Source organism: Hemiscyllium ocellatum, chromosome 6 (genome assembly GCF_020745735.1).
Source record: "Hemiscyllium ocellatum isolate sHemOce1 chromosome 6, sHemOce1.pat.X.cur, whole genome shotgun sequence".
NCBI classification, from domain to species: domain Eukaryota; kingdom Metazoa; phylum Chordata; class Chondrichthyes; order Orectolobiformes; family Hemiscylliidae; genus Hemiscyllium; species Hemiscyllium ocellatum.
Genome location: NC_083406.1, coordinates 99,601,507 through 99,673,595, shown reverse-complemented (window position 1 = coordinate 99,673,595; position 72,089 = coordinate 99,601,507).

Below are 72,089 nucleotides of genomic sequence, written 5' to 3'. Positions count from 1 at the left end.
TCACCTAACCACTCAGTCCTTCCCACCACTCCCTGTCCTCATATTTACACATCTATTCCTAGCTAGTATCAGTTCTGAAGAAGGGTCACTGGAAAAATTAACTCTGCTTTCTCTGCACAGTTACTGCCAAACCCATTGAGTTTCTCCAGCAACTTATGAGTTTTTTTTAATACACATCAACATCTAAACTCACACTAAGCTATTCTATTGTAAAGCACAGCATACTTCCATCAAGATACCATGCTTCAGGTGATGACCAGTAAGATGGTGTTGGAAACCTTTACACCCACAGGTCACATGTTATGTCAGAGATGATGTCATGAGCATGTCTCTTAAAGGTATACTAACTGTATACAGTATAAGATTCATCAATCAACATTATCTTTTATTAAACATTGTTTTCAAAATATTTACAGCCATGGATTTTACATTGATAGAATCTCATCTCAATAGCCTGGTGTCATGTGACCCTACATCACTGATGATGTACACCATTTCATTCAAATAGGAAAATTAAGTTTTTAAACTACATCTTCCCCGAAGGCTCTGCCTCCATTCTATGCATATTTACATTATCCTACGGTGGTTGAACCCCCACATTTAATTCAAACCTTGCAATCCACCTCCTCCCCTCAGTGAAGCTGGGCCTTAGGCAAGTGCATTACCAACAACAGCCATCGAATCCCAGTGGCACTGCTGAACAATGAAGAGTTGCCAGTGTCTGATTGCCTGGGAGGCAGTACTGGTAGGACAACAGACACCCAGTTACATTGACTCCTGTAATCACACGACAGCAACAGTCAATTTTATCTTCAAATGATCCAGGATTTTATTTCTGCTACTCTGCCTATGGGGACTCCTAGTATTAATCATTCTTTTTGTGAAGCAGTGCCTGGAGTTGGCCTTTAATAAGATGTACTTGTGTACATTTATTTTGAAGTCATAGTTGAACTAAATGCAATCAGCATTTCCTTTCTCTGCAAAACTGTTTTGATTAGATTAGATTCCCTACAGTGTGGAAATAGGCCCTTTGGCCCAACCATTCCACACCGACCCTCTGAAGAGTAACCCACCCAGATCCATTTCCCCCTAATGCACCTAACACTATGGGCAATTTAGCATGGCCAATTCACCTGACCTGCACATCTTTGGACTATGGGAGAAAACCCATACAAACACAGGGAGAATGTGCAAACTCCACACAGACAGTTGCCTGAGGCTAGAATCGAACCTGGGACGCTGGTGCTGTAAGGCAGCAGTGCTAACCAATGAGCCACCACGCCACCTTTGTTTTATGAATAAAGTATACTTTTGCAATAAAAAGTGCACTCACTATTTCCAAACCATATTGCATTTCGTACATTTGTATAACAACTCCTTTCATGACTGGAAGGTCAGAGTTCGGTGAACCATTTCTCTGACACTACAGCCCTTCTCTGCACTCAGTTGCTCTCCCATTACCACAGCAACAAAAACCAAATACAAAGTGCAACCTGAACAAAACAGCACCCAACCCAGTACAACTCCTTTGACTCAAGTGATTGGGAAAGATAATCCCCCATCTTGTTCTGATTTGGAGGTGCCGGTGTTGGACTGGGGTGTACAAAGTTAAAAATCACACAACAACCGGTTATAGTCCAACAGGTTTAATTGGAAGCACACTAGCTTTCGAAGCGCTGCTCCTTCATCTTGTTGACATTGTTAATTGATGCTCCTCAATAACTTGTTGAATTTCCCATCGCTGTCAGATAGCAACTTCCTTATGTGGACACAAGATGGCAGCATTTCCTCTTTAAATGGCTCAGCCCCATTAAAATGAAAAGCCACACTTGGCCGAACAGACAATTTCTTCAATTAGACAGTTTTCTGCGCAAATGGTGAAATACAATTACATTAGATCCAGAAAGATGTACAGAATTCACAGTTTTCAGCAGAATTTTAGAGTTTACAAATAAACAGGTCTCAATTGCAAGGCTTTACTGCTCTACTTCCTTGTATAATGTCAGTAAGAGCAAAATCCTGAGTAGCACTGTGTGACCTGCTTTCCAGAATAATGCAATGTCTGTAACACAGAATGGAGACAGTATGGACCTGAGTCTCTAATTCTGCACATAGAGATCTGCTGGATTCAACCGGGTCACTCTGGAAGAGGTAGCCAGTTCCTTGTAAAAAAAGAACCTGCATTAATATAGCACCTTTCACAGCCTCAATGCATCTTAAAGTCATCAAGGTACCATTCGAATTTAAAATCAATTTTTAAAAAAAAAGTTGATGTTGCTAAATATTGACCAAGATACCAAAGAAAACTCTGATGTCCTGTGAAACAGTGAGAAGGCAAACAGTGCTTTGACTTTATGCCTCAGTAGAAAGACAGTATTTTTGCCTGTGCTGGGTTTTCTCACAATTGCTCAGGGAGTGTTGACCTAGGTAATGTGCTCAAGTGTCTGGGGTGAGGCTTCAATCCACTGCAGTCTGACTCACAGGTGTAACTCCTGAGTCAAGGCTAACTTGGAAAATGAAGTAAAATCATTGCACATTGATTAATTTTAACATGGTATACTGCAAACTCCTAAAATATTCCAGGAAGCAAGAAAAGGAGCAGAGCATTTTACTTAAATCATTGACTCAAGGATGTGGGCATCACCGGCTGGGCGAACATACATTGGCCTTCCCAAGTTGTCCTCAAGATGGTGGTGAGCTGTCTTCTCGAGCTGTTGCAGTTCATTTGCTGAAGTTGGACTTACAATGCCCTTGGGGAGAGAATTCCAGAATTTTGACCCAGTGACACTGAAGGAATGGTGATTTATTTTTAAGTCAGGACGGTAAGTGGCTTGGGGGGGCAACTTGCAGGTGCTGGTGTTCGCATGTATTTGTTTGGAAGGTACTAGCTAAGGAGCCTCCAAGAATCTCTGCAGTGTATTGTTTACGTAATACATACTACAGCAACTGAGTGTCAGTGGTAGGGGGGAGTGGTTGTTTGTGGATGTGGTGCCAACCAAGCAAGCTGCTTGTTATCAGAAGGTGTCAGGCCTCTTGAGTGTTGTTGGAGTTGCGTGCATCCAGGCAAGTGCGGAGTATTCCATCACATTCCATACTTGTGCCTTGTAGATGATGGAAAGACCTTGGGGAGTCAGGAGATGTGTTACTCACTGGAAGACACCTAACTGTTGTAGCCATGGTACTTACATGACTAATCCAATTCAGTTTCTGGTCCATGGTGAACCCCAGATTGTTAATAATTCGGGATTCAGTGATGGTGATACCATTTAATATCAACCAGCTATGGTTAGATTCTCTCTCTCTTTTTAGAAATGGCCATTGCCTGACACCTGTGTGATGCCTCATGGATGGCGTGCCTTGAGTTGCTAGACCTGTTTAAAGCCTGTCCCATTTAGCTCAGTGATGGTGCCACACAACATGAGGTAATGTATTCTCAGTGTGAAGGTAATTCTTTATCTCCACAAGGACTGAGCAATGATCACTCTTACCAATGCTGTCATGAGGCAGACAGATGGGTAAGGACCAGGTCAAATATATTTTTCCATCTTGTTCATTCTCTCACCACCTGCCACAGGCTCAGTCTATCAGCTATGTCCTTTAGAATCCAACCAGCTCAAACAGTAGCGTTACTGCCAAGCCACTCTTGGTGGTGGATGTTGAAGTCCCCAAACCCAGAGTATATTCTGAGCCCTTGCCAACCTCAGTGTCTTCCAAGTGGGGCTCAACGTGAAGCCCCAATAATTTAGTGGCTAAAGCAGGATGGTACGTGACAATCAGCAGGAGGTTTCTTTGCCCATCTGTGACCCTGATGCCATGGGGTCCAGTGTCAATGTTGCTTATTCAGAAGGTAGCCCTCTCCCATCAGTAAAGCAATGTGCCACCACCTCTGCTCAGTCTGTCCTGCTGGTGGTACAGGGCATATCCAGGGATGGTGATACTGATGTCTGGCACTTTGTCTGTTAGTTATATGATTCCATGAGTATTGATGTCAGCCTGTTTCTTGACTGATCTGTGAGACTACTCTCCTAGTTTTGGCACCAGCCCCCAGATTTTAATGGGGAGGACCTTACAGGGATGACAGTGCTATTTTTACAGTTATAGTTTCTGCTGCCTTATTACTCCTAGGTCATTTCCTCTGCCCTGAAGCTCTTCAACCATGTCGTGAAACAAACTCAGTCTGTCCCCATGACTTGTCTGGACTTGTCCTACCTGTCTAGCTCCTTTTTCACCTATCCACTCCACCCTCTCCTCCCTGACCTATCACCTTCATCCCCTCCCCCACTCACCCATTGTACTCTATGCTACTTTCTCCCACCCCCACCCTCCTCTAGCTTATCTCTCCACGCTTCAGGCTCTCTGCTTATATTCCTGATGAAGGGCTTTTGCCCAAAACGTCGATTTTGCTGCACTTTGGATGCTGTCTGAACTGCTGTGCTCTTCCAGCACCACTGATCCAGAATCTGGTTTCCAGCATCTGCAGTCATTGTTTTTACCTGCCTTATTCAATGTCAGGTGGCCAATCCCATTTAATATATTTTTATTCTACAGTATTTAGTAAATGAATGGCTTGCTCTGCCATTTCAAGGAGTGGTTAATTGTCAACCACATTGCTGTGGGTTTAGAGTCATGTGTAGGCCAGACCAGGTAAAGGCGGCTGTTTCCTTGCCTCAAGATATTAGTGAACCAGATGAAACTTTCCAACAATGATTCCATGGTCATCATTAGACTTTTAATTTCAGTCTTTTTAAAAGAAATTGAATTCCGCATCTGCTATGGAGGGATTTGAACCTGACTTGGAAATAAAGCACTGTTCCTTCAGTGTAGCTCAGTCAAAGTCATACAATTGTATCCTTAAAGGACTTGTGGGTCTGCATACAGGACAGGTATTACAGTGGTTCAAGGAAGCTCACCACCATCTCCCCAAGAGGAACTAAGCGATGAGAAACAAGTACTGACCCAGACAGTGATGTCCATGTCCTTTGAGTAAATAAAAAAAAGGAGATTGAGCTGACAACAAGCAGCTAATTAGTCTGTGGACTGGTAATTGATGACTAAGGCTTTCTGCCTGCCAACAGCACTGAATAAGAAACAGAATAAGAAACCGTGGGTGGCACAGTGGTTAACACTGCTGCCTCACAGCGCATGAGACCCGGGTTCAATTCCCGACTCAGGCGACTGACTGTGTGGAGTTTGCACGTTCTCCCCGTGTCTGCGTGGGCTTCCTCCGGGTGCTCTGGTTTCCTCCCACAATCCAAAGATGTGCAGGTCAGGTGAATTGGCCATGCTAAATTGCCCGTGGTGTTAGGTAAGGGGTAAATGTAGGGGTATGGGTGGGTTGCGCTTCGGCGGATCGGTGTGGACTTGTTGGGCCTGTTTCCACACTGTAAGTACTCTAATCTAGAGCAGTCTCAGACTTCTTACAGCTCAGAAGATCTCTCTATTCTTTGTAGTAAAAGCAACTTCAAGCCTGAAGAAAAGCAATTTATTTTTCTTCCAGCTCTTGCTGTAAGCAGTGATTTTTAATTAATAAGTTAGAAATCTTCTCTGAGTAAATCAGTCACCCTGTGCCTCTTGAAAATAAGTGAAACATGTGGAGAAGGAAGAGTGAGAAGCAGCATTCTGATCAGCATAAGAGCCATCTGGAAGATCCTGTGAACAAGAAATACTGACTTGCTTTTCCAGTTTTCTCTCCATTTGTAGCATCCACGTTTTTTCGTGTGTGTGTTTGTGTTTGTGCGTATGGCTGTGTGTGTGTGTGTGTATGTGTGTGTGTGTGTAAAATGGAGAGTTTATAAGGGGATTAGAATTTTAACTAGTAGAGTTGTGGGCCAATGGTTCATAAATGTTGACTAATAGCTAGAATCTAATTATTTATAATAAATAGGATTTCTTGTTAACTACAGAAACCTGATCCATTATTTCTGTTAACCTGAGTCTGAAAGTCAGCTGAATTGGGAAAATGTTGTGGTCTGTTTAGTTAAATTCTTTAACTTTGGTGATGACTCTGGAAATAGCAGGGTTTTAGTTCTCACTTGCTACTCCAGATAGGCATTAACAATTAGAAAATAAATCTCATATTTTTGACAACACTGGTTTTGAAGTATTCACTCAGTTTATGTTGCTTACTTTGAAAACATCACTGCTGGCTCCCCTGTCTTTTCCCCTTCCTCATCAGTACATTCTTATGCCATTTTCTTTTTAAAACCCATGTTTCTTTCTGACCCCACTCACTCTCTAGCTGTACATTCCAGAACCTAATCATTCATTGTCTAAAACAACTTTTCTTCATATCGCCCTAATCCTAACTCTAACCCTACTTATTTTATCAATCACCTACAAATGTGATCTTCTCATTCTCAATCTCTTTGCTAATGGGAGCAATTTACATTTCTCAGTTCTGTGTAGATCCATAATGATTTTGAATGGACCTGTAAAATTCCTCTTAACTTTCTCTTTTCCAAGAATAACTCTGACTTTCAATTTATCCCTGTAACCTGGAGTCCCTCGTCCTTGCATTCATTCTCTTTAAAACTTTCCTTCCTAAAGTGTGGTGCCCAGAACAGGAGAAAATACCCTCATTGAGGCTAAACCTCAGTGTTGTGTACAAGTCTATAAAAACTTCCTAGCTTCTGTATTCATGTCTTTGTTTATGAAATCAAAGTTCCTGTGCATGCATGGACCCATCAAGACTTCATATAGTATAAAGACATATTCCCATCTCTGGTTGTTTTATGTTATGTATTTATTTTCACTGAACAAGAGGCAGGTTTTAGGGAACTGATCCCCCTGCATAATATCCACCCACCACCCCGAATTCACCTTTCCAGCACTCGACAGCAGCAGTTGGACACTTGAAGTGCATTGTGTATATCAGGCCAAGCTACTGAAAGGTTTCCATTATAGGCTATTAAATGCAGCTTCAGCACATCCCCAGAGTAGATACTGCTATTAGGCAGCAATCTAAAGGCTCCAGGACTTGATGATCTGCTGGAGAAGTAAGTGAATTATTACTGGAGTATTTCTGGCTGACCTTGAGAAACTTCCAGCACACACCATCCAACAGCTTTATGGAACGTCCTGAACGTGGTGTTTTGCCTCACTTGCAGATGGAGCTTTATGGAGTATGCCAGTGTCCCCTCTGAGAGCATAAATGTTCTTCATTTGCCCTGTTTGATTTGTGTTTGCTATAACTGCATTGCCCTGGCAAGCAGACTACCTAGTTGAGAATAAAAGCAAAGTATTGCAGATGCTGGAAATCTGAAACAAACACAGAAAATGTTGAGTTCAGTCCTGAAGAAAAGTTATACCAAACTCGAAGTGTTAATTCTTTATCTCTCTCTCTCCACAAATACTGTCAGATGCCCCTAGTTGAGGAAATATTTGTTTCTGTAATTATATATGACGAGTGATTGAAGTCCAAAAAAAGTTGCAGTTTTATTCTGAAACACATTCTGAAATCAGAATAAGAAAATTCCAAGGTTAAATTTTCATCCACATAATGAATATTTAGTAAGTTCTCATAAATTTGTGGGCGGCACGGTGGCACAATGGTTAGCACTGCTGTCTCACAGCGCCTGAGACCCGGTTCAATTCCCGACTCAGGCGACTGACTGTGTGGAGTTTGCACGTTCTCCCCGTGTCTGCGTGGGTTTTCTCCGGGTGCTCCGGTTTCCTCCCACAGTCACAAAGATGTGCGGGTCAGGTGAATTGGCCATGCTTAATTGCCCGTAGTGTTAGGTAGGGGTAAATGTATGGATGGGTTGCGCTTCGGCAGGTCGGTGTGGACCTGTTGGGCCGAAGGGCCTGTTTCCACACTGTAAGTCTAATCTAATCTAATCTAATCTAAATGTGAGAACATTATTAGCAGCTTCCTGGTGCTCAAAACATACAAGAACTAAACAGAAGGCTAGTTCAAACTATTGAGATTAAATGCTTATACACGATCTACATGAGCATGGGAGAACAAGGTTTCACTCATATCGACTTCAGGTCTCAGTCCCATGCGACCCGACATCAACATAACATTGCTCCTTTCACACTTATTCAGTTGCTTTTCTCAATGTACTGGTACAGGTAACCCTTTATATTTCATCCCAATTTTACTCTCGTCAAAAATCGTTAACTTACCCAAGTCATAGAGTCATAGAGATGTACAGCTTAGAAACAGACGCTTTGGTCCAACTCGTCCAGGCCAACCAGATATCTCAACCCAATCTAGTCCCACCTGCCAGCACCTGGTCCATATCCCTCCAAACCCTTCCTATTCATACCTCCAAACCCTTCCTATTCATATACCCATCCAGATGCCTTTTAAATATTGCAATTGTACCAGCCTCCACCACTTCGTCTGGTAATCCATTCCACACACACAATATCCTTCCAATAGGAAGGAGACCAGAATTACACACAGAATTCCAAAAGTGGCTTAACCCATGTCCTGGAGAAAGTGAGGTCTGCAGATGCTGGAGATCAGAGCTGAAAATGTGTTGCTGGAAAAGCGCAGCAGGTCAGGCAGCATCCAAGGAGCAGGAGAATCGACGTTTTGGGCATAAGCCCTTCTTCAGGAATGAGGAAAGTGTGTCCAGCAGGCTAAGATAAAAGGTAGGGAGGAGGGACTTGGGGGAGGGGCGGTGGAGATGCGATAGGTGGAAGGAGGTCAAGGTGAGGGTGATAGGCCGCAGTGGGGTGGGGGCGGAGAGGTCAGGAAGAAGACTGCAGGTTAGGAAGGCTGTGCTGAGTTCGACCTTTTATCTTAGCCTGCTGGACACACTTTCCTCATTCCTGAAGAAGGGCTTATGCCCGAAACATCGAATCTCCTGTTTCTTGGATGCTGCCTGACCTGCTGCGCTTTTCCAACAACACATTTTCAGCTTTAACCCATGTCCTGTACAGCTGCAATATGACCTCCCAACTCCTGTACTCAAAACTCTGACCAATATGCATTTGCATATCAAACGTCTTCTTCACTATCCTATCTACCTGCGACTCCACTTTCAAGGAGCTATGAACCTGCACTCCAAGGTCTCTTTTTTAAGCAACACTCCCTAGGACCTTACCATTAAGTGTATGGGTCCTGCAGATTTGCTTTCCCAAAATGCAGCACCTCACATTTATCTAAATTAAACTCCATCTGCCACTCCTCAGCCCATTGACCCATCTGATCAAAATCCCATTGTATTCAAAGGTAACCTTCTTCCCTGTCCACTACACCTCCAATTTTGTTGTCATCTGCAAACTTACTAACTATACCTCTAATGCTCACATCCAAATCATTTATATAAAATGACAAAAAGCACTGGACCCAGCACCAATCCTTGTGGCACTCTACTGGTCACAGGCCTCCAGTCTGAAAATCAACCCTCCACCACTACCCTCTTTCTTCTACCTTTGAGCCAGTCTGTATCCAAATGGCTAGTTCTCCCTGCAAAGCATGGGATCTAATCGTGCTAACCAGTCTCCCATTGGGAACCTTGTCGAATGCCTTACTGAAGTCCATATTGATCATGACTTGGAGGTGCCAGTGTTGGATTGGGGTGTACAAAGTTAAAAGTCACACTATGAGGAGAAAGTGAGGCCTGCAGATGCTGGAGATCAGAGCTGAAAAACATGTTGCTGGAAAAGCGCAGCAGGTCAGGCAGCATCCAAGGAGCAGGAGAATCAATGTTTCAGGATTCCTGAAGAAGGGCTTATGCCCGAAACGTCGATTCTCCTGCTCCTTGGATGCTGCCTGACCTGCTGCGCTTTTCCAGCAACACATTTTTCAGCTAAAAATCACACTATACCATGTTATAGTCCTACAGATTTATTTGGAAGCACTAGCTTTCAGAGCATCATTCCTTCATCCGCTCTGTCCTCATCAATCCTCTTTGTTACTTCATCAAAAAACTCAATCAAGTTTGTGAGACATGATTTCCCACACACAAAGCCATATTGACTATCCCTAATCAATCCTTACCTTTCCAAATACATGTACATCCTGTCCCTCAGGATTCCTTCCAACATTGACGTCAGGCTCACTGGTCTATAATTCCCTGGCTTGTCCTTACCACCCTCCTTAAAAAGTGGCATCACGTTAACCAACGTCCAGTCTTCTGGCACCTTACCTGTGACTATCAATGATACAAATATCTCAGCAAGACGCCCAGCAGTCTTTATAACCTATTCACAGTTTCCACCCAGCCCCTATTTCTCCCACACCCCACTCTCCCTAGGTCACCAAAGGCGTTTTTGACTCTCTTAAAGGATATGTAGATGTATATGCTCCCTGTTCAGCTCCTTGCTAGGCAAAAACTTTGATGGAATAAGTTATAGAGTCATCGATATCTACTGTATAAAAAAGATCCTTTGGCCCATTTAGTTGGTGCTCGTCAAAAACAGCCATTTAACTATTCTAATTCCATGACTCATAACCTTGTTTCTTTGGCATCACAAGTGCACTTCTAAATACTTTCTAAATGTAATGACCACCCTTACCGACCGTGAGTTCCTCTACCTTCTGGGTGAAACATGATTTCCTCACAAGCCCATGTAACCTCCTGCTCCTTAATTCAAATCTATGCCCTCTGGTCATTGATCCCTCCATGAAGGGGAAATGTTTCTTTCTGTCTACACCATCTATGCTCCTCATAATTTAATATATCTCAATTATTTTTCCCCCAATCCCATCTCCTCCATTTGAAGGAAAATAACTCCAGTCTGTCCAATCCCTCTTCATAACCAAAACTCTCCAGCCCAGGCAGGGTCCTTGTAAATCCCATCTGCGCCCTCTCCAGTGCAATCCCATCCCTTCTATCATGTGGATGCCAAAACTATACACAATACTCTTGTGGCCTAACCAATGGTATCTTCTCATAATAACGAATGCATCAGCCATGACCTGAATAAAAAGGCAGTGAACAGCAATCACAGAAAAATTGATTCACAAAGCAAATCTCCAGAACCCAAACCATCACCACCACCTACAATGGAAGATAGTAAAATAACTTTTTATTCTCAACATTTTCAGTGTTGCAAACTGGGGAAGGGTAACATTATCAGTTTGATAAAGTTGAGTATCTTTGACTTTTGGCTTGTGCACTCTCCTGCACCCCAACCCAGAATCCAAAACTACTCCAATACTTGCCCTCCCCCAACACCCCCAGTTTTGCTATGAGTTCCAATCTTGCTCAGTTGCATTAAGCAAACATGGCGAAAGCGGAAGGTGAGGGGGAAGGAAAGGGCAGTTGCATCATCTGCTCCTCTCGCTCTACAGATTTACTTTATCATTTACTAAGAATTTCCTAGTTGTACCATCCACTGTTGCTGGGCCAATAGAAGAAGTATTCCAAATCTTCTCGAGAAATGAATCTGGTAGAGTAAAAGAACAATGAGTATTTTGAGGACAGTTCTGGAGACAAGGAAGTGAAGGCATTTGCTTTACTCCTTATGTGGGAATATCACTTTACGTAAATAATGGCATTGCTGCTATTTTCTCCTCCTTAGTTTGAGATTGCATCTTTTCAGACAACAACATCTCAGGAACTCCATCCAAAAAGTAAGAATGTATTATTATCAACAATGCAATAAACTTGAGGATTTGAGCAAATGAAATCTTCATGTCTATCTTATTGAGATTAATAGGAAGTTGCAGCTTAAGTACTCTGGTCTGCTGACTTTCTTGAAAATGCAACATCAGCATCAGGTGATTTGACTACAAGATCTTCATCAGTAATAGGAAGAACAGCTTGTGTTGTTACTGCTTAATGTGGCTGCTCAATAGCCAATATTTTCATCTGATTGCAGTTTCTCTAGATTGGTGCAGCATTTGTACACCCATGTATGGCAAACCGTTCACCTTCTTTAATGCACCATTTCTAATGTGTGACAATGTCTCTATGACTTGCCAGTGTTATAAACCTGAATTCACCAAACCTGATCTTTTAGTTCAACCATCTCTTCCAGTTAGCTGGACCTTTCCAACTCTTGCTTAACTTTAATAGTTTCAATCTCAAGTTGATGATTGGCTTTCACCTTTTCTAAAATACTCCACCGCATGAAGCACTCCAGATTGGGCCACTGCCTCTTTACAAAGAAAACCTGAATGCTTCCTTGGTTTGCTAATGAGATCTAATTGCAGAGTGTAGCTTACACTTGTACACATTTACAGCCTCTAACATTTCAGCATTGTCTTAAACTACTTTGGACTGAAGCATGTCATGCTTCTTGGATAGGCCACAGATCAGCTCCAGCCTTTGCAGTCTATCCACATCCAGTCCTGATTGGTGGTAGACAATTAAACAACTCACAGGAGGCAACTCCACACATATCTTCATCCTCAGTGATGGGAAAACCCCATCAGTACAGAAGTCAGGGCTGAGGCAGGTGAATGCAACGTCAGCCAGAAGCGCCAAGTAAATGATCCATCTAAGCCTCTTCCAGAGCTCCCCCAGCATCACAGATCCAGTTTTTGAACAATTTGATTCATTCTTCCTGAATGGCTGGACACACTGGATTCTGCAAAGATTATAGGCCCTGACACCATTCTGTCAGCAGCAGTGAAAACATGTGACCAAGAACTTGCCACACCCCTCACTATGTTATTCCAGTGTGGCTACAACACAGGCATTTACCCAACAATGTAGAAAATCACCTTGTGCAGAGAGAACAGGACAGATCCATCCTGGCCAATTACCACTCTATCATCTATGCTCAATCATCTGTAAAGTGACATTGACATTGCTATCAAATAACACTTTTCAACCTGGGAAGGAATAACTTGCTCATTAACACTCAGTGTGAGTTCTGGCTGGGATACTCAGTTCCTGACCTCTCTATATACTTGGTCCAATGTTAAAACAGCAACACAATCCACACTATATACACAATTTATTCCTAGCTCCCAGAATTAATATATGAATAAACATGTATAATGGACAGTCGTTAAAAAAAAGCCCGCAGCACATCTCAAATAACAAGTATAATCAAGACAAATCTGAAAGATTTCTCAGGAATTCCCCACAAGTGTTAATAACATGTTGGATTATCAAATTTCATTAACCTTCACAAGAGATCATAATTCTTCACTTTTGCCATTCTGGCCTTGAACCTCCCTCTGAACAGCAGCTCTATCATGGACTGCCTCAATGGCTGCTCCCTTTTGGGTTGTGCACTCTCCTGCACTGGGTCTGTACCCCACCCCAGAATCCAAAACTCTACTCCAATACTTCCCCCCCCACCCCCAACACCCCCGGTTTTGCCATAAGTTTCAATCTTGCTCAGTTGCATTAAGCAAGCATGGCGAAAGGGGAAGGTGAGGGGGAAGGAAAGGGCAGTTGCATCATCTGCTCCTCTCGCTCTACAGATTTACTTTATCATCAAATTATGCAATTTTCAATCTCTACCTTTGGCTGGTGAACACTGGGGTTGCTGAATATTACAACTGGATTTTAAATGGACTCCTTAAACAGACATCAAGCTCCTAATTTACATTTATAAAGGACCTAACACCTGTTTTAGGCGTGCAAACATGTCTCATATTCAGCAGTGGCACCAGTTCCCTTACAGAAGACCCAGAGGTCACTTCACTGTTCACTTGGTATGTTCTGCACACACTTAAAGCCAGACAGCGCACACAATACTGACAAATTCCTGTTGGCGAGTTTCTTTTTGTTAAATTTACTTGCAGAAATTTCCCTTGTTGGGTTTATTAATGCCTGCCAAAAAAAAATTCAGTTTTGTTATAACTCGTTTGGATGATTACCAGAGCCTTGAAGATGAAACAATCTCCCTTGAGGAGATTTAATTGTTGAGATCTGGTTTGGATCAGTAACATTCTTTTCATTCATCCAGCACAGAGCAGAAAACATTTTATTGAGGTCCTCTAAAAATGACAGAGTAAAAAATGAGGTCTGCAGATGCTGGAGATCACAGCTGCAAATGTGTTGCTGGTCAAAGCACAGCAGGTTAGGCAGCATCTCAGGAATAGAGAATTCGACGTTTTCAACGTCGAATTCTCTATTCCTGAGATGCCATAAAAATGACAGAGCACTGGATGAAGCTGCACTAAGGTGAATGAATATTGACTGTGACATCAACAATAGCAGTGTTATGGCTGAATTAATCAGAACAGAAAAGATTCAAAATCACACCAGTGACCAGGATGTCTGTTTCTGCATCATAGAATCATACACACCAAAGGAGACCATTTATCTCATTGTGCCAAAGCCAACACATTGAACAGATTATTTCACAAAATATAAAGTATTCTGAATGTTATTGCCACAGATTTACATATGCCAAGCAAATTAGAGACCATAGAGCCAGATAGTCTATGAACCAACATACATCAACATTCTTCCTTCCCTGTACCCATCATCAATGTCATCCTCAGCCTAAATGAACCACATTAGTTTTGTTGCACTATAATTGGAAGAGGAGAAAATACGTTTCTTTTCTTAAGTTGGTATGTATTAACAACTTCCAATATCTGGCAGGAAGACTTCTCCTGGCTGCTATTGGATGTGAAACCCAAGCCTTACTCTCACAATGCTTTTCCAATGTAACCAGTGACAGTGAAAATAGGTAGACTTCCCAATGTATCGTCAAACTTCCAAGCAAATGGAGACCGATCGATGGCACTTTCCCCATCCCATTCTCTTAGTTGATGGGCTTCACTCTCCTGTGGTTCTTCCTGCCTCTGAAGTCCTAAATTGATATGACATCACTAAGAACACTGCACGCAACCTGGGTGTTTCACAGTCATTATCCAAAGTTATGTATGACTGAACAAGAAAGAACATAAAGATTGTGTGCTATCCATTCTCAGCTGAGCAAAGGGAAAATTTATACTCTCCCTGCATCGTTACAAGGAGGATGGACTAAAGCTATTGTAAAAACGCTCAGTTGTAGTCAATAAGTTCTGATCAAGAGTCACCGGACTCAAAACATTATCTCTGCTTTCTCCCCATACTTATGAGAGTATCCAGCAATTCCTGTTTTTGGATCAGATTTCCAGCATCTGCAGTTCTTTGTTTTATTAAAGGAAATCAAACATTGGGATATATTAACAGTTCAATATTACACGAAAATAAGGAGATATATCTGCCACTTGATAAATCATTGCTCCAACTCCACATAGAGGACCACGTACAGTTCCCATACCAACAGCACAAAAATTATATTGCTGCAGCTACTGAGTGGATCCAGAAGGAGGCAACCAGACTGATTGATTGATGGAAGATTTGGATTATAAAGAGAAATATGTGAATTGGGAAGACTGAGATTTTTTTTCAGGAATGTAAAGGGGTCACAACAAGCTCTTTCATTGTTTTTTGCCAGAGCAGTACATATGAACACACAAGAATCTATTCACTCAATGACATAGCCTCCACTGCCCCCTAGGGTAGACAGTTTTAAAGTCAGACAACCCTCTGAGACAAAACATTCTCCCCATCCCTGTCCTGGAAGGGTGACCTTTATTTTAAAACAATGGCCCTCTAGTTCTAGACTGACCCACATTCTTGTCCACCTTGTGAAGAACATTCAGGATACGGTCATCAAGTCACAGACATATAAAGCAGGAAAACAGACCCTTCAGTCCAACTCATCCATGCTGACAAAATATCCTAACATAATCTAGTCCCATTTCCCAGCATTTGACCCATATCCCTCTAAATCCTTCTAATTCATATACCCATCCAGATGTCCTTTAAATGTTGTAATTGTACCAGCCTCCACCACTTCCTCTAGCAGCTCATTTCATACACACACCATCCTCTATGTGAAAAAGTTGCCCCTTAGGTCCCTTTTAAATCTTTCCACAATCACCCTAAACCTATGCCCTCTAGTTCTGGACTCCCCCACCCTGGGTTAAGATCCTGTCTAATTACCCTATCCATGCCCCTCATGATTTTACCCCTCAGGGTTGCCTCTCAGCCTCCAATGCTCCAAGAAAAACAGCCCCAGTCCATTTAACCTTTCCCTACACCTGAAACCCTCCAACACTGGCAACGTTCTTGTAAATCTTTTTCTGAATCGTTTCATGTTTCACAACATCATTCCTAAAAGCAGGTAACCCGGAATTGCATGTAGTATTCCAAAAGTGCCCTAACCAATGTCCTGTACAACTACAACAAGACCTCCCGACTCCTATACTCAATGGTCTGACCAATAAAGGAAAGCATATCAAGTGCCTTCTTCATTACCCTATCTACCTGTGACTCCAAATTTCAAGAAGCTATGAACCTGCGCTCCAAGGTCTCTTTGATTAGCAGCACTCTCCAGGATCTTACCATTAAGTGTATAAGCCCTGCCCTCAATTGCCTTTCCAAAAGGCAGCATCTCACATGTATCTAAATTAAAGTCTGTCTGTCACTCTTCAGCCCATTGGCCTACCTCATTAAGATTCCGTTATAGTCTGAGGTAACTTTCTTTGCTGTCCGTTACACCTCCAATTTTAGTGTCATCTACAAACTTACTAACCGTACCTCCTATGTTCATATCCAATTCATTAACATAAATGACAAAAAAAATAGAGGCGGCACCCATCCTTATGGCACACCACTGATCACAGGCCTCCAGCCTGAAAAGCGGTTGCCATCACCATCACCCTCTGTCTTCTCCCTTCCAGTCAGTTCTCTATCCAAATGGCTAGTTCTCCCTCTATTCTGTATGATTTAACCTTGCTAACCAATCTACCATGAGGAGCTTTGTTGAGCGCCTTACTGATGTTCATATAGATCATGTCCACTGCTCTACCCTCATCAATCAATTTTGCTCCTTCTTCTAGAAACTAAATCAAGTTCATGTGACACGTTTTCCCATACACAAAGCCACATTGACCATCCTTAATCAGTCCTTGCCTTTCCAAATGCATGTAAATCCTGTCCCTGAAAATTAATTCCTACAATTTGCCCATCACTAATGTCAGACTCACCAGTCTATAGATCGCTGGCGTTTCCTTACCTCATTCTGAAATAATAGTACTACGTTAGCCAACCTCCAGTCTTCCAGCACCTCACCTGTGACTATCAATGATATAAATCTCTCAGCAAGGGGTCCAACAATCACTTCCCTAGCTTCCAACGGAGTTTGAGGGTACAGCTGATAAGGTCCTGGGGATTTATCCACCTTATATGTGTTTTAAGACATAGAGCACCTCCTCCTCTGTAATATGGACATTTTTCAAGATGTCACTATTTGCCTCTGGTCTCTATCTTCCATATCCTTCTGCACAATAGACACTGATGCAAAATATGTGTTCAGTATCTCCCCCACCTCCTGTAATTCTACATATAGGATCTTATATACTTCAATCAAATTACCCCTTACTGTTCTAAACTCCAATGGAAACAAGCCCAGTCTTTCCTCATAAGACAAACCTGCTCATTCCATGGACCCATTTAATAAACTCATATGTGTTTACATCTTTTCTTAAATAAGGATGCCAAACTGCACACAATTACTTATGATGTAGTTTCACTAATGTCCTGCATAGCAGAAGCATAACATCATTACTTTTATAATCAAACACAGAAAGCGTTGGAGAAGCTCAGAAAGTCTGGCGGCTTCTCCAGAGAGAAAAATAAAGTTAATATTTCAAGGCCAGTTTGACTACTTCACATTCAATATATGACTTTGTTTATCTCTACTCAGATGCTGCCAAACTTTGCCAGATTCTCCAGCACTTTCTCTTTTTGTTTGAGATTGTCAGTGTCCTCAATATTTTGCTGTTACTTAGCCTTATTTGGATGTTCAATTCCTTTCATAATAAAGGATGACATCCATTAGTTTACGTGATTATCGCTGTGCCTAAAGTCTTTGTGACTCGTGCACCAGAATGCCCGAATCCCTCCCCAGCTCAGAATTCTCCAGCCTTTCTCTGTTTAAGTCATTATCTGCTTTTTCACTTTTCCTGCCAAAGTGAACAATTTCAAATGAAGCAAGGAAGCAGTCTACATTCAAATATATCAGTTGAAATAATATTGTAATGAACAAATAATAAATGTATAAAACAATGTCCTTAGGATCGCAATGGAAGTGGTAGGTGTTATTACATTCAAATGCAAATCAAGCAGATTTCTTTCATAAAGTAATATTTTGCCATACAATACATGAATAATTTGAGATGTGACATATGTTTGTTCCAACATCACTGAAAGGAGCAGATGACTTTTGACCGGACTGTCTACAGAATCCCATCATTTGTGGTTTTCTACACGTCCTGAATATCTCTATTGTAGAATTATTGAAAAAGATTGAATGCCATAATTAGTCAACACCTCCATTATCATTGCACCAATAAATGGCAAATTTGATGGACTATGGTCTTTTTTCTCATCCAGAAATTCATTTGTTCCTGTGTTCCATGGGCATTCATAATGTCCAGGGTTCCATGACTGCAATTGTACCTATCGTGCACCTGAGCCCTAATCTGAGTGTACATCTTAGCAACTGAATATCATCAATTATAATGTGTAAAAGCCTGCAATTGTTGAGCACAGGCAAGAAAATGCAAGCCTGTCATTGAATTTCTGGCCTTAAGCAATTTTGTGCTTCTTATCCATAGAAACTAGAAAATATCAAATTCAAATGTAATTAAATGCAATTAAAATGTACCTTCAAAGGGTATCAGTCAACTCATTCTGGAGTTTCTTATAGCAACACTTCCAATATTAACTTCTTAATCTTTAGCTCCTCATATCATCTGACTAGTTATTTCCAAAATTTCAAACAGTAAAAAAAATTGCTATAAGCCAGCAGTTTCTCCGTAATGAGGAATAAATCCGTCCCTTCCAGCCAAACATTCCTTCAAACCTCTTCTTGTTTCCATTACATGAGAGGAGAGTGAAAACATAACAAGATTCCTATTGACTTCTATTCTGTTAATTCCTGTGCAATAGCCAAATACCTTCAGCTTTAAATTCCTGTCAGCTGTGGTCTGCATTCGATGCTGTGTGCTGTTACAGCAAGAATTGTCAGTTTGCTACCTTCCCAATTTAACAAAAATGATAAGACACAACACTTGTGCTATTATTAGCCTTTCACCATTGGAATCAAAAGCTCTTAAATCATAAAGTGCAGGAGACCTTTTTGCTCGTTAAAAGCATGGCAGTAAATCACAACCAGCTTTTTATCGCCGGGAAAAGTAATGGAATCAGGCACTTTGATAGCATCAATAATGGCTATGTGATGCAACAGAGGATGAAAGTAGTTATGTAACTGTTAATGGTAGATCTCCCGTAGTTTTACTAATATGTAATACAGGTTGTGAAATGCTGTGTTCCATGTCTGACCTGATGTTGAGGGATTGCTTCTCGTTGAAAGCTTGCAGTTGTCTCTCAAGTATTTTGTTTATCCATCAGCACAAACACAGGGACTGAATGCACTCAGAAACTTGCTATTCGCCAAGCAAACCCATAAACCCATATATAAACCCATCCTACTAATACTGAGTGGAAAACCTTTCTGAGCTTAGGAGAGTGAATATTTGAAAGGTCAGGAGAGATTTCCACATGGCTAGAACTTATATATCTACCTTAGAATTACGTTTATACATGCAGAGTTTGGGGCAAGTACTGAATAGTATACTACAGAATTCCCAAGTATCTTCTGTCCTGTCCTTAGCACTCCATGTTTTTCTCTTTCTCTTTAGTGTTTCTCCTTTTTGAATAATTTTATTTAATTTCTCTGTAATTCTCTTTCCATCTTCCTATGTCTTTCTGATTTCTTTCTATGAAGGTAAGACTCAGTCCTTACCCTGCTGTAACCTTCACACCTGCATGTCACAGCTTGCATGTATACTGCTAGTTTTACATCTATGACAGCCACATCACCCAAACACATTTGTACCACACTTACCTGATTCACTTCTTTCTCTCCTGGCATACAACCAGAAGGAAGAGGATCCAACCACCAGGGGGCAGGCCTGTTCGCACTTTCCGAATCCCTTCAAGGATCAATGCAGCAGCCATGATTGAGGCCTTGGCCAATGGCAGGGTAGACAGCAATGAAAACGACACCATTCTCCAAGCTAATCCTTCTTTGCACAATCTCGCAATCCTTTCTTATAGAGTCATAGAGATGTGCAGAATCGAAACAGACCCTTCGGTCCAACCCAATCTAGTCCCACGTGCCAGCACATGGCCCATATCTCTCCAAACCCTTCCTATTCATATACCCATCCAAATGCCTCTTAAATGTTTCAATTGTACCAGCCTCCACCACTTCCTCTGGCAATTCATTCCATACACGTACCACCCTCTGTGTGAAAACGTTGCCCCGTAGGTCTCTTCTACATCTTTCCCATGCACCCTACACCTATGCCCTCTAGTTCTGGACTCCCCGACCCCAGGGAAAAGATTTTGCCTATTTACCTTATCCATGCCCCTCATAATTTAGTAAACCTCTATAAGGTCACCCTCAGCTTCCGAAACTCCAGGGAAAACAGCCCCAGCTTGTTAAGCCTCTCCCCGTAGCTCAAATCCTCCAACCCTGGCAACATCCTTGTAAATCTTTTCTGAACCCTTTCAAGTTTCACATAGCAAGGAGACCAGAATTCCACGCAATATTCCAACAGTGGTCTAACCAATGTCCTATACAGCTGCAACATGACTTCCCAACTCCTGTACTCAATACTCTGGCCAATAAAGGAAAGCATACCAAACGCCTTCTTCACTAACCCATCTACCTGCGACTCCACTTTCAAGGAGCTATGAACCTGCACTCCAAGGACTCTTTGTTCAGCAACACTCCCTAGGACCTTACCATTTAGAGTATAAGTCCTGCTAAGATTTGCTTTCCCAAAATGCAGCACCTCACATTTATCTGAATTAAACTTTATCTGCCACTTCTCAGCCCATTGGCCCATCTGGTCAAGATTCTGTTGTAATCTTTGCTGTCCATGACACCTCCAATTTTGTTGTCATCTGCAAACTTACTAGCTGCCCCTCTTATGCTCGCATCCAAATCATTTATGTAAATGACAAAAAGTAGAGGAACCAGCACCGATCCTTGTGGCGCTCCAATGGTCCCAGTCCTACAGTCTGAAAAACAATCCTCCACCACCACCCTCTGTCTTCTACCTGTGAGCCAGTTCTGTATCCAAATGGCTAGTCCGCCCTGTGTTCCATGAGATCTAACCTTGTTAATCAGTCTCCCATGGGGAACCTTGTCAAAAGCCTTACTGAAATCCATATAGATCACATCTACCACTCTGCCCTCATCAATCCTCTTTGTTACTTCTTCAAAAAACTCAATCAAGTTTGTGAGACATGCTTTCCCACGCACAAAGCCATGTTGACTATCCCTAATCAGTCCTTGCCTTTCCAAATACATGTACATCCTTTCCCTCCAGATTCCCTCCATCAACTTGCCCACCACTGACGTCAGGCTCACTGTTTTATAGTTCCCTGGCTTGTACTTACCGCCCTTTTTTAACAATGGCACCATGTTTGCCAACCTCCAGTCTTCTGGCACCTCACCTATGACTATCGATGATACAAATATTGCAGTAAGAGGCCCAGCAATCACTTCTCTAGCTTCCCACAGAGTTCTCGGGTACACCTAATCTGAACCTGGGGATTTATCCACCTTTAACCATTTCAAGACATCCAGCACTTCCTCTTCTGTAATATGGGCATTTTGCAAGATGTCACCATCTATTTCCCTACAGTCTATATTTTCCATATCCTTTTCCACAGTAAATACTGATGCAAAATATTCATTTAGTATCTCCCCCATTTTCTGTGACTCCCCACAAAAGCTGCCTTGCTGATCTTTGAGGGGCTCTAATCTCTCCCTAGTTACTCTTTTGTCCTTAATGTATTTGTAAAAACTCTTTGGATTCTTCTTAATTCTATTTGCCAAAGCTATTTCATGTCCCTTTTTTGCTCTCCTGGTTTCCCTCTTAAGTATACTCCTACTTCCTTTATACTCTTCTAAGGATTCACTCAATCTATCCTGTCTATACCTGACATATGCTCCCTTGACCAAATCCTCAATTTCTTTAGCCATCCAGCATTCCCTATACCTACCAGCCTTTCCTTTCACCCTAACAGGAATATATTTTCTCTGGATTCTCATTATCTCATTTCTGAAGGCTTCCCATTTTGCAACTGTCCCTTTACCTGCGAACATCTGCCTCCAATCAGCTTTCGAAAGTTCTAGCCTAATACCATCAACATTAGCCTTTCTCCAATTTAGAACTTCAACTTTTAGATCAGGTCTATCCTTTTCCATCATTATTTTAAATCTAATAGAATTAAAGTGCTCCCCCACTGATACCTCAGTCGCTTGCCCTGCCTTATTTCCCAAGAGTAGGTCAAGTTTTGTACCTTCTCTTGTAGGTACATCCACACACTGAATCAGGAAATTGTCTTGTACACACTTAACAAATTCCTCTCCATCTAAACCCTTAACACTATGGCAGTCCTAGTCTATGTTTGGAAAGTTAAAATCCCCTACCATAACTACCCTATTATTCTTACAGATAGCTGAGATCTCCTTGCAAGTTTGATTTTCAATTTCCCTCTGACTATTAGGGGGTCTATAATACAATCCCAATAAGATGATCATCCCTTTCTTATTCCTCAGTTCCACCCAAATCACTTCCCTGGATGTATTTCTGGGAATATCCTCCCTCAGCACAGCTGTAATGCTATCCCTTATCAAAAATGCCATTCCCCCTCCTCTTTGCCTCCCTTTCGATCCTTCCTGTTGCATTTATATCCCGGAACATTAAGTGGCCAGTCCTGCCCATCCCTGAGCCATGTTTCTGTAATAGCTATGATATCCCAGTCCTATGTTCCCAACCATGCCCTGAGTTCATCTGCCTTCCCTGTTAGGCCCCTTGCATTGAAATTAATGCAGGTTAATTTATTAATCCCACCTTGTCCCTGCCCACCCTGACTGTTTGACTCTCTTCTGTTCTCAACTGCACCAGTTTCAGATCGATCTCTTTCCTCACTATCTCCCTGGGTCCCACCCCCCACCTTACTAGTTTAAATCCTCCCGAGCAGCTCTAGCAAATTTCCCTGCCAGTATATTAGTCCCCTTCCAATTGAGGTGCAATCTGTCCTTCTTGTACAGATCACTTCTACCCCAAAGGAGATTCCCATGATCCAAAAATGTGAATCCTTCTCCCATACACCAGCTCCTCAGCCATGCATTCATCTGCTCTATCCTATTCCTACCCTCACTAGCTTGTAGCACTGATTTACAACATTTGCCACTTGTCTTCCCACCTCTTGTCTCCAGTACTCTACTGCTTTTCTGACATCCAAGAAACGCAAACCAACCAGAGTGTGGCTGAAAAGAAAGAAATGGAAGAACATGAAGACAGTGATGAAAAAGAAGCACCATCACTCAATCTCGAGGTCACAAAATTGGCTGGGATATTGACACTGCGCAGACAGTTACGCACCAGGCACAAGTGCTGCACACTTAGAGTAAGGCAAAGAGTTAGAATTTTGATTAGGGTGAGGTCACATTCATAAGAGTTCTGCTGCAGAGGGCACTGATCAGGACCTGAATGTGTCAACCTATAGGGAGTAGTGAACGGTTTCTTGAGTACATTTACATGCCACTTTGTACACAAGTTGGAACACAGTGCAGGATAATATAAAATAGCCATATGTAAGTAAGAGGAAACATTCATAGGTCGGATCTTTAAAATGAATATGAATGAATTTCCTGCACAAAGGAAAATGTACGCAGAAACACTTGGTGCATTGAAAAGCTTGCTGGAAAGCCTAAAGTCACTGTCAATCGATTTGAAGAAGAACAGCGCCAACGTAGCATAAACCCTGGAGCTTGTCCATTTCAGTGGGACAGCAGTCAACCCTGTGATGATACCTGTATTATTGAGTCATGGTAATCGTCTGAATGCCAGTGGTTCAGTTACCATTGCAGTGCAAGTAAGAGCCACCCAATATTTAATGTTGCAATGGAAGCTCAGCCAGGGGACCTTGAGACTGCAATTTGTTGTCACATAATGCCAATTTTTGCCATCATGGACAGTGTTCAAAGTTGGTTCATGGAACACAAACCTGTTATTCTCTCTCAGGATGACGGCGTTCATTCTCCCGATACAGCCACCTCCACCACTGCGTGTGTAACCTGTGTGACTGTCTCTGTACCGCAGACAGCACAGATTGCTGATACCATTGCTAACATGATGCAGTCGAAAGCCAGGTCTTCGAAAAGTGGAAGTGGTTAAGGTTGTCCTGTATGTCATCTCCAGATTGTCCTGTATGTCATCCCCAGATTGTCTTGTATGTCATCTCCAGATTGTCCTATATATCATCTCCAGATTGTCCTGTATGTCATCTCCAGATTGTCCTGTATGTCATCCCCAGATTGTCCTGTATGTCATCTCCAGATTGTCCTGTATGTCATCTCCAGATTGTTCTGTATGTCATCCCCAGATTGTCTTGTATGTCATCTCCAGATTGTCCTATATATCATCTCCAGATTGTCCTGTACGTCATCTCCAGATTGTTCTGTATGTCATCCCCAGATTGTCCTGTATGTCATCTCCAGATTGTCCTGTATGTCATCCCCAGATTGTCGTATGTGTCATCTCCAGATTGTTCTGTATGTCATCCCCGATTGTCCTGTATGTCATCCCCAGATTGTCCTTTATCTCACCTCCAGATTGTTCTGTATGTCATCCCCAGATTGTCCTATATGTCATCTCCAGATTGTCCTGTATGTCATCTGCCATCACCCCATTGAAAGTCAGTAGCAGCAGTCACTGGAGAGCCCTGCATGGAAGCATTATGCCAGCCAGAGGTGGCACAACACAGACACAAAGTTAGCTTTTGTCTGGAATACTGAATTTATAAATTTGGTTCAGAGTGCCAATTTTACAGTGGCTGTTGTGAATTGCGCCTCAGAGATATGACATTGGTTTCTATGTCTAAAGAGGATCTCTATTTTATAGTCCTGTTAAAAAGCCTGAAGCAAAAGTTTCCAATCCACTTTTAGTTTCTGTTTCTCAGTCCTCACAGCAAGGCTTCACTGCCAACAAAAGAATAGAGAAGGGTCAAGAAGCAAATATCACCAAACACTAAACAATTGCACAATTGGATGTTACATGTTTTGTCCTTTGTAAAATTAAAACACATTAAATTAAACCATTCGAAACGCAAACCTCGAACACTCCTTAAAGTTTATTCCTTAAGAGTTCCTTGGATTTCTGCTTGTCTATTTCTTTGTCATTACCGAAATAGTATTTGAGATATGAAAGTTGTTGATGATGGTGCTAGGGTGTACAGCAAGAAAATCTACATTATCAGCTGGATGATCGACACTCAAGTTGCTCATGAGAAAAGGAAATGTAATCTCATAATCGCCAAACTCCATCTATCCTAGTCTTCTCACTAATATGTTATGCGTTATGTTGCCAGACAAGTGTTGGTGCCATACAATGGCTTGACCTGCTGTGGTCCTGTGACATTCATGATTCAGCAGCTGGAGGTGAACTCAATGCCATGATCATTCATCAAATGCCATGATCGTTCTTTTAAGACAGAAAAAAAAAGAGTTATACAGCATGAAACAGACCCTTCGGTCCAGCTTCTCCATACCGTCCAGATATCCTGAGCTGATCTAGTGCAATTTGCCAGCACTTTGATTTCCTATTCATACACCCATCCAAAGGCCTTTTAAATGTTATAGTTGTGGAGGATGTGGAGGCACTGGAACGGGTGCAGAGGAGGTTTACCAGGATGTTGCCTGGCATGGTAGGAAGATCGTATCAGGAAAGGCTGAGGCACTTGGGGCTGTTCTCATTGGAGAAAAGGAGGTTTAGGGGAGATTTGATAGAGGTGTACAAGATGATTAGGGGTTTAGATAGGGTTGACAGTGAGAACCTTTTTCCGCGTATGGAGTCAACTGTTACTAGGGGACAAAGCTTTAAATTAAGGGGAGGTTAGTATAGGACAGATGTTAGGGGTAGATTCTTTACTCAGCAGGCTGTGAGTTCATGGAATGCCCTGCCAGTAGCAGTGGTGGACTCTCCCTCTTTGTGGTCATTTAAGCGGGCATTGGATAAGCATATGGAGGTTATTGGGCTAGTGTAGGTTAGGTAGGCTTCGGTCGGCGCAACATCGAGGGCCGAAGGGCCTGTACTGCGCTGTATTTTCTATGTTCTTTGTTCTATGTTGTATCAGCCTTCACCAAATATGTAGTTTCCTCGCACACATTCACTTATCGAAGAACCATTTTACTTTACCTTTTTGCTTTGCACTTTTAAGGCATAAAGTCAAAGAGTTAAACAGACCCTTCAGTCCAATTTATGATGTTGCCAGGGTCCGAAGGTTTGAGTTATAGAGAGAGGCTGAAGAGGCTGGGGCTGTTTTCATTGGAGCATCGGAAGCTGAAGGATGAGCTGACAGAGATTTATGAAATCTTGAGGGGCATAGATAGAGTGAAAAGCTCAGGTCTTTTTCCCAGGATAGGGGAGTTCAAAACTAGAGGGCATAGGTTTAAGATAAGAGGGGAAGATTTAAGACGAACCTGAGAGGCAATTCTTTCACGCAGAGGGTTGTGGGTGCGTGGAATGAGCTGCCAGAGGAAGTGGTGGAGGCTGGTACAATTGCAACATTTAAGAGGCATGTGGATGGGTATATGAATAGGAAGGGTCTGGAGGGATATGGGCCAAATGCTGGCAAATGGGACTAGATCAGTTCAGAATATCTGGGCAGCATGGATGAGTCGGACCGAAGGGTCTGTTTTTGTACTGTATAACTCTATTTTTTTTCCATGTCTTAAAAGAATGATCATGATATTTGAAAGTGATGACCAGTTGTAAGTTTAGTTAGTGTCTCTTGGGTCAGAGACTGTGGACTAGACTGATTGTTTGTGAAGTCAGCCATGAATGGATTGCTTATTTTCCCTTCCAGCAGACCAACTCTCAGAATGTCCTCTATCACCTTCCTGAATCATTCAATGCCATCATTTGTTTTGCAGATTGTATCATGTCAGATGAGGGTGAATTCCTGAGGGTCTGCGTGCACTTATCCAAAATTATCTATGCTGAGTGTTTGCGATCGTTTTGTTGGCCAGGCATTAAGTTCAGAAGACTGGGATATAGTTTAACATATAGTTAACAGTATGTGCAATTTAGATTCCAATGAAACAACCTATTGAAGGCCAATAGACTGTTTCCTCATTGTTTCATCTTAACAGCAGCTGGGGATCCTTAATGAACAAGATACAATACACAATCTTGCAGCACTTATAGAATCATAGAGATGTACAGCATGGAAACAGACCCTTCGGTCCAACTTGTCCATGCCGACCAGATATCCCAACCCAGTCTAGTCCCAACTGCCAGCAGCAGGCCCATATCCCTCCAAACCTTTTCTATTCATATACCCATCCAGGTGCCTTTTAAATGTTGCAATCGTACTAGCCTCCATCACCTCCTCTAACAGCTCATTCCATACACGTACCATCCTCTGTGTGAAAAAGTTGCCCCTTAGGTCCCTTTTATATCTTTCCCCTCTCACCCCAAGCCTCTGCCCTCTAGTTCTAAACTCCCCGACCCCAGGGAAAACGCTTTGTCTATTTATCCTATCGATGTCCCTCATGATTTTATAAACCTTTATAAGTTCACCCCTCAGCCTCTGACACTCCAGGGAAAACAGCCCCAGCCTGTTCAACCTCTCCCTATAACTCAATTCCTCCAACACCGGCAACATCCTTATAAATCTTTTCTGAACCCTTTCAAGTTTCACAACATCTTTCCAATAGGAAGGAGACCAGAATGCATGCAATATTCCAACAACGGCCTAACCAATATCCTGTACTGCTGCAATATGACCTCCCAACTCAATACTCTGACCAATAAAGGAAAGCATACCAAACGCCTTCTTCGCAATCTCACCCTTGTTTCGAAATCATTCCATGGCTTCATCCTTTCCTATTTCCTCCAGCCCTATAGACCTTCAGGATCTCCATGATTGCATAATTTTGGTCTCTTGCACATCCCAAATCTTAATCACTTCACATTTGGTGGCTCTTTCTTCAAGCTGCTAAGCCTAAAGATCTGGGACGCCATGTGAACACATCTCCAGCTCTCTAAATGCTCCCTCAACATTACCTCTTTGGCCAGGCTTCAGGTCCTAAGCCCTAATATTTTCTAGCTCTCTTGGTGTCAAATTTAGCTGAAAATAAAAAATGCTGGAGATCACAGCAGGTCAGGCAGCATCCATGGAAAGAGAGCAAGCTAATGTCTCAAGTCTAGGTAACTTTTCCTCAGAGCTGACATGAAGTGTGCTATACTACGGCAGGGGGGTGCAGGGTTACAGTTACAGTGCTGAGGGAGAAAGGGTGAAAGTGCAGTTGAGATGATCGGAATGTGAGAAGAGCAGAACAATGGTGCGCCTAACTTGAAGAACTTAAAAGAACAGACAGTCCCAGTGGAGCTGGGGGGAGGGGAGGGGAGGGACGATATGGTTACAGAGAATGAAACTGGTAAAGCTAAAAGAAAGGCAAGGAATGGAGTGGGTTCACTATCTGAAGGTGCTGAACTCAATAATAAGTCCAGAAGGTTGTAAAGTATCTAGTCTGAAGATGCAATGTTGTTCCTTCAGTTTGCGTTGTGATTCACTGGAACACTGCAGCATGCCGAGGACAGACAGGTGGACATGGAAGTAGGACGCTGTGTTAAAATGGCCGGCTACGGCAGCGTTTGATAATTGCCCAATTGGTTTATTTTTACTACATCAAAGATGTTATATAATTTCAGCTAGTTGTTGGTGTGTTTCCATTTCTCTCTTTCTCAATTACAGTCATAGCCAGTTACTCACCTGCTGTTTATTTCCCTCTTCATAAAGTTCCTTCTAAGCCTACGTTATTGTCACCTTTCTCGCTGTATTTATCTTTCACTTCTAATCCTACTGAAGCTGTTAGTGGCACAGCATTTGGTGATATCGTCTACACTGCAGAGCTGGAGAATAACAGCCAGAATTCAATCTGTACGAGGTGACACCAACACACAATGAGACTAGCCGGGTTGTTTTAACTAATAGTTAAAAGTGCACTATTTAATAATGGTGCCTGGCATCTACCTGCACTGCAGTCCATACATGTTGTAATGCTATGTTGTGACTGAAGGGGGTGCTGACATTATTCTTGTACATGCATCAGCTCCGACTACAGCTGTACAATTTACATGAAACATTCACGCTGTTAGTTCACAGGCTCCCATCCACCTCCACAGCTACCATTATAAAATCTTACAACCCTGCAGCTGCACCCATCTGACACATCTCACTGCTGGACAGCAAACTAAATTTGTTAAAGCCTATGTATTTTTTCATTAGAGGAAGTGAAGTCTACTTCAGTCAAGTTGTTCATATTAATTTTCATTTGTGAGATAAGATAATGGTGGAACCTTTCTGCAGTCAAGGCTTTTTTTGGCGTCTATATTCTGGCAGTACCTTTTCTGAGAAAAAAACTGCTAATATCTCTCCCAACAATTTTATTTACATTTTTTGAAGTCATATGTTTCAAAGGCAACCATTTATGTACAATAGTTATATTGGACTTCAACACTCACTCGCCATAACACTAAGACCATTTAATTCCGACTACCCTTCCTTCAAACTCACCACCACTAAAGGATAAAAGCGATGAGGTGAAAGTGAATGGTGCAGATGCTAGAGATCAGAGTCGAGAGTGCGGTGCTGGAAAAGCACAGCAAGTCAGGGAGCATCCAGGGAGCAGGAGAATTATCGTTTCAGGCCAGAGCCCTTCATCAGGAATGAGACCTGTGAGCCGAGGGGTTGCTGAGATAATTGGGAGGGGAGTGGGGTGGGGCAAGGTAGGTGAGAGTGCGATAGGTGGATGAAGGTGGGGGTAATGATGATCAGTTGGAGAGGAGTGTGGAGCAGATAGGTGGGAAGGAAGATGGACAGGTATGACAGGTCATGATGGCGGTGCCCGGTTTTAGATTAGATTACTCACAATGTGGAAGCAGGCCCTTCAGTCCCACAAGTCCACACGATCCTCCGAAGAGCAACCCACACAGACCCATTCCTCTACATTTACCCCTTCACCTAACACTACGGGCAATTTAGCATGGCCAATTCACCTAACCTGCACATTTTTGGACTGTGGGAAGAAACCAGAGCACCCGGAGGAAACCCACGCAGACATGGGGAGAATGTGCAAACTCCACACAGACAGTTGCCTGAGGTAGGAATTGAACCCAGGTCTCTGGCACTGCGAGGCAACAGTGCTAACCACTGTGCCACCGTATCGCAAAAACTGGGATATCGGTGGAGGCAGGGAAATGAGGAAACTGGTGAAATCCACATTGATGCCATGTGGTTGGAGGGTCCCAAGGCAGAAGATGAGGTGTTCTTCCTCCAGGCGTCGAGTGGTAAGGGAGTGGCGATGGAGGAGGCCCAGGACCTGCATGTTCTTGGTGGAGTGGGAGGGGAAATTGAAGTGTTCGGCTACAGGATGGTGGGGTTGGTTGATGCAAATGTCCTGGAGATGTTCTCTGAAGCGCTCTGCAAGTAGGCGTCCTGTCTCTCCAATGTAGAGGAGACCGCATCAGGAGCAACAGATATAGTAATATACATGTGTGGAAGTGCAGGTAAAGCTCTCTTGAATGGAGGAAGTTGGAGGAATCAAAGGAGAAATTTTTAAAGCTGAGGACTAGTTCAGCCAAATGAATGAGAGTGGAGCAGTACTGGTGGGAACACCAGGAGAGGAAGAAACGGAGGGCTTGGAGGCCATCATCATGGTGGATAGAGGTGTATAGGGACTGGATGTCCATGGTGAAGGTGAGGTGTTGGGGGCCAGGGAAACAAAATTCTTGGTGGAGTTGGATGGTGTGGGTGGTGTCCTGAATGTATGTGGGGAGTTTCTGGACCAGGGGATAGGACAGTATCAAGGTATATGGAAATGAGTTTGATCATGCTTGAACTCTGAGTTGCACCACGTCCAATTTCAAATGTCACCTGCACTTTCTGACTTGCCATGACATCAACTGCTCTAAAGCTCATCCTCGTCTTCACCCTCTTGAGTTTTGTAACTTTTTGTAACCTTATAACTCTCACTCCTCTCCTGAAAAACTCAATTCCTCTTGACTGATCTTTTATTTTTTTTTCCATTTCATTCCCCTGGCTTTATTCGAACCAGTTTGACCCCATTGACTGAAATTCTCTCCCTGGTTTCTCTCATTTTCTATCTCCCTCTCTTCCATGAAAAACTTGTCTTAAAAATCCCAACCCTTCAATACTTTTGGTCACCCCTTCAAATATCACCTGTAGTTAATACTAGGCAACCAACATAGCTTTATCAAAGGCAGGTTTTGTCTGACAAATTTAATTGGTGAGGTGACACAGGCAGTGGATGAGGGTCATGCTGTGGATGTTATATATTTGGATTTACAGAAAGCATTTGATACAGTGTCACATGGCAGATTGATTGCAAAATTAGAAATGTTTGGGATTGATGGTTCGTTGGCAATATGAATTAAAAGCAGGCTAAAAGATAGAAAGCAGAAAGTAGGTATCAATTAGCATTTCTCAGACTGGAGACAAGTTAAAAGTGGTGTTCCCCAGGGATTGCTTCTTGTGATTTATATAAACAATTTGGAGATGAATGTTCAGGGCAAAATCTCTCAATTTGCAGATGCTACTTCCAGGGAGATTAGTGAGTTGTGAGGATGATGCAGTGCGATTTTAGAGGGATATTGACAAGTTGGCCAGACAGGCAGGCCACTTGGCACATGAATTTCAATGCATAGAAATGTGAGGTAATACATTTTGGAAGAAGAAGCATGGACAGACAATACAGGTTCAATGGTACAACCTTGTGGGGAGTAAAGGAGTAGAGGGTCCTCAGGGTTCAAGTTCATAATTCTCATTAATGTTGCCAGACAAGTTGAAACAGTGTTAGGAAATCTTATAGGCTCCTTGGATTTATGAATAAAGGCATAGAGTATAAAAGCAAGGAATTGATGCTATTCCTCTACCAATCAATAGTCAGACCACATATGGAGTATTATGTTCAGTTCTGGGCACTTTATTTAAAGAAAAATGTTAAAGCCATGGAGAGAGTGCAAAGGAGACTTGCTAGATTGATACTAGGAATGAGGAATTTCAGATACAAGGAACGATTGGAGACATTGGTCTTGTTCTTCTTGGAGCAGAGAAGATTAAAAAGTAACCTCATTGAAGTGTTCAAAATGACGAACAATTTTGACAGGATAAAGAAGAATATCCTGTTTCCACTAGTCAGGATGTAAGTAACTAGGGGTCACAATTTCAAGATTGTCAGCAAGAGAGCTAGGAATGAAATAAGGAGAAATGTCTTTACTCAGAGAATTGTTAGGATTTGGAATGTGTCCCTGGGATAGTGGTAGAAGCAAATTCCATAGGAGACTTCAAAAGAAAGCTGGGTAAATATTTGTAAGTAATGCATTTAGAGAATTACAGAGATAGGACTGGAGAAGGAGACTACCTGGGTAACTCTTTTGGGTGCTGGTACAGACTTGATGGGTCAAATGGCCTCCTTCTTTACTGTGAAACTCTATGATGGTGTCTGCTAAGGCATCCATTTTTTGATGACAGTATATAAATACAATTTGTTTTCGGGTATAGCTATTGTTCTATAAGTTTCTTTTTGTTGTCTAAGTGCAGATAAGTTTTATGTATTTGACTTACCACCAACCAAATGTCAAAATACCATGTGAAGTGAATGGATATGTTCATTCTGATAAAAATCAATTGCACAATTGTTCTTATGTTTCAAAGAGGAATAAATTCAGTCACAGAATTTTCAGTCTATTAATATTGAAATAATCAGGATAAATACAAATATATTTGTCAAAGTTATCAGGTTAATCAGAAGCATTTCATTTTGAATTGACAAATTAGAGGCAATTACATTAAGTTAGTTTCTGACTTAAAAATTACTGTTACGGCTATCTTGTGACCAATAATGATCTCAGCAGTCAGTTGTGCTGAAGCTGGAGCTAAGGATATTACATGTTCTCAGATGTTTTACAAGTCCAACACATATCCCATATGCACTCTGACATGCTGTGCACAATGGACACCAGTGGCTGATCTTTCTAATCAATTTATGTTTTGTTCTTCACCCTTCTTTTTGTTCAATAACATGATATGATTTTGTTTTGAGGACACAAGTGGCATTGGACACACACACACATCTGATGTACTTGTTGCTTTGGTCTAAACAGTCACTAACGAGAATATCAGGCATCAATCACATTATGTGTCTTCCTGTCACATGCAGGGCTCGGGTCATGAATAGGAGTAGCACTTACTCCATCATGAAGAACAATACTGAAACGTTTTTTAAAAATCCAGAAGTGTTGGTGTGTTTCTGCCACCAGTTCATAATGATGAATTTAAATTCACAACTTGTCATGAAGGAATTTGAATTCATATCTCTTGTTCAATAAGCCAGTCTATAAAGATCATATTACTGTATACAGTACAATCTCCAGCATCTGCAGACCTCATTTTTTACCCGAAGATTTTAACCTACTGCGAATCCTCTTGCAAGGATGCCTTCCTTGAAGAAACTCTCTTCCTCCCTCTACAAGGATTTCAGTGAGTCTCTCTCTCACTGCACCCCCCAGGTCATCTCACATCTCCATCGCCCCTCCCCCAAGTCCCTCCTCCCTACCTTTTATCTTAGCCTGCTTGGCACACTTTCCTCATTCCTGATGAAGGGCTTATGCCCGAAACGTCGAATTTCCCATTCCTTGGATGCTGCCTAACCTGCTGTGCTTTAACCAGCAACACATTTTCAACTGTATACAGTACTATCTTACTATGCTTTAGCAAGTCTTTCCATTTTTGTATTAGGCCATGACAACACTTCAAGTTGCTTTTCAGGACATTCTTGAAGTATTTTACTTGTCAGCTATGAGTGTTTTCCTTCTTTTAATTGACTGTCAAAAGAAATAGTCTTTGAGTTCCATTGTTCTTTACATCCAGGTATCCCAGTCGCTTTGAGACTACTCCCTTAGGATCCCTCACACTCTGGCACTTGCACTGATGTATACATTTATACATGCCCAAGAAAGCAAATAGGGAATTGCTTTATTCTGTCATGGCACGTGGGCATCATCATCAAGGCCAACACTTGTTGCTCATCCTGAACTGGCTTCAAACTGAGTAGCCTGTCAAGCTTTCCTAAGGGGCAGTCAAGAACCAATCACTTTGCTGGAATCATATGTAGGCCAGATGAGGACTGCAAATTTCCATCCCCGAAGGGCATTAATAAACCAGATGGATATTCACAGCAATTGTAACCAGCATTCATTTTCAGATTTATTAGATCAATTCATTGAGGGATTTGAACCCATATCTTCAGTGCTTTGGCATGGGCCGCTGAAATTATGTAATGCATATATTTACAATAGTTGATATAATGTGCTAGCTTCCTGTGAATATTAAGTAGTTATTTGCAACTATTATCACATGGGCTTTTTTTAACATTCCTCCCTTCAACATTTTAAGGCTTACTTTACTCTCTTTGAAGATTCCAGTCAGGTAACCTCACTTCGAAAACTTCCGATAAACAGCACTTGACAAAAAAAATCATTGAGGTTTGCCATCACAGTTATTGAGGAAAGGCAGAATTTGAACAATTGTTAAGTTCCAAGAACTGACAATCAGAAACATATTTGAATAAATCCAACAGCATGTTTAGATTTGAACTGGTTGACGTCGTTTACCCTTCAAGCAGTTACATGGTGATTGGCCAAACAATAGTCAGAACATTGCACTGAGTTAAGCTGGAATGTGACTTCTGTGTCTATCATAAGTTCAATCTTTGACAAAAATTGCTTGTTTTAATAAATTTAAGAAATTTCCAACAGTCGCATTGTTTACATCATAACATGTGGCCCCTTAACCTCGTTACAATATTCAGATGTATTATGGCTGCTTTGCAGCCAAACTACATTTACCCATTTTTGTAACCTTTCACAGCCCAAACTAATAAACATTTTTAGAACGGTGATGATCTAAGTACTTAAATTTTCAATGGACCAACCAAGCTCCATCCACAGCAATTTGGGAGTGGTCCACATTTTCACACTGCATTATATGAAAACAATTCTTCCTGATTTGGAAATAGCCAATTTTTAATGTTGAGAAGTGTTCCTTGTCTTGCATTCCATTACAGGAAGAAGTAGTTCCTCTGAATCGACTTTGGTTGATTTAGACACCAGTACTGTGTCACCCTCAAGCTTCTATGTTAAAGAAAATAGAAGCAATCTAAACAACATGTTATTGATCAAAATTTAATAAGCTAGGTTTCAGGTGAGAAGGGAAAGATTTAAAGGGATCTAAGGGATAACCTTTTCATGCAGACAGTGGTGCGTGTATGGAATGAACTGCCAGAGGAAATGGTGGAAGCTGGTACAATTACATTTAAAAGGCATCTGGATGGGAATATGAATAAGAAGGGTTTAGAGGGATATGGGCCAAGTGCTGGTAAATGGTACTAGATTAATTTAGGATATCTAGTCAGCATGGACAAGTTGGACCAAAGAGTCTGTTGCAATGCTATACATCTCTATGACTATGATTCTAGAGCTTAGAATCATTCTTGTGAATCTGCTCTATTTCCCTTTTGGTCTAATATATCTTTCTCTAGGTTGATGCTTAAATCTAAAGGCAGAATTCTAAGTTGGATCTGACTCAGACTCTAACTGAAGCATCTTATCTTCACACATGAATTCTAAACCTTTTGAGATAAACAATTCTATTAGAATTCTGCATTAATTAGAATTCTAGATTTTTACTCAGCCTGTTCACTACCTTCTATTGATTTGGGTGCATGGACACAAAAAAAATCAATTGCTCTGTCATAGCTCTTAGTTTATGTTTTATTTCTGGAAAGACCAACATTCATTGCTCATCCCTAATTGCCCTCCAGAAGATAGTGGTGAAATGTCTTCTTGAACTGCTGCAGTCCTCGGGGGGTTAGGTAGATCCACAAAGGTGTTAGGAAGATTGTTCCAGGATTATGACCCAGTAATAGTGAGGAAATGGCATCATACTTCGAAGAGAGGGTGATGTGTGACTTGGAGAGAAACTTTCAGATGTTCCCACACACCTGATGGAAACAATCTCAGGGCAGTGGATATGGTTTGACTTGATGAGTTGTTACAATGATTTTTGTAGGCAAAGTATGGTGAAGTCATCATAGTCCTAATGGACCAAAGGGCTGCACTCAGATTAGAGAGACAGAGACAACTTATGGTGGTCTAAGCTGAGGTCACCGCACCTCAGGCAGGGGAAGAGGTTGAGAAGGAGAATCCTTCAGGGTAACATCAGTCAGTGCTGGAATTGAACCCATGGTGCTGACATCACACTGCAAAGCAAATCAGCCATCTAGCCAAGGTGCACATTGCTGCCATTGTGCATTATTTATGAAGGGAGAGAAGGTTGTTGATGGCATGATAACCACATCGGCTACTTTGGCATGGATGGTATTGAGCCATTCACCAAATCAGGCGGGAACTATTCCATCAAACTCGTCACTTGTGCCTTGTAGATGGTGAACAGGCTTTGGGAAGTCAGGAGGTTAGTTACGCTTTACAGAATTCCCAGCATCTGACTTGTTCTGGTAGCCACAATGTTCATTTGGTTAGAAAAATTCTGAATCCGGTCAATGGGTTACTCCCCTGAATTTTGATGATGAGGGACTTTTTTCAGCAATGGTAAGTCCATTGAACATGAAGAGAAGATAATGAATCGAAGGCAGGTATATGGAGTTAGGCCATATATCAGTCATGATATTATTGAATGGGGCAAAGGGGCTGAATGGCCCACTCCTGGTCCCATGTTCCTATATTTAGATTATCGATAGGGCGGCATGGTGGCACAGTGGTTAGCACTGCTGCTTCACAGCACCAGGGACCTAGATTCAATTCCAACCTTGGGCAAAAGCCTGTGTGGACATTCTCCCCATTTCCTCCGGGTGCTCTGGTTTCCTCCCACAATCCAAAGATGTGCAGGTTAGGTGAGTTGGCCGAGCTAAATTGCTTATCGTGTTCAGGGATGTGTAGGTTAGGTGCATTGGTCAAGGGTAAATATAAGGTAGGGGAATGGAGGGTTGGTGTGGACTTGTTGGGCCGAAGGGCCTGTTTCCACACATTAGGGATTCTAAGGATTCTATGTTGGAAATGCTTCTTACCTGGCACTTGTGAGTTTGGGAATGTTACTCTGCACTTATCAATCCAAGTCCCATTGGTTTCCAAATCTTGCTGCAAGTGGGCACAGACTAGTTCAATATCTGATGATTTGTGTATGATGCTATTCATTGTACAATCTCCAGTGACCATTCCACTTCTAACCCTAATATGGAGAGAAGTTATTTGCTGAGGTTGGAGAAAATTGGGGAATTTCTCACTATGAAAAAATATTTCAAATTCCCTTTCTCAGATTCAAAATCAACCTCACAATTCCTTGCATTGAACTGCACCTTACACAATTAGTTTACATCCCTTTGTAACTTGATGAAACCATCCACATAAATATATCACCTGAAAAATCTGCAATGTTGCATTTACAAAACTTGCTTCTTAGTTATTAGTTATTAAATATGTGGTCCGTTCATTACCCCAAAGCTGAACAAGGAGATCTTGGAGTGCAGATTCATAGTTCCTTGAAAATAAAGTCACAGGTAGATAGGATAGTGAAGAAGGGGTTTAGTATGCTTTCCTTTATTGCTCAGAACATCGAGTATAAGAGTTGGGAAGTCATGTTGCTACTGTACAGGATATTGGTTAGGCCACTGTTGGAATATTGCATGATCTCCTTCCTATCGGAAAGATGTTGTGAAACTTGAAAGAGTTCAGAAAAGATTTACAAGGCTGTTGCCAGGATTGGAGGATTTGAACTTTAGGGAGAGGCTGAATAGGCTGGGGCAATTTTCCCTGGAGCATGGGAGGCTGAGGGGTGACCTTAAAAATGTTTATAAGATCATGAAGGGCATGGATAGGATAAACATACAAGGTTTTTTTCCCTGGGGTCGGGGTGTCCAGAACTAGAGGGCATAGGTTTAAGATGAGAGGGGAAAGATTTAATAGAGACCTAAGGAGCAACGTTTTCCACATGGAGGGTGGTACGGGTATGGAATGAACTGCCAGAGAAAGTGGTGGAGGCTGGTACAATTACAACATTTAAAAGGCATCTGGATAGATATGTGAATCACAAGGGTTTAGAGGGATATAGGCCAAGTGCTGGCAAATGGGACTAGATTAGGTTAGGATATCTGGTCAGCATGGATGAGTTGAACTGAAGGGTCTGTTTCCTTGTTGTACATCTCTATGACTCTATGTTTCTCATTGTGGTGATATTAGCGTTGAACAGTTATCTGAGAAATTTGTGGGATTCAGTGAAAACCATAATGTGCAGATTTTCATGCAATCATAGAACCCCTACAATGTGGAAGCAGGCCATTCAGCGCATCGAATCAAAGAGCATCCCACCCAGACCTAATCCCTTACCCTATCACCCTGCATTTCCCATGGCTAACCCACCTAGTCTGCACATCCCTGGACACTATGAGCAATTTAGTATGGCCCATCCACCTAACCTGCATATCTTTGTACTGTGGGAGGAAACCAGAGCACCTGAAGGAAACCCACACAGACACAGGGAGATTGCGCAAACTCCACACAGACTAAGGGCACAATCGAACCCTGGTCTCTAGCACTGTGATAAGGCAGTGCTGACCATGAGGCATCATGCTGCCCTTATTTTCTTACTCAACCTCCAAACTATAAAACATACAAGTGCATGCAAAATGTCTATCTTTGTCATGTCTTCGTGATTCCACATGTTTTTCCTCAGTTGTCCTAGGCAGATTGGGTGATAAACACTTCTTGACCAGTTGTTGGAAAAATGTGTAATGGTAATGGTATCTTTAACTGTCAAACGTCTTTACAGGCAATAGGAAGCTGGCTGATACAAAATGTCAGTTATCTACAATCTAAAGCAATATTCTATTGTTGAAGCAACAAGTGAGGATTCGGAATGTTTTATTCTGTGTGGAACAGGAAGTGCATTTGTGAGCAGAAAGGAGTTCTTCCCAAGAACGGGTAACTACGTCCTGCATGCACACCTTGACCACTTCAACATCTCAAATGTGCCAAGGTGCCCTGCTGAGGTATAAGGAGATTAACATTGAAATAGAAAACCTATGTATAAGGTACAAAGTTAGAAAGTTATTGTTGGCATGAATGAAGAAGCACTAAACAAGATGATCTGTTTAAGATCTTTTATTAAATATGAAACCAAATAAAATCAGAATCAAGTATGAGAGGCTTTCTAAATTATGTTTATTGACATTTTTAAAGTAATTTATTCTTTTTAGTGAAGCCACTTTATCATGGGAGATGATTGGATCCAAATAATTTGAGAATGTCACATTGCAAAATTTAATAAAATATAAACATCATAGTTAGACTCAAGAATCAATCTTTCTGAGGAAGCAATTTCAGGAACAGCATTTTCTTGATGCCCCATCGGTGATGGACTATAATACTATCTGGGTGCCGTTTGCAATTTACTTGGGCAGATAATGCCTGGGGCAGCTCGACTGGTCTCAGTCTTAAAGCTGGCAGAAGGAGTTCAGGAACAGGGTTATACCAGCTTCTCCCCCTGAATGGGCCACGAACAGGAATCATAGAATCAGAATGTCATACAGCACAGAAACAGACCTTTCAGTCCAATTAGTCCATGCAGAACAAAATCCCAAGCTAAGCTAGTCCCACCTGCCTGTGTTTGGCCCACATCTCCGCAAACATTTCTTAATCATGTACTTATCTAAAAGATTTTAAAGGTTACTGTACCCACATCCACCACTTCCTCTGGCAGTTCATTCCATATACAAACCACGCTCTGTGTAAAAAAGTTGTCCCTCATGTCCTCTTTTAATCTTCCTCCATTCACATTAAAAGTATGCCCCTTAGCCTTGGAATACCCCTCCCTAGGGAAAAGACACCTGCTATTCACCTTAAGCGTACCCTTCAAGATTTTAAAAACCTCTAGGAGACAAAGGCATGTCCTTTTGCATCAAACTCAAAGTATTTTTGGCCAGTATCAGGGTCTTCTAGGGGCCAAAAGGTGTGGTGCTGGAAAAAGCACAGCCAGTCAGGCAGTATCAGGGCAGCCAGAGAATCAACATTTTGAGCATAAGCTCTTCATCAGGAATGTAGGGGGGGGAGGTTTCCAAGGGGGCTGAGAGATAAATGGGAGGGATGTCGGGCTGGGGGAAGGGAGCTGGGAATGCGATAGGTGGATGAAGATGGGGGTGAAGGTGATTTGGTGACTTCCATATCACTGATCTCCATTTCAGGGCAGTGTTTGTGATGCTGTTCCTGGACGGGTACAGTCCCAACAGTGACTAATGAATATGATGGCACTACTGGGCATAGAGAGCTGCCAATCTGGCAACCTTAAAGGGATGGGAGCTCCAATATAAAGTGGTTAACTGCCTATGGCCATACAATCAGGATTGACCACTGGAGACAACCATGGTGAGATTGCTCCCATTATGTATTTGTTTCTTCAAACCTAACTTGTCTGGCATGGATTCGAAGATCCACATGTCTGAAAGGGTTAATAATTGATTGAGTGCATTGACAACACCACTATGATGATGTCATTGCGAATTGTGATAGGGTTAGGTTTATTAAATTCCATTCTGCATTGCAACAGAAAGTTATAAAAAACAGGCTTAGCTCAAATACTAATATAACTAATCAACATTATACATTTTAATGGCTCTAATACCATTTGTAATATGGGTGACCAAAACCGCACACCTGATTTATCAGTATTACTGCTGTAATTGTTTCCCTTGAACATTCCCATCTTGCTTCCTTGATCTCCAAAGTTGCCTTTCCACTTTCTTTCCCTCCTCCTCAGCCAAAGTGTTGAAAGCAAGATGCTATCTTCAGTCTTAACTCATTTTCTGAAAGACCTCAAAACTTTTTAGTGTTAAAGTCCTCCATTACAACTGGGCTATGATTAGATTAGATTCCCTACAGTGTGGAAACAGGCCCTTCAGCCCAACAAGCCCACACCGACCCGCCGAAGAATAACCCACGCAGACCCATTTCCTTCTGACTAATGCACCCAACACTATGGGCAATTTAGCATGGCCAATTCACCTGACCTGCACATCTTTGGACTGTGGGAGGAAACCGGAAAGAATGTGCAAACTCCACACAGACAGTCGCCTAAGGCTGGAATTGAACCTGGGTCCCTGGCACCACCTAAATGAAGATGTTTACCCACCTCAGCAATCTTCATCCAGATGTATTCCCTCCATCCTTCCCACAAGTTGATAGTCTATAGATTACACAAAACAATGCATCCTTCCTTTTCCTCAGCTGTAATTGATACTTGAACTCTCTGAAATGTCCACAAACCAAAAACACCAACCAGGCTTCTTTTTCTCCCTTTCTTCTGTTTTCTGAGCACCTTATAACCAGGATTATTTAATTCCCACTCTGCCCTTTCCATTAGCCACATGTCCATTATCGCCACAACATCATTATTCCACATGGCAATCTGTGTTAGTGACTCCACTACTAATAATATTAATATTGTTAACTAGTAATAGTTTTGAGTTTGGGTTTGAATTTCATTACTTTTTCCCTTACTCCAAAACAAGCATTAATTTACTATTTTCTAATCTAGTGATAGATACCTCAGAACTGCAGATGCTGGAGATCAGAGTCGAGAGTGTGGTGCTGGAAAAGCACAGCAGATCAGGCAACATCTAAGGAGCAGGAGAATCAACATTTCAGGCAAAAGCCCTTCATCAGGACTGTATGAGGAATGTATCAGGAATATATTCCTGATGAAAGGCTTATGCCCAAAATGTCGATTCACCTGCTTCTCGGATGCTGTCTAACCTGCTGTGCTTTTCCAGCACCACACTCTCAACTCTGATAGAAACCTCACCCATTATTTTGTGCAACCTGGTATTAATTTCTAATATTGTCTCCTCGTTCCCCCACCCCTTCTGAGTTCATTTAAACCCTCTCTAACAGTACTAGCAAAATGTCCTGCAAGAAATTCAGTCTCCGTTCTATTCACATGCAACCCACCTGACTTGTACAGGTGCCACTTTCCCCAGCGATAGTCCCAGTGTCCCAGGACTTTAAAGCCAACCTCCTGGACAACCTTTCCATTCATCTGTTTTACCTTCCAATCCCTGTATTCATTTGCATGTGGCAGTCAGAGCATTCCAGAGTTTGTTTCATAAGAGTTCCTGCTTGCTAATGTTCTACTTGGAGTCATAGAGTCATAGAGATGTACAGCATGGAAACATCGATCCAACCCATCCATGCCGACCAGATATCCCAACCCAATCTAGTCCCACCTGCCAGTACCCAGTCCATTTCCCTCCTTCCGATTCATATACCCATCCAAATGCCTCTTAACTGTTGCAATTGTACCAGCCTCCAATACTTCCTCTGGCAGCTCATTCTATACATGTACCATTCTCTGCGTGAAAAAATTGCCCCTTAGGTCTCTTTTATATCTTTCCCCTCTCACCCTAAACTTATGCCCTCTAGTTCTGGACTCACCAACCCCAGGGAAAAAGCTTTGCCTATTTATCCTATCCATGCCCCTCATAATTTTGTAAACCTCTATAAGGTCACCCCTCAGCCTCCGACGCTCCAGGAAAACAGCCCCAGCCTGTTCGGCCTCTCCCCGTAGCTCAGATCCTGCAACCCTGGCAACGTCCTTGTAAATCTTTTCTGAACCCTTTCAAGTTTCACAACATCTTTCTGATAGGAAGAAGACAAGAATTGCATTCAATATTCCAACAGTGGCCTAACCAATGTCCTGTACAGCCGCAACATGATCTCCCAACTCCTTTACTCAATACTCTGACCAATAAAGGAAAGCATACTGGGGGATCTAAGATGGCAGTGATCTGAGAAGATCACACTGCAGAGCTTTGCATCGTAGCAGGAGCAGGATGGTCCTTTAACCCACCCAACCCAGGTCATCAGGATTTCTTGGGGCATTGGAAAGATTGTGGAGCCCCAAGAAACATTTAAAAATTGACTTACCTGTATTTTCAGCTGTCCAGAAATGCCTAAAAAGGGAGGAGGGGCGTCTGAGGCTGGGCCTGCAGCTCAGCCTGTAGCAGCCTCAGAGCCGATTACTCTCCAGGACCTGGTGAACCAGCTCTCAAAATCTCGCGAGATTTTGGGGAAAGAGATTGAAGAGAAGCTGGCTCCAGTCTCTCTCATGCTGCAGAAGCATGAGCAGCAGCTGGGAGACCTGGAGAAGAGGACAGATGAGATGGAGCACAGGGTCACAGTGGTGGAAGCTGATGCCAGTTCATTCAAGGAAGATATCCAAGCCCTGAAGTCGTAGGTTCGTAATTTGCGTGACCAAGTGAATGATCTTGAAAACAGGGGCAGGAGAAAAAAACATTCGGATCATCGGTCTGCCTGAGCGTAAGGAAAGTGAGCGGCCTGCGGAATTTGTGGAAGATTGACTTGCGAAATTCCTTGACTTGGAGACTGGCATGAGATGATTGAAGATAGAGAGGGCTCACCGGGTCGCAGCACAGAGGTCGGGTCTGGGTCAACGCCCTGGTCCTTTCCTGGTGCGGTTCCATCATTACCGGGATAAGGAAAGAGTCATGGAGGCTCCCAGACTCCAGGGGAAGGATCCAAAGGCCCTAATTTATGAGGGGTCTAAGATCATGTTTTTTCAGGACTTTTCAGCGGCAGTGATCCAGAAACGAAAATCGTATGATGGTGTCAAGAGGAGACCGAAGGAGCTTGGGAATTCACTACTCCCTGAGATATCCGGCAGTGCTTCGGATCACCTTAGATGGATCCATGCATCTCTTTGACACATCGGAGAAGGCAAGAGACTTTGTGGACAAACTAGCCTAATTTAAACAATTGTAATATGTATAAATATTGCTGCTTGGGTATGCGTTTATCATTCTGTAAAAGAAATGGAGGAAATCCGGTTGGAGCTTTGTTTTTCCCCTTTTTTTTGCTCTATTGATAATAATTTGGTTCAAACTATGTCTGGCGGTGGTTAAGATGTACGTTTTAAATTTCTAAGTTAGGACATACCAAAGGATGGGTGGGATATTTATTCCCCTTTTTCTTATAAAATAATGTTTTTTTATTCATATTGATATTCTATGGGGTATTTATTCTTTTTAGCTTGTGCTTGCGATGCGGCTCTAGCTGGGAGAAGTGAAGGTGGCTGAGATAGTTAGATGCCTATTTATGGGCAGTTCGGGACGGGTAGTTGCCCCCTCCAGGCAGGGGGTGAGTTCCCCTACTCAGCACTATTGGCGCTTTATATGTTGGTTTGTTTTCTGGTTTTTGTTGTTTTTTATTTTTAATAATTTTGTATGTTTGTTAAATGTAGTGGTTTTAGTTTATGTAATTTTTATATTTGGTGGACCATGCGACACTAAGGCTCAGCAATTTGTGGTTCGGGTTCCTCCTCTCTGGAATTTAAATGTAATTGCAGAAGATTATGGCTAATTATTTGATTAAATGGTGTACCTGGAATATCAAGGAAAGTCACTCACCAATTAAGAGGAAGAAGGTACTCTTGAGTCTTAGAAAGGAGAAGGTGGATATTGCTTTGTTATAGGAGACACATTTGGATGACAAGGAGCATCTGAAATTACAACAGAATGGCTTTGACCGAGTTTATTTTTCATCATTTAATACCAGAAGTAGGGGAGTGGCTATATTGGTAAGGAAAAATCTCTCATTTAAATTGTTGGAATGTGTTAAAGACACATACAGGAGGTTTGTAATTCTTAAAGCCTTGATAAATGTGGAAGAATATGACATTTTAAATGTTTATTGTTCCCCAGCTCATCCTCTTAAACTCTTGGTAGATGCTTTTTCGAAACTGATAAGTCTCAAGTCTCAGCACGTCATTACAGGGGGAGATTTTAACTGCCTCATGGACCTCACAGTAGACAGGTTGCCTAAAGGTCCCTCGATACCCTCTGCACAAACTAAACAGTTATTGGGTTTGTGTGGGGAATTAGGATTGGCGGACGTCTGGAGTCTCCACCCTACAGGTAGGGATTTCACATTTTTCTCCAATCCACACAGATGTCACACTAGGATTGATTTTTTTCTGACCCCTGCGGTAACCCTGGATCTGGTGGCTATCCTGTACGATTGGTGATATTGCCATCTCTGATCATGCTCCAGTGTACCTCATGGTTAAAATTAAGGATGATACAGTGGATTCAAAGTACTGGCGAATGGACCCCTTTATTCTCATGGACAGCAAGTTTGTGGAGTATTTCTCTAGGGAATTTCGGGCATTCCTAGACATCAACATAGGCTCGGTTGATAGCTCATCTGATCACTGGGAAACTGCCAAAGCTTATGCCAGAGTCCACAAGTAGGAAGCAGCAGAAGGGTGAGCAGCAACGTCTCCTTGAAGCACGGTTGAAGGCAGCCAAGAAGGCCTATTTTGACAGACCCTCATTGGTCAAACTACAGAGGATTACGGCACTGCTGTCTGCACTAAATTCCGTGCTCATGCAGACAGCTAAGGAGGAGCTGGCTTTTGCAAAGCAAAGGTTATACAAGCATGGTGACAAGGCAGGCAAATACTAAGCATACCTTGCCAGAAAGAGAAGTGCCCCACAAACCATTACAGCGACTAGGGAAGGGTCTGGGAACCTAACATGTGATTCTAAAAAGATTAATGTGGCATTCCAGAGATTCTACTCTAAGTTATATCAGTCTGAGAATTGTGAGAGGGACAGGCCAAAATAGAATCCTTTTTTAGAGATCTGAAGCTCCCGGATGTGACTCCCGAACAACAATCCTTTCTCAATGCCCCATTATCAGAGCATAAAGTGCAGGGAGCTCTGAGGCAGCTTCAGAGTGGAAAGGCGCCCAATCCTGATGAACTTCCCAGTGAATTCTATAAGGAATTTATAAGTATACTGTTAGGCCCAATGCTGAATATGTTTAATGATTCATACAGTCATGTTTGTCTCCCACCATCTCTGAGAGAGGCCAATATTTCACTTATCCTTAAAAAAGGGAAGGATCCGGAAGACTGTGCTTCATACAGGCCCATCTCGCTTTTAAATGTGGACTTTAAGATCCTCTCTAAGGCTCTTGCGTTAAGGCTGGAGACTGTGTTACCCTCTATTATTAAAGAGGATCAGACGGGCCTCATAAAGGGTCGCAGATCCTCCAATAACGTTAGGATGCTGCTTAACGTAATTCAAGCATGCCAACAGCAGTCAATACAGGGATTGGTGATTTCTTCAGATGCAGAGAAGGCATTTGACGAGTTGAGTGGTCGTACCTTTTCTATATTCTAGACCGGTTTGATCTGGGTGAAGTTTTCATTAGATGGGTAAAGGTTCTCTACAGTGTACCTCTCGCTGCGGTCATTACCAACAGGGTACGATCAAGCAATTTTAATATTTCTAGGGGCAGCCGGCAGGACTGCCCCCTTTCACCATTACTTTTTATGTTGGTGATTGAACAGTTGGCAGAGGCCATTCGTGGGGATCTCAATATATCAGCTCCAGAAGTGGGGTCAAAATTACATAAGATCTCACTGTATGCATATGATGTTCGAATTTTATTGACAAATCCAACAGTTTCAGTGCCTTGCCTGATACAATGCATTCACGCGTTTGGCGCTTTTTCAGGGTATAAGATTAATTTTGCTAAATCAGAGGCTATGCCTATGGGTGGGCTTACAAAAGAGTTGGCTCTTGAGAGTGACGATGGATTCCCATTTAGGTGGTCACAGGGGGGTTTTGTGTACTTGGGCATATTCATTACTCCAGTTCTGGATTGGCTGTTCAAAGCCAATTTTACTCAATTAGTTGAAAAAATTAAACAAGATCTCCAAAGATGGGAGGCACTTCCAGTCTCATGGTTGGGTCGGATAGCGCTTATTAAGATGAATATTCTCCCTTGTTTGCTGTACCCTATACGGATGCTCCCCCTGATTTTCAATAAACAACACTCAAGAGACTGAACAGTTGGTTCAGCTCCTTTATCTGGCATCGTAAACGGCCCCTCATTAAATTAGCCAAACTGCAGTTGCCTCACAGATTGAGGGGAGTAGACCTTCCAGACATTAAAAATTACCAATTAAGCTCGCTTTTGACCTATGTAAGTGATTGGGTTTGTGGGGACCCTCTTTTAATATGGCTAGATATCGAAGTCTCCCAGGCAAGGTGCCCCCTTACCAGTTTGCTGCTTTTGGACAAGGTGAGAACAGTTAGGGAATATTGCCATAACCCAATAGTCATCAATATTGTTAAAGCATGGAGGGCAGTTCGGTAGAGGGGAGATAATATTGGCAAAACATCTTTGTTTACACCTTTAGTGGGTATGCTGAGTTTTCAACCAGGTATGATAGATTCAGGATTTAAACATTGTGCAGCTAGGGGTATATCTTGCATGGGTGATTTATTTGAGGGAGATGTAATGATATCCTTCGATCAGTTAGTACGGAAGTACGAGTTACCTAATGGAGACCTCTTTCGTTTTTTTTCAAGTTAGGGATTTTATTCAAAAAAGGACCACACTTTTGACTGATCCCTACAAATCTGACATAGAAAGAGGGGTACTAAGGGCTAAGAGTACACTCTCTTGTCAGTACTCTATATCACCAATTGGGGGGTGCCACCTCAGATGAGTCTAATCGACTCTGCAAGATGTGGGAAAGAGAGCTGGATGTTGAAGTTTCTTCAGAGGCATGGGAGGATATTTGGGAGAATGCAAGGAAGATATCAATTTGCAATAGGACCCATGCTTTACAGCTGAAGATTCTCCACAGGGTCCACTTAACCCCGGACTGTTGGTCAAAATTTAAACCAGGGGTATCTTCAGCATGCCCCAAGTGCAAGGTCTGTACGGGTACTCTTACCCATTGTCTTTGGTCTTGTGACAGGCTTCAAACATATTGGAGCGCTGTAGTGGGTGCAATGGAGAGGACTTTAGGTGTAGGGGTGGAGAAGGACCCTATTTCGCTCCTTTTAGGCCTACCAAAAGTATTTCCTGCAGACGCGCATAAGGAAAATCTTTTCAATATCCTTACATTCTGTGCAAGGAAGAATATCTTGCTAGGTTGGATATCTGAAAAGCCCCCCCAGGCCTGTCAGGTTGGCGGAAGATTGTTATGGAGCATATTCCCCTGGATTTTCTCACAAATATGGTACACCACAAAACTGAGAATTTTTACAAGACATGGCAACCCTTTTTGAAATACCTGGACACAGATTTATCTGCCACACTAGCAAGGGCTTTTATATAGCCATAACAATTGTTTTTCATGAGTCCAATATTCAGGGAGGAGGAACTGTGAATGTATGAGTGTTTTGTTTGGCTGGGCTGAGTTATTACTATTTATTTGTTTGTTGTTAGGTATTTATTCAGTTAGTTAAATAACTAGTTTAGGTTTTTCTAAATTTTATACTTCTCTATATATGTTTATACATCCGTATAGGAAGGTGGGTTGGGGATTTTTTTTTATTATTTGATTTAGTTTTGTACTATTTTTGTACTGTTTTGAATAGCATTGTTTTGTATTTGTTGTAATATTTAAAGATCTATTTTTTCTTAATAAAAATATATTATTTAAAAAAAGGAAACGCCTTCTTCGCTGTCCTATCTACCTGCGACTCCACTTTCAAGGAGCTATGAACCTGCACTCCAAGGTCTCTTTGTTCAGCAACACTCCCTAAGACCTTACCATTAAGTGTATAAATCCTGCTAAGATTTGCTTTCCCAAAATGCAGCACCTTGCATTTATCTGAATTAAACTCCATCTGCCACTTCTCAGCCCATTGGCCCATTTGGTCCAGATCCTGTTGTAATCTGAGGTAACCCTCTTCGCTGTCCACTACACCTCCAATTTTGGTGTCATCTGCAAACTTACTAACTGTACCTCTTATGCTCGCATCCAAATCATTTATGTAAATTTACATAAATGACAAAACGTAGAGGACCCAGCACCGATCCTTGTGGTACTCCACTGGTCACAGACCTCCAGTCTGAAAAACAACCCTCCAACACCACCCTCTGTCTTCTACCTTTGAGCCAGTTCTGTATCCAAATGGCTAGTTTTCCCTGTATTCCATGAGATCTAACCTTGCTAATCAGTCTCCCTGGGGAACCTTGTCGAATGCCTTACTGAAGTCCATATAGATCACATCTACTGCTCTGCCCTCATCAATCTTCTTTGTTACTTCTTCAAAAAACTCAATCAAGATTGAGAGACATGATTTCCCACGCACAAAGCCATGTTGACTATCCCTAATCAGTCCTTGCCTTTCCAAATACATATACATCCTGTCCCTCAGGATTCCCTCCAACAACTTGCCCACCACTGACGTCAGGCTCACCAGTCTATAGTTCCCTGGTTTGTCTTTACCGCCCTTCTTAAACAGTGGCACTACGTTTGTCAACCTCCAGTCTTCCGACATCTCATCTGTGACTAACAATGATATAAATATCTCAGCAAGAGGCCCAGCATCACTTCTCTAGCTTCCCACAGAGTTCTCGGGTACACCTGATCAGGTCCTGGGGATTTATCCACCTTTAACCATTTCAAGACATCCAGCACTTCCTCCTCTGTAATCTGGACGTTTTGCAAGATGTCACCACAAATTCCCTACAGTCTATATCTTCCATATCCTTTTCCACAGTAAATGCTGATGCAAAATATTCATTTAGTATCTCCCCATTTGCTTACCTCCCTAAATTCCAAATGTCAGACCCCATCTCCTTTCCTACCTGTGTTGGTAGTGCCAATGTGAACAGCGACCTCTGGCTTTTCACAGTCCTCTAGAAGAATGTTTTGCAGCTGTTCTGTGACATCCCTGATCCTAGCAGCAGCGAGGCAACATCCCAAACTGCAGTCATGTTGACAGATGCAGAAAAGCCTAACTGATCCACTTAACAGAAGAATCCTTTAAAAGTAGTACACCTCCACTCTTCTTCTTCCTCTCCTGTACATCTCAGACACCTTTGGTGTCATAGGCTTGGCCATTCTGTACTCTTCCAAGAACCTATCACCTTCACTGATTTCTGGAAAAGGCTCTGAACCACAGAGCTCACACTTGTGCAGACAGGGACAATTCCTTCTCATGGGCTCATCCAGACACATGAGAAGTGACAACAACCTCCCACAAGCCACAGGGTAGGCAGTTTCTAAACAATGAGATTTTATGTGTCGCACAGGCTTCATGGTAAGGAAAAGTGAAACATAGAATCACATACCATTGTTTCTGACTCCACGCCCTAACATCAGTTAACTCCAACACAGATTTTAATTATGTGCCACAGCTTTTTCTAACAGAAGGAGAAACTGTGTCACATTGATATTCCTGCTTACAAACTTGATTGGTGAGGAGGAGATAATCACATTGAAATGTAACCGAATTAGCAAGATACAAATGATCTTTTAACAGCATTCAAAATCAAAATGGGAATGGAAAATGTTATCTGATCACAGGACACACTATATAATTCTTGCTCAACTCCAACATCTATCTATGGGATGAAAGTATTCGCATGTGGTGGGTCTCTAACATTTCAAACCAATTTAACTTGCTCTGATCTTCTGCACAGTCAGTCTATCAGCCATGCCTCAACATGCTCTCACATATTTCCAAGAGCAGAAAATGTTGGGTAAAATATTCATTAGAAAAAAATTGATTCTGTGCCAGAATTACATTCCTCTTAACTGAACAGTTAAGCAAATTGATTGCCTTCAGATTGACAGTGGCAATCACTATGATCTCAATATTACTGCTTACCTTAAACTGCAAAATGAATTTATATTTAAATGAAGATATGATTTTCCTTGATTTTTTCTTGGTTGTTTGGAATTTCAAGTTCCTTGTGATGCAGAACTATTAACAACAAATTAAATATAAAATATTCTGCCTTTGAATGGAATGAGACTCCTTTCTTGGGAGAGATAATTTGAAATTACAACAGGAAGAAGATAAGCTGGGTGAAAAGTGGGAAATTATAAACAGCACAAATATGCATTAAATGCTAATCTGGTTCAGTTGCAAAACACTTTCCGCTCCTCATGAATATTGCTGTTTATATGGCATGTAGAAGGAATGAAATTGGGTTGAAAAATACACTTAATGTTGAGCAAATTAAGAACATATTTTGTGCATACGTCTTCTCCAAGTTTTCTCATTTTTCCCCTCTTCTGCAATCAGCAGTTTTTGCTGGGATATGGTTCTACTGATAATAATAATGCACCAGTAGAGGAGTTGGGATCTCATGTTGAAGTTGAATAGGACATTGGTGAGGCCTCTTCTGAAGTGCAGTGTCCAGTTCTCATCACCCTACTATAAGAAGGATATTATTAAACTGGAGAGGGTTCAGGAAAGATTTACCAGGATGTTGCTGGGAATGGAGGGGTTGAGTTGTAGGGAGAGGCTGGATAGGCTGAGGCATATTTCTCTGGAATGTAGGAGGTTAAGGGATGACCCTATAGAGGTTTATACCCATTATGAGGGGTTTAAAAATAAGATGAATGGCAGGTGTCTTTTCCTTAGGATGAGGATAACAAAACCTGCATACTTTTAAAATGAGAGAAAAGAGATGTAAAGAAGATATTGAGGGTTTTTGTGTGGAAAGAACATCCAGGAGGAAGTTTTGGATGTGGATACAGTTCGCGTTTAAAAGACATTTGGATAAGTATATGAACAGGAAATGTTGGAGAGATATTGACCAAGTGCAGGCAGGTGGGACTAGTTTAATTTGGGATTATGGTCAGCATGGACTGGTTGGACTGAAAGGTCTGTTTCCATGCTGTATGACTCCATGGCTGTATGACCCAAACAGGTTTTTCACCTCTGGGAGCATCACAAATTGAGTGTAACCTTTCCTCAGCTGAAGCCCATAGGACAAATGAACAGGAGTGGGTTATTTACTCCCTCAACGAGACAAAAGTGAGGACTGCAGATGCTGGAAATCAGAGTCTAGATTAGAGTGCTGCTGGAAAAGCACAGCAGGTCAGGCAGCATCCAAGTGTACTTCACCAGTTTCCTCATCTCCTTTCGCCCCCACCTTACCCCAGTTCTAACCTTCCAGCTCAGCACCATCCTCATGACCTGTCCTACCTGCCAATCTTCCTTCCCACCTATCCGGTCCATCCTCCTCTCTGACCTATCACCTTCATCTCCACCTCATCCACCCATTGTACTCTTTGCTACCTTCTCCCCAACCTCACCCCCCTCCCATTTATCTCTCCACCCTGGAGGCTCCCTGCCTTCATTCCTGATGAAGGGCTTATGTCCTAAACGTCAATTCTCCTGCTCCTCGGATGCTGCCTGACCTGCTGTGCTTTTCCAGCACCACTCTAATCTAGCTATTTACTCCCTCAAGCCCGTTCTACTTTTCAATAAGCTCATGCCTAATCAGTGACCCAACTTTGTACCCCATGTTTTCCACATGTCACTTGATGCCTTCAATTAGATTAGATTAGATTAGATTCCCTACAGTGTGGAAACTGACCCTTCGGCTCAACCAGTCCACACCAACCCTCTGAAGAGTAACCCACCCAGACCCATTTCCCTCTGACTAATGCATTTAGCACTATGGGCAATTTAGCATGGCCAATTCACCTGACCTGCACATCTTTGGACTCTGGGAGGAAACCGGAGCACCTGGAGGAAACCCATGCAGACACGGGGAGAATGTGCAAACTCCACACAGTCACCCGAGGCTAGAATTGAACCTGGGACCCTGGTGCTGTGAGGCAGCAGTGCTAACCACTGAGCCTATCTATGTCAGATTTAATAAATATAATTTATGTTGAATTTCCCCATCCTTTGTACTGTACATAGAAGAGTGTTATATGGAAGAGGGACTAAGCTGAGTGTTCCAACAGAGAGCTGACATGGAAGTAACAGCCAAATGATGTTCTTTTGTGATGAAAGCATACTTGTTATAAGCAGACCCTGGGTGAGGTTCTTCAATTCATTTCTGATGGGATACCCCAAACTATTAAGACCTGAGTGAGGAAGAATGAATCGGCTTCCCTTCTTTGTTCACCCTCTATCTTGGTTGGTCGTAACAAGGTTAATTAATGAAGAATCCCTACCTTTATGGGTATGTTGCTCCCAGACCCAAGTTAACTTGTGTTTTTAGAGGAGCCAATTTGGCCAGGCTGTTGTTTTAACTAACAAAGAGTGGTTTTATTAATTACTAGACAGGAATAGAACTACCAAGGCCGCACACATACAAACAATTTAGGAATAAGAGGTGAGTGCAAAACATCAGAAGGCAAAACCATGTTAAATGGATCAGTTCTGAACTGTTCATGAAGAGCCAATAAGATTACATTTTAGCTATTATTGGGTGGACTCAGTAGCATTGATGTGGCTATTGATTTTTGAGATTCATGATTTTGTAGTCTGATTGCAGTTCCTCTATCCTGATTCCTTTTTCTCAACCTGTTTTGCAGCACTTAGGGTGGAAGAATGCCATTATCTGCAGTGCAGGAACTAGTTCTTCAACTGTGACCTTTATAGCATGCTAATGCTTGAACACAGGCTGGAACATAAAAAAGCATTCGGTCTTTTAGTCCACTCTTGGAGAGCTGAACCTGGCTTTTTAACCCTTAACCCTTGGGTGTTCCTGGTAGAAAAAACAGACATTTCTACAATGAGTTGGTTTTGTGTTAAAAGGGAAGAAGTTAATCAGGCTCCTCGTTATTCCTTATTGTTTAGTTTGTCCCTGTTTGAAGTTTTCCTGACAAATTACCAGTGCAACTTTCCAGTTGCTCCACACAGCAGTCACAGAATTTAAATTTAAACCCCCTTTATAAATTCTAGACTATATAAGCATTGTTTGCTTGTGCAATTGGCTCCTCATTGTTTAACCCATGGAATCATGATATGATTCTGGTGAATCTATGCCTTTCTCTCCGCAAGTTGAATATATTCTTCCTCTAATGTATGCCCAACAATGTCAATAGTGATCCTGGTGTATTCTAGCAAGGGCTTTGGATGAGATGAATCATGAGCTGTATAACTTGATATTCTATTCCTCTAGGTAGAAAGGCTCTTTTTATCTGTATTTGTTAACAGGATGAGGGCATTGCTGTCCAGATAGCATTTATTGCCCATCCCTAATTGTTCAGAGGGCAGTTAAGAGTCAACCACATTGCTGTGGGTCTGGAGTCACATGTGGACCAGATCAGGTAAGGATAACAGTTTCCTTCCCCAAAGGGCATTGGTGAACCAATGGGATTTTTCCCAACAATCGATTCATCATTAGACTCTTAATTCCAGTTACTTATTGAATTTACATTTCACCATCTGTCATGGCAGAATCCAAACCTGCGTGCCCAGAACTTTCCCTGGGTCAACAGTCTAGCAACAATACCACTAGGCCATCACCTTCCTCATGCATTGTACTAAGCATTTGATTGTTTCCTGTACCCGTTACACATGATACACCGAACTGCACAAAATGGCAATCCAGAGAAGGATCTTTGACTGATTCTAGCCCTCATTAATCTAAGATCAATGAGATCAGTTGTTGTAAGAGGGTGTATTAATACTATCTTTTCGTAGGATGGCTTGATCTAGGCCATGCATGAGTAAGCCTCAACTCGATGATTTAATTTGTTCCCTTGCTCCTTTGTTTATGTGATCAGAGGTCACATTCCATGTACCTTATTCATCCTACTTATCAAATTTGGATTTTTCCCCAATAAATCATTAAGTCACACACTTTTGTCAAGTATTACTGTTCATATTGATTTCACCATGATTCTTGCACATCTGTTTTCTCTGTGAGAAAAGAAACTGAAATCAAAAATACAAAAGAACACACAAATTAAAATAACCGTCCTTCAATTGCATTGCCTGTTTCAGCACACAGGGAGAGAAGCTGTTCTGTGTTTGAGAAACCCCTGTTCATGAGCTGGATCAGAGCCATTTGATTAAATAGATTCCAGTTCCTTTGTGTGGTCATTTTGTTAACTTTCCCTAATGACACATCTCTACTTGGTTACACGTGACCAGTCTGACACATGTCTGGCAAGCAAATTTGCAGATCAGCATGAGAGTCTCTGGGGCATCATTCAATTGCTTGATCTGCAGTGAATTAAAAAATAAAAATAGCTTCTTGCTAAAGGGACATATTGAAGAACTAAGCAACTGTGTCACGGCAAAGGATGGATTAAATTGGAATTACAAGAATTAATTTTTAAAATGCTTCTGAACCACTAACACTGTCTATTTCTAGTTAAAAGTTTTTAATTTTATTTATAAATAAAGTAATATTTAAAAAGCATTTGTAACTTAGCACTTTCTGTTTATAAGGTGAAATTCACTCAGTTTTCTAAATGCCAATTGAGTTCCAGTGTCTTCCGTTGAAAGCTGTAGCCTTGTGGACATTAAGCAAAGCCCCGGTGTAGTTTCGTTTGTGATGCTGTCTACAGTTGAATAGCCAGCTTATACTTTGTATCCTGTCTCATGCTTGAAAACTTGATCAAGTCCTTCAGTCTGCTAGCACTGGTCAACCATTGCTAGAAAGTGCTATAGCATTCAGGACAAGAGAGGAGAACATTGGAAAGAAGGGAGATAAACCTCTTATCACTGATGAAGATCAAAAAGGTTAAAAAAAACTTACAATTCTGAGCTCTTAGTTCCAAAGAAGGATTTTATTGAATGCAAAACCGTGTTTCTATCTCCACTGTTGCTGCTAAGACTGGCTGTCAGATCTGTTTCTATTTCAGATCTCCCGAATCCGCAGTATTTTGCTTTTATTTACATTTCTGAGCATCACTCACAGCCTTAAGACACCCCAGAGAACTTTATAGCCAATAAAGCTCCTGTGATCGATTAGTCACTGTTATAATGTAGCCATTATGAACACATCAAGGTCCCATAAACAGCATGAGGTCATAATCAGATAATCTGTGTTTTACTGACGTGGGTTAAAAGGTAAATATTGGCCAGGAAACCAAGGGAGAACTCCTCTGTTGCTCACAAAGTAGCAGAGATATTGAGAGGACAGTGGAGTCTCTGGTTAACCTTCGAATCAAAAGGTGGAAACTTCCTCAGGTCTGCACTGAAATTTCAGCCAGGATTATTGGGTCTAAATTAAGCCACTGCATGAGTTCAGATGCAAGGTCGTTGACCTGAAAATTAACACTGTTTCTCTCTCCACGTGTACCACCAGACCCTGCCAAGCATTTCTAGCATTTTCTGGTTCCATTTCGGGATTCAAGTCCTTTGTTTGCTATTTTTACTATGGCCATTCATGTATTTACAAAATTCTGCAGGATTATTTTTAAACGTGCATATCAAATATAGGCAGAACTCAATCAAATGTAATGAGACGAGGAACATCAAATATCTTTAAGTAAATATATTCATATTAAAAATAATTGCAATGGTGCAGACACAGCTATGCAATAGATCTCAAATGGTTAGCCTATGCTGAAAAGGGGCGGGTGAAAGATGAATATATGGGTAAATGTTTTGCAAAACAGCATCGTGGCTTTGTGTCAAGCGTCAGCTGCTTTCCAGTCTCTGGATCATTAGAGAATGAGTGTATGGTAGAGATACGTTATGGGATCTCTCAAAAGTCCCAATGCACTGTAGGAATTTCCAATGAGTACTTCCCCTACTCCCTGGGAATCTCTTTAAGAGACTTCAGAGAGTTTCATCTTACCTGAAATATAAAGATACACACTAGGAGCAGAAATTCATTCAGGTCCTGGAGCCTGCTCCTCCTCCCAGGAAGATCATGGCTGCTCTGTTTGTGCTTCAACTTCTACATTCCCATTAAGTCAAGTTATGCAGGAAATGTCAGATAGAAACATCCTAGTGTAACTCTTGGGTAACTATATTAATAACACCTACCCCCAGCCCCATGTGGCACCCAACTCCCCCCCAGAATACCCACCCAATTCTCCTAACATTCTGATTCCCTCCTGAACCCCCTTCCTGGACCTGACCACCCACCTCACTCAAAATGCATGATGGATCCTCAGCCAAGCTCATCTGTGGAAGGTATATCTGGTAGGTTTATTACCACTATCTTCTGTCCTGGTAATGCCCGACTTAATTTCATGTGGTAAAGGTAAACCACTTGATAGTCTAATGAAATGAGGTTCTGGCCTTAAACAAGATGTACTTTATTGCACGATAGCAACTATGTTCAAATTACATTGATATGATAGCCATTGTTACAAGGCCAAGGAGATCCTGAGATTAGATCTTATTCCTTTGGGATCCAAAGCTATTCTTCCCCATTCAGGTCTACATCATCTCATCATATTGGACAGTTTAATGCACTCCTCATTATTAGCCATTTCAGACCATTGCACTATTAGACAAAATCTACCCTTAAGCAATTTTCCCATTCAAATTATTTACACATTCATGTACATAATTATTTTTGCCACAAATGTATCTTCTGCCAAGTCTCTGATTTCCCAAAGTTAGCCAGTCTGTTGGGTTCACCAACCTTCCAGATCTGTCGGCTTGTTGGGTTTCTGGTTGAAGACGATTAAGTTTGATTCTCCTCTTGGCAGTGTGAGCTCTAGAAGTCCCTTTAAACCTGCAGAACCTTTGACCTTTTGGATTTCCTTTGCAGCATCATCTTTCCTGCTAAAAACAGCAATTGTTACAATCTCTAGAGGATCCTTAATCTCGTGAACTTACTTTAATGGAGGATAACTACTCTGTCGAGATTTTTTTTTGCAATATCCTGGATTTCTGAGCTAGGCAATTGTTTTTTGAATGTGTCCTAAATCTGTGGATGTTGATTGTCCCATCTTAGATGTGGCTTCCATGAAGTTGAATGCACCACATCTTCAATGACTGTGAGCAGGCTTCTATTCCTATCTGCCAAAGACTCTGTGCTGAAATGCGTAGACTTAATTCTGTTGCTTCCTGTGGACATTTACATTCATTCTTGGCAATTGTAGTATTGTTAAACCAACGAATTCCTATCTTCACTTGTACTGCATGAGGATTGCTTCTCATTTGGGATGATCTCTGCCACTGATTCTGATGTTTCCTGGGAGGTTAAAGAAATGAAACATTCCACTTGAACTAGGATCCGGCGACAGAGGAAGGGTGTACTAGCCTTGGAGGGGGTTGCAGTGGAGGTTACAAGAATGATCCTGAGAATGAAAGGCTTGTCTTATAAGGAGCAGTTAAAGACTGTCGGTCTGTACTCAATGGAGTTTAGAACTGTTTAGACACTGTTTTGATTGCATTGATTGAGAGATGACTTAGCTGATCTGTCGAGTATTTCTGGCTTTTTCTGTTTTTATTACAGATTAATTCAGTGACCTGGGAGGAATCCCAAGTTCTCCTTGACCCACAAGCAGTGCTGGAAAAGCATCATCTGTTTATCTGGCTTAAGCAGTAGTTCCTGCCTCATGTTGCTGCAAGGGTTCCTGAGGCTTGGAAAATCCAGGGGCAGCCAACATTAAGCTTGAAACACAGATAAAGTCTTACATGGCCTCATTAAAAATTTCAATGAATGATCTCTCGGCCCTCTCCACACACCCCTTAAATCAGACAGTAGGAAAGTTGAAGAGGAGAGTTGAGATCCAATTTGAGATATTCTGCATTTGAATTTCCCAGCCATTGTTAAGAAGATGTTAGTATTATACTGAAGATAAAGGAGTCTGTTCCAGCCTGGAGACTGAGGCTACCTCAGGAATATCACAGCTGGGCTCTTACAAAGGGAGGCTTTGCAGCACTGATAACAGCTCAAAATGTCTGCCATCATGTGGTGGTGATACAGGCTGTCTTACAGAAATATAGAAGTAATGAACCCCAGTGCCATGATAGTGACAGTGGCATTTTGGGGTGGTTCATTGTTGTTTTCATTCAGAATGTCAGAATTTCTGCTCCTCTGCTAACAGCCCAAGTAAAGCTCCGAACAGTGCCAGAAGGTGAACTGTCTTAGACTGCCCTGGCTGCAGCTGAGAGACTGGTGAGATGGTGGAACCTACTACCGTGTAGAGCAGCTGAGACAAATAACATAGAGGCATTTGCTTAATAAATGCATGCGAAAGTAAGGAATAGAAGGCAATGTTGATAAAGTAGCAGGAAGCCAGGTGAGACATCAATGCCGATATAGTTGGTCTGAACAGCCTTTTTCTATGGTGTAACTTCAATATCATTCCATGAAATTTTCTGACTGTGCCTTTGGAACAATGAGATTTTGTTCATGCTATGTTCCAAGCTAGCCAACTGCGAACACTACTGACAACAGTGTGTGACCACATGGACTCACTGGTACACTAGAACTCCTGTGAGCAGGAACAGGCCATCCATTGTAGATTCTGGTGAAACCAGTATGAGTAAAAGTGGATTCTACTCTTCACTCAGTTTAGATGCAAAAACGTTGATTCCCCTTGTGGAACAGTCAAAGACCAGAGGGTATAATCTCGGAACAAAGGACTGTCCATTTAAGAGAGAGATGAGAAGGAATTTCTTCTCTCAGAGAGTTGTGAATCTGCAGAATTGTTGCATGCACCGGGCTGTAGAGGCTATACCATTTAGTATATTCAAGGATGACATACTGTCAGTTCTGCTATAACACGGTCCTTCCATTCTTGTGCAATCCTGTGTTTTAAGAAAATCGCATCGTAGCAGCACCATTTAAACTAGTACAGCCAGATCCATGTTATAACCAATACAGGCTTTAGAAGTTTGCGGTTTGGAAACAGTTCATATGTAACAGCAAATTCACGTTAACGAACTGCGTGTTATAGCAGAACAACCTGTCGACAAGTTTTAAAAATCATTAAGGGAATTGATTGTAATCAGAAAGGGTAAGTTGATGGCATTGAGGATTATCTTCAGCCATCATCTCATTGAATGGCAAGGCAAACTCGATGGGCTGAATGGCCTACCTCCACTCCTATGTTTTATGGCCATTCAGTCCCTAGAACTGCCTCCTCCATTCAATAAGGCCATGGCCGATATAATTGTGGTCCCAACTCCACTCCAAGCTGCACTGAACATGAAAGGCGTTCAAAAATGAGTGGCTCTTTCAAAGCAATAGAAAACTGTTACATTCACACTGGTAACACAGAAAGCAAAACATGGAATAATCCATAACAAATCTTAAAAATTAGATTCTTCTGAGCTCAGATGTCACTAAATGAAAATGCTGAAGCAAAGAATGATTAAGGGATAGAAAAAAATAAGTTCCTTCGGAATCTTTCAATGATATTTTCCCAAGTTAACTTTATTACAGTTGGCCCACAGGAAATCTGAAATTATTTTGTTCTTGTTGGCAAAGAGCTCTGTTTTGATTGTCTGAAAACTCAGTAGCTCACAACTCACTAAGCTAGTATTTCATATTCCTGTCTGAATGCCAACATCCCTCAAACAAGGTTTCCAACACCAACCTTTTCTGCACTTACGCAGTGGTAAGAGATCTCCTGCGCCTCTGAACCTTTGAATGTTTACTGTGATTGCGAGATAGAGGCATGGGGCGAAGGATGCACTAGTTTTCAGATTGGGGGACTCACCCATAGTTCAGCCTTCTGTCTAGTCTTTGGCAGATCTGAATGAGGTACTTTTAAGATTTACAAAGACCTGACATCAACTTGTTTGGCTAAAATGGTCCCTTTCTGTTCTGTAATAACTCTTACAGCTAGAATGCTCTAATTCTGAATCAAGATGGAATAGAGGCAGCGTTGGATTTGAGGCCATGCACTGACAACAGACAGAACATTGGCTGTCGATCCGGATCAGAGCATGATCAGAGTCACTGATGTCTCATCTCTGTTCTCCTTCCCCCAATCACTCATTGGACACAGACCCATCACTAGGGTCACCAAGGAGGCAATCATGTGAAAATCCTGTGAAAATCTTGTCTGCCAGCAGCTTGAACACAAAGAGAGAACATAACACAAGTTTTGGCTCGTCTCCAGTTTCCTGTTTAGATGGGAAAATCCAGGCCCATGATTCTATGATATCTTGTAAAGTTGATTTCTACAGCAAGGATGCCTCAATGGTTAGCACTGCTGCCTCACAGCACCAGGCACCTAGATTCGATTCCAGTCTGTGTGGAGTTTGCACATTCTCCTAGTGTTTATGTGGGCTTTCTCTGGGTGTTCTGGTTTCCTCTCACAATCCAAAGACATGCAGGTTAGGTGGCGTGGCCATGCTAAATTGCCCAAGGTGTCCAGGGATGTACAGGTTAAGTGGCTTGGCCATGATAAATGCAGGGTTACAGGGATGGGGTGGGTCTGGCTGGGCTACTCCTCAGAGAATCAGTGTGGACTTGATGGGTCGAATGGTCTGCTTCCACACTGTTGGGATTCTATGATTTGGGTAATTACACTGCCACTAATGCTTCTTGCTCATGATAACCAGTGAAGAGGGATACGCACAATATTTTAGGCAGAAGTATGCTTGATCTTGATTAAGCAGCACATGTTTGTCACATATTACTTACTAGCTGTTAGTATTACAGCCAACACATGAAACAATCAGGCTCAATGTAAAAGTAAGCATGCATTACTACTTTAGTTACAAGCTGTTAACACTAAGAGTATCTCAGGAATTAATTAGTGCATGTTTAGCTTCACCCAGAAATTATCCTTTGTTTCCGAATATGTAGAGTTACCTTGTATTGGCAGTTAACTTTTTCAGGCACTAATCCCTTTTACAATGTCTGTCCCCAAGCTTTTTTTTTCCTGGTTGCTTATTGATTTTTAAGCAATTTTAGAAATAATTTGTCTCCCTTGAGATTCTGACTTTATGAATTCACTCAGTCTGGCTGCTCGATGATTTTACAAATTGAGTATGTATTGGATTGGGATGAGTTCTTTATTGTTTTCTCCCTATCAATAACTCTGATGGTGAAAAACCATATTAGAGTGCCATGGGATGGTAATTCAGGAGAGTTATGAAGAAGTCTGTATTCTTCTTTAAATGGCTCTTGACTGTTGCAATGCCATGTTCAGTTACATCATTTGACTGAAGATATCTGTTTCTTGAAGAGCTGGCCATGTCATGAAATCCCTACAGTGTGGAAGCAGGCCATTCAGCCCACTGAGTCCACACTGATCCTCCAAACAGCGTCACACTCAGACCCACACCCCTATCCCTACATTTCCCACAGCCACTCCACCTAATCTCCACAGCTTTGGACTGTGGGAGGAAACCACAGCACCTGAAGGAAACCCACGCAGACATGGGAAGAATGAGCAACTCCACACAGACAGTCACCCGAGGGTGGAATCGAAACCAGATCCCTGGAATTGTGAGGCAATAGTGCTAACCACCAGGCTGCTCCATGTGTTGGAAGCCTGAACAGGTCACAAAGTCCATAATCATTAACAAATTGTAAACTATTATTGAATGGATGGCAAATATTTCACAACTGTACCCACAGTGGTGCAATATAATTTCTTTACTTCAATCGATTGGGAGAAGTAGTCGACCATTATTAGGTAAGAATGGCTTTTTAACAGAAACACGTCAGTCCCTATGCAATCCCATGGTCTGATGGGAAAGCCATTTATAATCAATGGTTCCCTTCTATTGTGGTTATGTATGGCCCATATCTGACAACAGATAGAAAGTATCAGAACTGCTTTAGTAACTCTTGGCCACCATATTGAAGCTCGAGCTCTAGCTTTACATTTGATGATGCCCTGCTGTCTTCAATGCCTGCTGTAGAGGGTATTGATTCATCATGAAGGACAGAGGATGAGTCTGTCATCAAAAACCAATAAGTTGTCAACCATTGTGAAATGCTGTTAACGCTCAAAATTAGTTTTCATAATTAAGCCACTAGGTTTATTTTCTGGCCAGCCTTCTGTGCAGTGTAGAAGTATGCAAAATATTCAGAATCTTTTTCTGTTCTTCTCTGATGAGATTAAGCTTTGTTTGTGCTGCTGTCCATAATGTTCTTGTTTCTTGAGTATATCAATTGAGTTCAGCAGCAAATTCTTTATCTGTTGGCGTAATGTTGTCAACAGTCACTTGGGAGAAGGCATCTGCCTGATGACTGTAAATTCCCTCACACAAATTCGGTCTTGCAGCAAATCACATGAGGCAAAGATGAAATCATTGTTTCACTGGAGGCAATTTTGTTTCATCTAACAGTGAAACCAATATCTGATGATACTTTCTTTATTAATCAGACATTAAATACATGAGCCAAGAAGTTATGATGAAACTACAGGGCAACCACTGTATCCATGGGGTCAGTTTCCAGGGTTTCAGTCACCCGCTGGGTTCACACATATCCATGGTTTCAGGCTTCGACTGTAGTTCTTGGGATGCATTCTCCCAAGAGTACGGAGGTTGACTGGATATGAAACATTAGTTAGGCCACATCTGAAGTACTGTGTGCAATTGTTGTCACCACATGATCTGGTGATAACACTTCTTTTCAATTGTACAATAAAAAATCACTCTTCCCTTTAAAACATTTTGTTTCTCTTCAAAACTGTTTGAATAAACACTTCTTCTATCATCAATACTTCCACACTCATTAGTCAATTTTCTATTGCTGTCTTCTCTATTTCCTTAAATATTTGTGAAAACACATTTACTTTCTCACAGCTTCTCCCAATCTCTTAAGCAATGATAACAACGTATGTTTACTCAATGTCGAAATTTCAACATTCTTTTTAGCTTCTCAGCCTGAAATGTTCCTTTTAATTGCAATTTTTTTTTGTCTTTCCACACCACATTGACTGCCTGATATCCATTGCTGTAACCTGGGATTACAATTTTGATTTTTCTCCACACTATGGGTTTGGTGAGACACTGCTTGATTTTCACAAACCTTTTCAGTATTTTCTCACTGATTCAAACTAATTTGTGTTTTTACAGCCTTTTTACTGCTGGCTGCTGCTTGCTTAAAAACTGACAGGCTAAGCTGTGTTATTAAGCTGCTAAATGTTTGAAGATTCACTCACAATTTCTGAGTGAAATATTTTCCCTGTTTCTTCTCCTTGTGCATCTGTGGCTTTTGCAGAGCTGAATTTTTCGAGCTTAATATTGTCTGGTCAAATTGACACCACTGTGTGCCACATTGTAAATGTTAGTTACAGCTGGAAACATAACTTGGGTAGATACACAGCAGCTGAAAATGTGTTGCTGGAAAAGCGCAGCAGGTCAGGCAGCATCCAAGGAACAGGAAATTCGACGTTTCGGGCATAAGCCAGATACACAGCAACCTTGCCTTCTTGCTGATATTAGTCTTTGGTGACTGATACCAGTGGGGATGCATGCCCACCCAGTATTTTAGGCAGAAGTAGACTCAATTTTGATCCTTCTATATGTATTGATTACTTGATGGCTACTTACACTATATCTAATACACATGATGAGTTTGACCAACAAGTAAGTACATATTTCTAATTTAGCTACATGCTGTTAACACTAAGAACAACTCAGGGAGTTGGTTAGGACACCAGTTAACTCCTCCCGGGAACAGTCCTTTATATCCTCAGAGATCAAGCTGATTTTGTGATGATAGTGAAACTTTTAGGACAGAATTGCTTTTTCTTTCATTCATTATTGGGATTTGGGCCCAATTAGATAGGACATTATTTATTGCCCATCCCCAACTGTCCTGGAGAAGATGGTGCTGGGCTGCTTTCTTCAAGCATTGCTGTCCTTGGGTGTGGGGACATGTGCAGTCCTGTTAAAAAGGGACTTTCATGATTTTGACCCTGAACAATGATATAGTTCCAAGTCAGGATGGTGTGTGGCTTGGAGAGGAACTTGCAGGTAGTGGTAGTCCCATCTTATTATTCTAGATGGTAAAGATCACTCGTTTATAAGGTGATGTCTAAGGAGCCTTGGGAAGTTGCTAAAGTGCATCCTGTATTTGGTACACACTACTGCCACGGTTCATCTGTGGTAACAGAAGTGAACGTTGAAGATGGTGGAAGAGGGCACCTGTTAAGCAGGTTGCCTTATCTAGGATGGTGTTGTGCTTCTGGAGTGTTGTTGGAGCTACAACCATCCAGCTCAGTGGAGGTTGCTTCACACTCCTGCTTTGTGCCTTGCAGTTTTTCGACATACTTGGGAAGACAGGGAGGTGGCTTACTTGCCACAGAATTCCTTGCTTCTAATCTGCATTTATATCCACAGTATGTTTATGGCTGTTTCAGTTTAGTTTCTGATCAAAGATAGTGCCAGGATGATAATACGATTGAATGTCAATGGTTAAAATACCAATTGAATGGTGATGGTTAGATTCTATCTTGTTGGAGGTTGTCTTTGCCTGGCACTAGTGTGGCAAGAATGCTATTTCTACTTATCACCTCAAACCTTTCTAGGTCTTGCTGCAATTGGGCATGAATTGCTTCTGGACCTGAGGAGTCATGAATGGTGCTGAACATTGTACAATCATCAGCAAACACCTTCACTTCTGATCTTATGATGGTAAAACGTTTATTGTGAAACAGCTAAAGATAGTTGGACCAAGACACTATCCTCAGCAATTTCTTCCATTGAAATCACGTATGCCCCCACACTCAGCAGAAATGTTTCGCTGTAATTCTCATTGATTCCATCTCTGTTAGAGCTTCCTGATCCATAATCAAGCATATGCAGCCTTGGTGTTTAGGCACTAAATTCAATCACACCCTAATCACCGGTATAATATCATCAATGTATTCAACTTATACATTTAATGGTTAAGTCCTGGGGAGTGTTGTTGAACAAAGAGACCTTGGAATGCAGGTTCATATTTCCTTGAAAGTGGAATCACAGGTAGATAGGATAGTGAAGAAGGCATTCGGTACGCTTTCTTTATTGGTCAGTGCACTGAGTATAGGAATTGGGATGTTATGCTGTGACTGTATAAGACATTGGTTAGGCAACCATTGGGGTACTGGTCTCCCTGCTATCAGAAGGATGTTGTGAAACTTGAAAGGGTTCAGAAAAGATTTAAGAGAATGTTGCCAGGGTTGGAGGGTTTCACTTATAGGGAGAGGCTGAACAGGCTGGGGCTGTTTTCCCTGGAGCATCAGAGGATGAGGGGTGACCTTATAGAGGTTTTTAAAATCATGAGGGACGTGGACAGAATGAACATCTAAGGCCTTTTCCTCAGGGTAAGGGAGTGCAAAACTAGAGGGCATTGGTTTAAAGTGAGAGGAGAAAGATTTAAAAGGGACCTGAGGGGCAACTTTTTCAAGCAGAGGGTGGTGCATATTTGAAATCTGCTGTCAGAGGAAGTGGTGGAGGCTGGTACAAATACAACATTTGAAAGGTATCTGGATTGGTAAGTGAATAGGAAGGGTTGAGAGGAATATGGGCGAGATGCTGGCAAATGGGACTAGGTTAATTTGGGGTATCTGGTCGGCATGGACAAGTTGGACTGAAGGGTCTGTTTCTGCACTGTATATCTCTATGACTCTATAAAACTCAAGACAATCCTGAATTCCTTTCCGAATTCATTCTTGGGGCCCAGCTGGAATAAATTTGCTGAGCTGCAGGCCCAAAATGGACACCCTGATGCAATAAATAAAAACAACACAAATATACCATTGTTCTAATCCAGAAGGTATTGGCAGAAATTTCAAGTTAACTCAAAATATCATTCCCTGGACTGATGAAGGGTGACCTTATAGAGGTTTACAAAATTATGAGGCGAATGGATACGGTAAATAGGCAAAGTCTCTTCCCTGAGGTTGGGAAGTCCAGAACTAGAGGACATAGGTTTAGGGTGAGATAGGAAAGATATAAAAGAGACCTACGGGGCAAATTTTTCACACAGAGGGTGGTCTGTGTATGGAATGAACTGCCAGAGGAAGTGGTGGAGACTGGTACAATTGCAGCATTTAAAAGGTATTTGGATGGGTATATGAATAGGAAGGGTTTGGAGGGATATGGGCCAGGTGTTGGCAGGTGGGACTAGATTGGGTTGGGATATCTGGTCGGCATGGACGGGTTGGACTGATGGGTCTGTTTCCATGCTGTACATCTCTATGATTCTATTACTCTATAACATACTTCATTGCCTGCAGCACCAACCAGTTATACAAAACCTTGAATTCAGCAGATGACACAGCATGCTCTCTCTCCAAGGACACCAAATAATGGCATAACCACAAAAGTGAGGCAGCCACATCGAACAAAAATATAGTCAGGCCCAAAAACGACATCATCCCAAGTTTAAACTCAAAGTGATTTACGCATTGAACTAATACTTCAGAGATAGGCCTGACTCCAATTGCAATTTCATCCTTGGGCCCAACTGCAACAAATTGACTGACTTTCATGCAGCAATCAACAGCTTCAACACGATAAACAAAAACAGCAAAGGAGTTTCTGCTGTTCTATTGCGTATAGCTAGGTAGTGCAGGATGGAATTGGAGACTAATTTTTATAGGGTTAGAATTTTAACTAACAGAGTCACAGAATATAAGCAAACACCTCTAACTCCAACAAACGCAATTGGTTCTTAAGTCATTGAATCATAGAATCATAGAGATCAACAATACAGAAGTAGGCCCTTCAGCCCCTTATCTCCACGCGAATCAAAAACAAACAAATGCCTAGCTAGTCTAATCCATTTTCCAGCACTTGGCTCATAGCCTTGTACACCTTAACATCACAAATGCACATCTAAATATTTCTTCAATGCTATGAGTGTTTCTGCCTCCTCACAGGCAGTGACTTCCAGATTCCCACCACCTGCTGAGTGAAAATGTTGTCCTCAAATCTCCTCCTAACTTTCTGCCATTTACCTTAACTATGCACCCTTTTTTTCATTGATCCCTCAATCGAGGAGAAAGTTTTCTTCCTGTCTACTATGTTTATGCCCCTCATAATTTTATACATCTCAATCATTTCCCCTCTTAATCTCTTCTGCTGTAAGGAAAACAAACCCAGTCTATCAAATCTCCCTTCATGACTGAAATCCTCCAGCCCAGGCAAAATCCTGGTAAGTCTCCTCTGCACCCTCTCCAGGTGCTAACGCACCCCTTCCATAGTGTGGATTCTAGAACTATACACAATGATGTATTTGCAGTCTACCCAATATTTTATGCAGTTCCTTCATCACCTCACTGCTCTTAAACTTGATGCCTAAAAGGCAAGAATGCCATATACCTTCTTAACCACTTTATCCACCTGTCCCGCTCCCTTCACACAACTGTGTTCATGCACACCAAGGTACTTTTGATCCTCTGTGCTTCCCAGGGTCCCACCATTTATTATGTATTCTGTGCTCTGTTTGTCCTAAATACAGGAATACATGAATCCCCAGTTAATAATCACCATCTTAATAAAATTAAACACCCAATTAATGTACAATCAGCAACAAAGTTGTTGACATGTAAATTTTTTGTTTGTTCTTTAATGACAGAATATTTCTTTATATTACATTTCCATAGGCAGAGCAAACAGCCTCAGGGATCTGTCCTGTATTTGTTAAATGGATGAATCACAGAGATCTTTATTCTGCACCATTTATCTCATATTAAGGTTCTTTTAGATCAATGAAGGGCAATCCTCACTCTGAGCCTTATAATTGTTGGTCTCTTAATATTCGGAACGTAATTACAGAGTAGAGTCACTGCAGTCATTTCTTCAAAGCAGTTATTACATTAGTTTTAGAAGTAAATTGAAGGGTACAGCTTATAAGACTCATTTTGTGGCTTGTTTGGACGCCGTGCTATGAATCTCTTTAACAAGCATTTGCGCACCTAGTGTAGTTCCTTGAGATCACATTAATCTGAAATAAAATAACTACAAAGCAGACCACTTCAAAGGGGTGACATGGAAATGATGTCAGGACTCATTTCCTGCAAAACAACTGCCCACAATGGTTTTCCTTGGTAAAGAAATGACTGAGTTACAAGGACATTGATTAAGCTCATTTCCAGTATAGTTTCTTTTAGCTGCTGATTAGAATCTAACGAACAGGCTAGTACATGCTTATGCAATGAAGGGTTAACTATACCTTTACTCTAAGAATATCTCCAAAACATGTGTAAAAGGAGCAACATCATTGTGCTGTTAGATCACACGGAAGAGGAGGCTGTAATGTTCTAATAAGTTGTCCTTTACCTTCCCCTAATTAAAGCAATTTTCAATAATGTCTGTTATTGACTCATCTGACTACAACCCTGAATTTCCTTAGATTCCCCCAGGCGAAGTTAGGTGGAGTTTATAATATCTCCACCCAAATACTGCCAACTTATAATTAGAAAATTGCAGATTGAGTGTTTGGATGTATTATGCTGCTTTCATCCTGACACCATTGGATTCCGGAAATACAGGTGGACCTCATGAAAGAATTTGTTGCTTTGACTTTTCCAAAGCTCCCCCGGCTGGCCTCCAACATGTCACCCGGAGTTGATTCACTTCATTCAACAATTCGTTGCCTAAATACTAACTCTTACCAAGTCACATTTACTTATTACCCTTATGCTCACAGCACACCTTTGCACAATGCCTTGATTTTAAAGTTCTTGACCTTGTATTCAAATCCCTCCAAGGCTCTGGCATTCTCTGTTAACTCTTTCCAGGCATGATGCCTCTGAGACCTCTCATTTCTTCAAATTTTGGCACCATCGTTAGGGGCTGTGCTTTCAAATATTCAAACGCTAAGCTTTTTTCATACTGCTCCACCTCTCTTTGAAAACTGTCAAAGCTAGGTGGATCAGGATCAGTATAAAACATTGAAAATCTCAACTCCAACTCTCCCACTTTTGAGTTTATCTGAGGCTGAACAGAGAATATGTAGCAAATCCATTCTGAGGTATTGGGTTTTTTAGTTTAATATTATACTGAACCTGGGAGCCACATGTTAAATCCGTTTTACAGGTTTAACACTGGTTGATCATGCTAAACACACTCAAGAAAGAACCAGAGGCAAGGGCAGCTTCAATTTTTCCTTCAGGGTCATTTTCATGAAATACCCATCTGGCACTGGTTGTAGATCATGAGTTCTTTCTCCTAACCCATCAACTAACCTCTTACTGTATCATTAGAAACTTCTCCACCCATCCAACGAACACCATTAGCACCACTCCAGCACAGCAAAAGACTATAGATGTTTGATCCAGTTTGTACTGTGGTCGGTACTGCTAGGCACCCTAAACTGAGACAAAGCATCACAAAATCCTTCTTCTATCGTCTGAGGCAACTTCATAGTGAGACTATTAATGGCTCTGGTGAATGCTTTCTTTTCATAAGTGCTCCTACAGAGTTGGTGATGTGGATGGAATAATGTCCTATCTTTCCAGAAATCCACCCATAATGCAGCAAAAGGAAAATCATCAATGAAGTGTACACAATATGGAGGCAAATAATCTCCCTCAATCATCTATATTCATCTTTACTTTCATGAAGATGCAACTTTGGCTCCCTTAAACTGATGGATTCTGACACTGGAATTAACAGAGTTGTAAATGTGCACACTTAGTGTCATTTATTGGTTGTTTGTTTACCAGCTCCATATACAAGATCGGTGACTGCAACAGCATCATGAGAAGCCTGCTTGGTATTAGTACGTTGCAATGACACTCTATTCCTGCTTTTTTAAACTCCTTAATCTTCAGCTTCTTGTATCAGAAATCCCCCCAACACCATATTTATATTACACAATGATGCCCTTCTGGATATTTACCCCTCAATCCACACCACAATTAAAAAGCTTATTTCATCGTTATCACATTGCTGCTCTCGAATTACCATCTTGATATGGTCCCTGGCTCCTGGCAGACCCACCCATGGTGGAAAGGTCACAGGGTGTGGTCTACCAGGTGTGTAGTCCAAGAGGTCCTAAGAGTGTGTGTTTCACTCACTGCAAAGGCAGAAGAAGACAATAGCAGCAAGGGAGTCCCAATCATTATGGTTTGACACATCACTGAAATTTGATCACCAACCTGTCGAGATCATGTGGATTATGAGAGCCTCACAAATATTCCACATTCAGCAAGATCATATACAGGCTTCCACCACAGTCTATTTGACAATGTTATGGTGACAATGAATTAAGCTACTGGGCTTAGAACTAAAAACAAAAATTTCTGGAGATCACAGCGGGTCAGGGAGCATCACTGGAGAGAGATTCTGGATTAGAGGTGCTGGAAAAGCACAGCAGTTCAGGCAGCATCCGAGGAGCAGGAAAATTGACGTTTCGCCCGTCAGGATGCTGCCTGAACTGCTGTGCTTTTCCAGCACCACTGATCCAAAATCTGGTTTCCAGCATCTGCAGTCATTGTTTTTACCCATCAATGGAGAGAGAGCCACCTCGTGTTTCGAGTCTTCGTGACTCTTCATCAGACTCTGAGGATTGAACTGTGTTCCCAGAAGTCCAAGGTTAAACATCTGCACACATAGGACAGATACAGGAAAGTTGGTGGACCCCTGAGTTGGAAGTGTCTTTGGGCAGCAACATCTGTGACTGAATGTTCCAGTTCAGATACCCTCTGCCTACCCCAGCAGAGAGAGTAAGAATAGGTGCCCTGTATATAGAAGGTTCCATTTGTGCTTTAATGGGGAACTACACAGTGACCATTCTTCAAAACATACATCTTTCACTGTAAGTCACTTCAAAATACTCTGTAGTCATAAAAGATGTTATATTAATGTAAGTCTGCTTTTCCTTTGAGGGAGTTTCATACCGATCGATTGCAAACAACTGTGGACACCTGCACTATCATTTGGATGAGCAAACCCCATACATTTGACAACATCTGTGACCCAATAATATGCAGTTCCTGAGACCTGAGCTTGGAGGTATAGAAAAACAAGTGTCTAATTTATCCATTAGCCTCCTGTCAAATGCAGCAAAAAGGGAGAGTGAAATTGAAAGGTCACACAGTCCTGCCTGACTGCTGGCATCCTGAAGTGAATGCCAATATAAAAAGCATTTAGTTCAAACCATGCTGTTAATCTGCTTCTTCATATTCAGTCACTGGAGAGGACTGCAGAGCACATGCAGCCACACCACATTGTATAGTTACTGTCAGGTGGAAGTCTCTCTGCTGCATGATACTGATACACGAGATAATAGGAGATATATTGGATTGTTTTTGAATCCTGACACCCTCAGGAAGGCAGATTCC